This window comes from Culex pipiens, chromosome 2, assembly GCF_016801865.2.
Source record: "Culex pipiens pallens isolate TS chromosome 2, TS_CPP_V2, whole genome shotgun sequence".
In the NCBI taxonomy this organism is placed as follows: domain Eukaryota; kingdom Metazoa; phylum Arthropoda; class Insecta; order Diptera; family Culicidae; genus Culex; species Culex pipiens.
Genome location: NC_068938.1, coordinates 56,635,761 through 56,703,212, shown reverse-complemented (window position 1 = coordinate 56,703,212; position 67,452 = coordinate 56,635,761). Strand labels below are relative to the sequence as shown.

Here is a 67,452-nt window from a genome sequence, read left to right as displayed (position 1 = left end):
TAATGGATTTTGACCAACTTGTATTATACTGCCCCTGATCGCATAAATGTCCCATATGCATTTTCATCGCTTTTGAGTTATTGATGCAGTTTGGTTCAAAATCGTGTGCTCTTTCAGAAAAGCCTACAACATCCAGTACTTTGTTCTAGAAATCAGGAGGAAATCCAGTTTTTTCGCGAAAACTTAACACGTAGCCTTATGTGTGGGACAAACTTCAAATGCGTTTTCCTCAGCTTGCTGTTTTTGCATATGGGACATTTATGCGAACATGGGCAGTAGCTTATGTCGATTTTTAGCTAAGCTACACAAAAATGTAACTTTTTTCAATTTTCAATGTGAACAATGAGATAGACAAAGAGATAAATCAACAGGGTGGCCACTCAAGTTGGGAAACTGGGAAAGTCGAAAATTCCGCCAAATTCACAAAAAGTCGGGGAAAAATCGGGAATTTGTATTTTTTTTTTTGTCAAAAAGTCGAGAAAAGTCGGGAATCCCAGGCAAACTTGCTTCAAAATTATTTTCTAACTCTTGAATAATTTGCTACAATTTTAAAATTATGTCACCGAATTCTTCTATAGTAACTTACTTTAAAAACATACGGCAGTAATTTGAAGATGCTCCCTTTAAGTCTGAGCCACTGTAATTCTAGGCAACCGCTACATAGGTCATCCTTGTGGCCCTGTTGGTTATCACATCAAATCAAATCAGTAACTTACTTTAAAAACAAGGTTAAGAGGTGTAACTTAAAACAACAACAAGCAGCGTAGATTCCAACTTGAGTATGGCAATGTTTTTGTGGTAAATATTTTTAATTAATTGACTAAATTCATTAAGTCATTTAATATATTTTTTTCCAAATGATTCCCTTAAACTTTTTTGTGAGTATGGGTAAATTACTATAAATAAAGCCTTGATTTTCAGTTATCGGAAAACTAAATATCGAATAAAATCTAATCGTTTTTCGTTCTAATTGAAAAATCGAAAAAAAAATTTACGCTTTGAAAACATGAAAGAATATTTTTATGTTACTGCAAATATGTTTAAAAAAATTGTCTCTTGAAACATTTTGCTTAAAAAAAGTGCTAAAACAAATTTTATTCATAAATATTTTTATCAATGAAAAATTCAGATTCCATCAAACTAAATTTTTCATTGATAAAATATACATAAATAAAACAGTCAAATACTGACAACAAGATAAATCAACATTGATTTAAAAATTTAATATCAAAATTTACGGAATTAAGAAGGGAACTTGGCAAAAAAAAAATCCTAGATTTTTTTCTAAATTATTTAAAAATAAAAACAGCAATCATGTTTTGGGCGTTCTTCGAATTAAACTAAAATTAAGAATAAAATTTCAAATTTAGTTATCTTTAACTTTAAGCCATTTCCAGTAGGAACGAAGTATCAAAGACTATACGATTTCCAATTTAAAAAATAAGCATTCAAATTGTAATATTGTTAAGCTTTCGGTTATTTTTCAAAGACCGATTGTTTATGTTTCTACTCTGAACCAATATAATGACTACTTCTATTTTTGAGTTTTTTTCAGGAATTTGCTGTTATGGTTTTGTTTTTACGAAAATTATCAATAGTTTTTTTTTAAATTCATTTATAATTTTTTTCGATGGTTGATATTGACTTTTTTATAAAGTGTTTTTTTTTAGATAAAAAATGCCTATTATATGAGTTTCCGGAAAAGTCGGGAAAAAGTCTGGAATTTCAAAATGGAATTTGATTGGTCACCCTGGATAAAAAGTATGTGTCGTCGTATTGTCCGGATGTTTGAGTGTTGACGGTCGCATCCAAATGACAGGGTTGTTACGGACGGCGCGGATCGCGCGGATGGCGCGTTTCGCGCGGATCTGGCGCGGATTTGCTGGCTAATTTTGCTTAGGCGCGGATTTCGCGCGGATGGATATTTTGATAAATAAATTAATTGAGAGAGCTAGAATAACTTTCAAGTTATTAAGAAAAATATTATCAGGAATTACAATAATTTGTTTTTTCCTTCGAGTGCAAGAATTTCATAATTTTTATTAATTGAATTTTCCTCTGAAAATGTTTGTTTGTATTTCGACGTCGAAAAATGAAGATGAAGATTATGTAGAAATTATTTTTTATATGTTTCTTGTCATTTCTTAACATCTCCGGCTCTGAATATTTAATTTCTTTTGAGTTTTGAGTAATGATTTTTAACCTTATTTATTTTTAATTTTATACTGGATTTATTCAATTTTTAATTTTGTAAATCAAATATTACAAACTTTTCCCGAAGATATAGACATTAGAATGTGTAACAAAAACTATTATTGGGGCTTGTTCTGGTGGGCGCCAAATATGAGCTTGATTGGACGTAACAGAAGCTGGCCTCCACTTTCGAATTTTGGAATGGAATTTAATCGGTAGAAATATTTTTTTTCTAAATTTAAACATTCTTGGCGAAAATAAAAAGATCAGAACATTCCAAATTCAAAGCTTCAGAAATTCAAAAATTCGAAAAAAATTGTTTTAATAGTTTTTATTATAACAAAAAAAATCAAAATACATATTAATTTTTTTCGAAATTTCTAAAATCGTAATTTAAAAAATCTGAAATTTCGAAATTCAAAATTTTAGCAATCTGAAATTCAAAATACCAAAAATTTGGGTAATCGAAAATTTGAAGATTTAAAAAAAATCAAAATTAAAAAGTCAAAATTTAAAAACTAAAAAATATCAAATTCAAAACAATATAGAAAAAAATCTCAAATCTAAAATAATTTTAGTATTCTTAAGCTTATAAATTCTAAAATTCTAAAATCCTAGATTCTTAAATTCTTAAATTCTTAAATTCTTAAATTCTTAAATTCTTAAATTCTTAAATTCTTAAATTCTTAAATTCTTAAATTCTTAAATTCTTAAATTCTTAAATTCTTAAATTCTGAAATGCTTAAATTCTTAAATTCTTAAATTCTTAAATTCTTAAATTCTTAAATTCTTAAATTCTTAAATTCTTAAATTCTTAAATTCTTAAATTCTTAAATTCTTAAATTCTTAAATTCTTAAATTCTTAAATTCTTAAATTCTTAAATTCTTAAATTCTTAAATTCTTAAATTCTTAAATTCTTAAATTCTTAAATTCTTAAATTCTTAAATTGTTAAATTCTTAAATTCTTAAATTCTTAAATTCTTAAATTCTTAAATTCTTAAATTCTTAAATTCTTAAATTCTTAAATTCTTAAATTCTTAAATTCTTAAATTCTTAAATTCTTAAATTCTTAAATTCTTAAATTCTTAAATTCTTAAATTCTTAAATTCTTAAATTCTTAAATTCTTAAATTCTTAAATTCTTAAATTCTTAAATTCTTAAATTCTTAAATTCTTAAATTCTTAAATTCTTAAATTCTTAAATTCTTAAATTCTTAAATTCTTAAATTCTTAAATTCTTAAATTCTTAAATTCTTAAATTCTTAAATTCTTAAATTCTTAAATTCTTAAATTCTTAAATTCTTAAATTCTTAAATTCTTAAATTCTTAAATTCTTAAATTCTTAAATTCTTAAATTCTTAAATTCTTAAATTCTTAAATTCTTAAATTCTTAAATTCTTAAATTCTTAAATTCTTAAATTCTTAAATTCTTAAATTCTTAAATTCTTAAATTCTTAAATTCTTAAATTCTTAAATTCTTAAATTCTTAAATTCTTAAATTCTTAAATTCTTAAATTCTTAAATTCTTAAATTCTTAAATTCTTAAATTCTTAAATTCTTCAATTCTTAAATTCTTAAATTCTTAAATTCTTAAATTCTTAAATTCTTAAATTCTTAAATTCTTAAATTCTTAAATTCTTAAATTCTTAGATTCTTAAATTCTTAAATTCTTAAATTCTTAAATTCTTAAATTCTTAAATTCTTAAATTCTTAAATTCTTAAATTCTTAAATTCTTAAATTCTTAAATTCTTAAATTCTTAAATTCTTAAATTCTTAAATTCTTAAATTCTTAAATTTTTAAATTCTTAAATTCTTAAATACTTAAATTCTTAAATTCTTAAATTCTTAAATTCTTAAATTCTTAAATTCTTAAATTCTTAAATTCTTAAATTCTTAAATTCTTAAATTCTTAAATTCTTAAATTCTTAAATTCTTAAATTCTTAAATTCTTAAATTCTTAAATTCTTAAATTCTTAAATTCTTAAATTCTTAAATTCTTAAATTCTTAAATTCTTAAATTCTTAAATTCTTAAATTCTTAAATTCTTAAATTCTTAAATTCTTAAATTCTTAAATGCCTAAAATTCTTAAATTCTTAAATTCTTAAATTCTTAAATTCTTAAATTCTTAAATTCTTAAATTCTTAAATTCTTAAATTCTTAAATTCTTAAATTCTTAAATTCTTAAATTCTTAAATTCTTAAATTTTTAAATTCTTAAATTCTTAAATACTTAAATTCTTAAATTCTTAAATTCTTAAATTCTTAAATTCTTAAATTCTTAAATTCTTAAATTCTTAAATTCTTAAATTCTTAAATTCTTAAATTCTTAAATTCTTAAATTCTTAAATTCTTAAATTCTTAAATTCTTAAATTCTTAAATTCTTAAATTCTTAAATTCTTAAATTCTTAAATTCTTAAATTCTTAAATTCTTAAATTCTTAAATTCTTAAATTCTTAAATTCTTAAATTCTTAAATTCTTAAATTCTTAAATTCTTAAATTCTTAAATTCTTAAATTCTTAAATTCTTAAATTCTTAAATTCTTAAATTCTTAAATTCTTAAATTCTTAAATTCTTAAATTCTTAAATTCTTAAATTCTTAAATTCTTAAATTCTTAAATTCTTAAATTCTTAAATTCTTAAATTCTTAAATTCTTAAATTCTTAAATTCTTAAATTCTTAAATTCTTAAATTCTTAAATTCTTAAATTCTTAAATTCTTAAATTCTTAAATTCTTAAATTCTTAAATTCTTAAATTCTTAAATTCTTAAATTCTTAAATTCTTAAATTCTTAAATTCTTAAATTCTTAAATTCTTAAATTCTTAAATTCTTAAATTCTTAAATTCTTAAATTCTTAAATTCTTAAATTCTTAAATTCTTAAATTCTTAAATTCTTAAATTCTTAAATTCTTAAATTCTTAAATTCTTAAATTCTTAAATTCTTAAATTCTTAAATTCTTAAATTCTTAAATTCTTAAATTCTTAAATTCTTAAATTCTTAAATTCTTAAATTCTTAAATTCTTAAATTCTTAAATTCTTAAATTCTTAAATTCTTAAATTCTTAAATTCTTAAATTCTTAAATTCTTAAATTCTTAAATTCTTAAATTCTTAAATTCTTAAATTCTTAAATTCTTAAATTCTTAAATTCTTAAATTCTTAAATTCTTAAATTCTTAAATTCTTAAATTCTTAAATTCTTAAATTCTTAAATTCTTAAATTCTTAAATTCTTAAATTCTTAAATTCTTAAATTCTTAAATTCTTAAATTCTTAAATTCTTAAATTCTTAAATTCTTAAATTCTTAAATTCTTAAATTCTTAAATTCTTAAATTCTTAAATTCTTAAATTCTTAAATTCTTAAATTCTTAAATTCTTAAATTCTTAAATTCTTAAATTCTTAAATTCTTAAATTCTTAAATTCTTAAATTCTTAAATTCTTAAATTCTTAAATTCTTAAATTCTTAAATTCTTAAATTCTTAAATTCTTAAATTCTTAAATTCTTAAATTCTTAAATTCTTAAATTCTTAAATTCTTAAATTCTTAAATTCTTAAATTCTTAAATTCTTAAATTCTTAAATTCTTAAATTCTTAAATTCTTAAATTCTTAAATTCTTAAATTCTTAAATTCTTAAATTCTTAAATTCTTAAATTCTTAAATTCTTAAATTCTTAAATTCTTAAATTCTTAAATTCTTAAATTCTTAAATTCTTAAATTCTTAAATTCTTAAATTCTTAAATTCTTAAATTCTTAAATTCTTAAATTCTTAAATTCTTAAATTCTTAAATTCTTAAATTCTTAAATTCTTAAATTCTTAAATTCTTAAATTCTTAAATTCTTAAATTCTTAAATTCTTAAATTCTTAAATTCTTAAATTCTTAAATTATTAAATTCTTAAATTCTTAAATTCTTAAATTCTTAAATTCTTAAATTCTTAAATTCTTAAATTCTTAAATTCTTAAATTCTTAAATTCTTAAATTCTTAAATTCTTAAATTCTTAAATTCTTAAATTCTTAAATTCTTAAATTCTTAAATTCTTAAATTCTTAAATTCTTAAATTCTTAAATTCTTAAATTCTTAAATTCTTAAATTCTTAAATTCTTAAATTCTTAAATTCTTAAATTCTTAAATTCTTAAATTCTTAAATTCTTAAATTCTTAAATTCTTAAATTCTTAAATTCTTAAATTCTTAAATTCTTAAATTCTTAAATTCTTAAATTCTTAAATTCTTAAATTCTTAAATTCTTAAATTCTTAAATTCTTAAATGTTTTTATTTTTAAATTCTTAGTTCTTAAATTCTTAAATTCTTGAATTCCATAATTTTTGAAGTCCTATTTTATGTAAGAGATTTTGAAATTATGAGAAGACATTATTTTAAATATCGGAAATTAAATTTCTTTCAAAGTGAAATTTTAGCGAGGATTTTGGATTACAAACTGTATAAAAATTGTTAGGTTTTGAATATTTAGACTTTCGAAATTTAAAATTTTATCATATTATTATTTTAGATTTGGATTTCATTTTGAGGTTATGTTTTTGAAGTTAAATTTTTAGGTTTTTAAATATTGTATTTTCTATTTTGAAGATTTTTTTTCATGACCCTTGCCTTGACCGTCTCTTGAGGATTTTTTTTTAAATGGATTTATTGCTTTCATTCTTTTGGAGTTAAAAAACAAGTTTTTTAATCAAATACTTTCTGAATTAGTTTTTCTTCATTAAAAAATAAAATTTCTTAAATGTTGGTCGCGATATTTTTTTTATATGGTGTGGATTTCGCGCGGTTTCGGATTTTAGGTCGGCGCGGATTTGGCGCGGATTTTTTTTCGACTCTCCCGTAACAACCCTGAAATGACTATCATGACCAGCGCTGACAGTGAAAATTCAATGATTGGGTCGATGATGATAGACTGACTTCCGACCGGTCCCTTTTCAAGCATTGCCCACATTGATCAGAAAATCCGCTCTCAAGATACAGTTCTTGACTTTTTTTTGATAAGGTCCTATAAACAAATGTAAACATTGAGTGTATCCCTTTCACACCTTATGTCAAATTCCATCGGAGTAAGCGGGATACACTCAATGTTTACATTTGTTTATAGGACCTTATCAAAAAAAAGTCAAGAGTTTTAAAGCCTTGCTGAACTGTCAAAATTTCTAGCCTCAAAATTCTTTTGAAAATTGATTTCCTCCTCATGAAATTTTTGGCAGATCTTAAATCTTAAAAAGTGTAGCACCAACGTCTTTCAATTCTCCTATCGTCAGTGGACGGCTTTAATGGTGTTGAGAATCTGGTGCAGGTTGAATTAGTTCTACTCCCAATGGGGCAATTCCTGGGCAACTTGGGCTTGGATAATTATCGCATAAACATGACGGAATCCGGTTTGCGATCCGCTAAAATTACCATCTCCAAGCGAAGCGAAGCAAATATAAAATTGTGCAAGTGAATTCAACGGTGACAAAACAGTTCTCAACTTTAAATGCCCCTTCTCTTTATCCAATAAACGGTTGTTTCTGCGTAACATTTTCCACTTCTGTAAATATGTGAATAGCTTTAGATAGCGTGGGAATAACACAATTTCGAATTAGTTTATTATTTAAAATATATGTAATTTTGTTTTGTAATGCCCACGATATCCCGAGCTACGTTATGATTTGTTGTTGTTTATCTGTTTTTATTTAATTGCAGCGTAGTTATTAAATTTGTGATAAATGTATTTTTTATTATCATCGGTAGTGTGCAGCAGCATAGACCTAACCCTCCGGAGTTTAAACAAATAGGAATATAGAAAAATAGAAAAAAAACCCCAAACTAAAACCAAGCATTACTAATAAAATGATAAAAATAATCAAATAGTTTGCTAAATCAACATTTTCTACAATTCTCGTCGAAGGAAAAGGGCGAACCAAAAGACAGATTAACATCACACGAGAACGAACAAGTTGGCAGAAAACAAAGATACAAGTTGCGCAATGGTGATATTATAATCCAACGTTTAATAAACTGAGAGAAGTAAAAAAAAAATCAAACATTCTATCACTTTTATTAAACTAGTCGTAGTCGCGTACGCGGAAGAAATAATAGTAGGAAGCGTAATTGCAGGTATAGTTAGACTAAAACAAAAACCCCCGTAGCCACGATAAGGAGGGTACGTTAATCTGCTTAGTTTTGCGAAGGCCTCTATAGTTGGCAGGTGTGCAAATCTCGAAATGTTTGTGTCGCGTTTTTTTTCAAAACTGAGCGAGCGTGTAGATTCCTGATGGAATCATCGGTGGCAGTCGGCCGAGTAGACAAGTAAGTGGTAGTAAATTTATTTGCCTCATTTTGGCATTTCTATGTTACAGACAGCGGTATTGAAAGAGAGGATAATCAATCAGTTTTTAGAATGCTCGAGTAATAAAAAATCGTTCTATGAATTAATGCATAATTCAGTTTTATTTATTCAAGAGAAATTATCACAGCTTCAATGGAGTGTTCTTTCCTAAAAATCAAGTGAAACAAATTAATCGATTCAATTATCGCTTTATTTCTACATTTACTAAAACATTCCTGAAAACTACAAACCACAACGACTAATAAAATGTTTCTTTTTCGGTCAACACTTGTTTTTACCCTAAATTCCTTCGAGGAGCTTTTTTTTGCTTTGTTGTTCGTTGCAAACTTTTACGTCCCTTTTCCCCGAAAGCTTTTAATTAAACCGTGTGATGCAAGGTACAATGTGTGTGTGTTGTGTGAATGATTTTTCATTTCTCATTATTAAAAAGGTCGAACGAGTTTTCCTTCCCATCTATTACGTGGAATTTGGGTAGAACGGCCCGGCGAAAAGGTAAATGTTTGCCTGCTTTATTTTCTTCTCTCTTCTGATTCTATTACTCCCTATCAATTAAGGTATACACAGCTTGAGGTGGAGTTCTGCCGTTCGTAACAGAGCGCAAGGTTTGGCACGTGGTTTAAAGCTCTGTTGTTGTTTTGTTTATTTCTGTTCTGTGTATTTTTTTTGCTTCTCTCTGTTGGTCACCACAGCACTGTTTGTACAACAATTTCTAACACAGATGGAATGAATGTTTCACCAGTGGTGCTACCGAAAGGGTGGAGTGGGCGGGTGAAATGTGCTGTGTAACACACATACAGTTATTGCTCTTGAAATAGCAATTCTAGGAAAACCTGCTTGGGAGAAGCGCAATCTGCTGATAGTAAACGTTCAATAAGGGAAAAAGAAAGTTGTTGATGCAAACAAATTATAACAAAATTCTTCATACATGATTTCATTAAACAAATTTTGACTCGTATTTATATGAATCCTACACCACATACCCTCGGAAAAAAGGGGAAAACGGTTCAACTTGAAGCGAAATTTATTTGAGGATATCGTGGAGATTTTCCCTTATCCCTTTAAAAAAGGAACTTTCCGTCTTCCAAATCCCTTTCTTTGTCCTTGGATCACGGGGAAAATAGTAGCGGCCGGCTATGGACGGCTGTCATGGTGTTGAGGATCCGATCCAGGCGGAGTTGGTTTTATGCTCAATTATCTTTTCCTAGGCAACCTGTTTTGGTAAATCTTCAAATATACATGGCGAAATCTAGTCTGCAATCCGCTAAAATCACCGTCTCCAAGCGAAGTTTGATTCTAAATCATTTGTATCGTCATCTGGGGCGAATCGGGACACATGGGGAAAATTGGGACAGCTATTATAATTTGCAGTTATTTTGCAATGTTTAGATTCCAAATTTGCTACATAAACTTTGAAAATTATTTGCAACGGCTCTATGATTTTTTGAAAAATTAGTGATTTTTGGAAAAATCCAAATTTCATGGATAATTTTGTTTGACCTGGTTTTTAAAATGTAAAATTGAATTTGCAAACGAAAAGTACTTTAAAGAATTTTGATTTCAGCGAAATATTTGCCGTTTCTGATTTTTAAAAATAGTGACCATGAGTGACCATTTCTAAACAAAAATTGTTTTGAAGAGTTCAGATAATTTGATATAAAATTGTCTAAGAGACATTGAAGATTGGACCCCGGTTGCTAAGATGCAGCGGCTTTACGAAAAAGAAATTGGAAAATTGATTAATAGTCCTCAACAATACCTACAATTTCGCCGAAGACTTGGTGTCTTGATCACAAAATCGTTCAAAAGTTACAGATTTTCGAAGCTGTCAAAATTGTTTGGAGACTTGTATGGTTGAACCAATGACACAAAAAGCTTCTTTGTTCATAGGGAAGGCCCCCAACAAAATTTGAGCCAAATAAATAAAATACAAATAAAATCCATTTCCGTATTGGTAGAGAATTGCTCAGCTCACATTTTTTTTCTTTTTTTGGTAACATAAAATACACTAGGCCAAAGTAGTTATGTCGTGGACATAACCATAATAGCATTGAATAACGTTTTTCATGTTCGTTTAATTAATAGGAGAGGTACTAGAAATTTAATCATGTGCTTTGGTAAACGCATGTTTTTGTTCCAAATTTGAAGTTCACGGTTAGAGAAACGCACATTTTGCTTGCAAGTTCAAAGACACATATTTTCATATTTTTACAAATCATTTTTGAACGTATTGCTGCTTATATGAAAACTGGTAAATATGGACAAATTAATGATGCAAGATGCGTTCTTTTGTCATAGAAAAAGGCTCTGTCCATTTTCCCTACACACTAAAAAATTACGAATATTACACCAGTTATTTTATGTGCATCGATAAGACGTAAAATCACATGATTATAATTTTTTGGTGTATATAAAAATATTAAAGAAAAATCATTCGGCCCAGTCTAAATATTTTTGAAATATTCAAGATTTATTTGTTTCTGGGGATCCATGAGGTCATGATTTTCCTTGAATTCAGCATGCGAAAAAAAAAATGATGCGCGATGATATCCATTGTTCCTTTGATGATCTTCATTTAATCCAAGCCTGCCCAACGTCCGGCACGCGGGCCGTATCCGGCCCATGAAGCCATTTCAACCGGCCCGCGACGGCTTTTCAAAATAGTTCTATGACCGGCCCTTAAGGCTGTTCATGAAGTATTAAAAAAATAAATTTATTGTCTTAAAATTTACAAAAAGAGACTAAATGTTATTTCTTTCAGTTTTAACTGTGTTTACTTCAAATTGTAGTTTTTTTTCTATTTTTTTTAAATAAATAAGTAAGCAAAACTAATGTATTTTTTCAGAACAACTTTTTAGTGATAAAGTTTTATGGGTCATTCCGTCCCAAGTGACCACGCGTCCAACATCGACCTTCACCAATTCTGCTCATATTTGGCATGGGGGTTGTTTTTGCCCCAAAAACAAAGAATCCAAAGTTTGGTGACATTTGGTCCACCCCCGCGCCCGTGGCACCCCCCTCTTTTTCTGAGATTTTTGAAAAACCTCATTTTTAAAATGCATTTTGCTAAGAGAAAAGTTTACAAAACGTGAACTTTTGGGTATGCATATTTGAAGATTTTTTGACGTAGAATCAAATGGCGTACTCAAAATTTACGTACAGTGTTGCCAGATATGAAAATTTTGCGCTTTAAGTTTTAAAATGCATTTTTAACCCTTTGGACGAGTACTTATGGGAAAACTGACAATTGCATTCGATTGCTGAGAGTTTTTTACATTAAATTCAATCAAAACCTCAGGGTAAAATGAATATTTCGACGCCAACATTTCAAAAAGCATCATGTACAAACCATGCGTTTTGAGAAAAACGCATTTGAATGTTGAGCATCCATTTTCAATTCCCATTTTAATATAAAAGCAAAATAAGATGTTCTAATGATAACAAACGATGAAAAACGTTGCTTTTATCGATACTTGATCATCCAAATTCAATAAAACATTATTTCCGTAATTTTATTTGAGAAAAACAAACATAACTTCTTTTGAAATCACCAACGTCTATATCACCCTGCTGTCATTGAGGGGGACGCTTTGTTATGATTCGTTTTTCTTCGCCGAATGTACATGGCGCTTTGTTCATGTTGCTTTTTTTTCGTCACGAGGTTCATGTAGTCTTTTGTTTGACAGGTTGACAGGGCTATATAAACAGGGACTGCTGATGGCAGAGATTTTGTTTATGTTACTTTATTTAAAATCATGATTAAACAGACTTTACTGAAGTAACTTTTGCTCATTTTTGGTGGAGAGGTAGCTTATTAGGAGTACTTTCAGAATATGCAATAACCCAGAAAGTGTCAAAATGTACATGATGCCTTTTGAAATGTTACCGTCGATTTCTTGAGATATCACATTTTTAAGTTGGAAAGCTCTGTATTGCACAGCAAATGTTTTACTTAACCATCAATTTTCAACAGTACATTGCGTAAGAGCATAGTAGGCCTTGAAATTTGAATATTCTTTTTTTCAATTTCTTAACGGAAGCAAGTGAATGTCCCAAAATTGAATTTATGTATGTATGTATTGTATGCATGTATGTATTTATGTATGTAAGTATTGTATGTATGCATTTGAACCCCCGTCTTGGCAGGACTTGGCGTGGTTCACGGATATAAGAAAATGAAAAAATGTTTAATTTTGAGCGCTTCAACAGGAATTTTCTAGTTTTATGGCCCCAGAAGCTAGCCTGATAATATGAGCTTATTTGGTTAATGTTTAGTGGGTCCAGTTTTGACCTGAAGTTAGAATGGAACTTTAATTAATTTACTATGGGGAATTTTCACTTTTAACATCTTCTTCGACAAAGTTTCCCAAAATGCTATCAAATTTTCTTATTGTCAAAATTCTCAAATATTTTTATCCGGGGAACAACTTTGTAGAACATCGCAAAGCGCTAGGAATTGATCCCGAAAATATATAGGTTAATTTTTTGAGCATGTTTTTAAATTTTGCCAAAAAAAAAATCCAAAAATCCTTCAGGTAAAAATTGGACCCACCAACCCTAACCAAATAAGCTCATATTATCAGGCTAGCTTCTGGGGCCATAAAACTAGAAAATTCCTGTTGAAGCGCTCGAAATTAAACATTTTGTCATTTTCTTATATCCGTGAACCACGCCAAGTCCTGCCAAGACGGGGGTTCAAATGCATACATACAATACTTACATACATAAATACATACATGCATACAATACATACATATATAAATTCAATTTTGGGACATTCACTTGCTTCCGTTAAGAAATTGAAAAAAAAGAATATTCAAATTTCAAGGCCTACTATGCTCTTACGCAATGTACTGTTGAAAATTGATGGTTAAGTAAAACATTTGCTGTGCAATACAGAGCTTTCCAACTTAAAAATGTGATATCTCAAGAAATATTCATTTTACCCTGAGGTTTTGATTGAATTTAATGTAAAAAACTCTCAGCAATCGAATGCAATTGTCAGTTTTCCCATAAGTACTCGTCCAAAGGGTTAAAAAAGCATTTTAAAACTTAAAGCGCAAAATTTTCATATCTGGCAACACTGTACGTAAATTTTGAGTACGCCATTCGATTCTACGTCAAAAAATCTTCAAATATGCATACCCAAAAGTTCACGTTTTGTAAACTTTTCTCTTAGCAAAATGCATTTTAAAAATGAGGTTTTTCAAAAATCTCAGAAAAAGAGGGGGGTGCCACGGGCGCGGGGGTGGACCAAATGTCACCAAACTTTGGATTCTTTGTTTTTGGGGCAAAAAAAACCCCCATGCCAAATATGAGCAGAATTGGTGAAGGTCGATGTTGGACGCGTGGTCACTTGGGAAGGAATGACCCTTATTTAAAAAAAGCTTAAAAACTCAAATTATTCATACTGAAAATAGATCGCTGCAAATATTTTAAAAATATTAAAAAATGTATCAAAAACCTCAAAAAAAAAAAAAATGCAAGGATCATTGCAATTTGAATGTTTTTTTTTATAAAAAAAATATTTCAAGGTATTTAATTGCAATCGTCAAAAACAATATCTATACAATTTTAAACAAACAAATATTAACAGAAAGTCAAATAAACACATTTTTGAGTGTTATCTTTGTTTTCTATTCTTAAAATCAAGATATATGAATCATATTTGCAACACTAGTTCTTTTATGTATTTACTTTAACATTCCAACTCCCAAGGCTCAAAAAAAGTTGGAACGGTAATTTCAACTTACTGGTTCTCGGGAATAATTAAACCAATCAAGACCATTATTTTTTCTAGTGAAATAAAGATTTGTTCAAATTGAGTTCTGCAAAATTTAAGGATTATCTGGACACTTTTACAAGTCACTGGAAACAAGAATCGTCCCGATTGGTTGAGTTATACCCGAGAACCAGCGAGTTAAGTAACCATTCCAACTTTTTAGGGAGGCTTGGGCGTCCGTGTAAGTTGGACATGCGTTGGGCGTTCCAGTGTTAAAAGAACCCAATCATAAGAAAATTAAAAAAAAATTGTTTACTTTTTCAACTTTTATCAAATACAAGCCTTACCCGACAAACTTCGTTCTGCCTTTTTTCGTTTGTTGACGTTTTTTGCTTTTTTGCTTATTCAGCCTCCTGTGATCAAAATTTGATTTTACGTAACTTTCTCCATACAATTTGCCGATGCTCCGGAATCGGTTCCAGAGTGGCCAAAGTGTCAATTAATTAGCGTATAAACCTTCCTTGGGCTTATACGAACCCAACGCAACAAAGAGCACCTCGATCCGACGCTCCGTATTGAACTGATTCGCGTTCGAACAAAACCGTCGAAATTTTTTATATATATAGATTTGTTCCGGCCCGCCACTGCTTCAGAAAAATCAGATCTGGCCCGCAGGGCCAAAAGGTTGGGCACCCCTGATTTAATCAAACATTGGCTAATCTAGTTTGAGCTGGCGGCCTTAAATATTTAAAAAAAACTAAAATATCAGGCTTGACATATCGATGTCGCCACGAACTAAGGATTGTCTAGTGTAGATTGCGCTTCCCTACTGCACATATTTTCTCTCAAAACACAACATGGAAAATAAACGCAAAAGTCGCTGTCCTTTGTAATAATTACTTGAACCTTGTGGTTTTCCGTAAAAGTTACATATTTTTTAAAAATTTATTTCTCATTGAAAATCGGTGAGTGACATTCTAGGGGTTCTTCCATCTGTCACGCGGAATCGTTCATATTGTTAAATATTTAACAAAAACAACACAAGAATTTCTATATCACAAAGGACAACATTAATCAAACTCATTTTTGAGTGCTGTAACAACACTGCTAGTGTCTCAGCAGGCGTTCACTTCCGATGGAGACGGATGGTGTGACAAGAAGATGAACGTGTAAGGGATGTGTAAGTGTACGCTACTGCAAGCTAGTTCCGGCAGGCTGTTGTTCCCTCCCCCCTCCCACCACCGCCCCACGGCCCTTTCATTTCCGGTGAATTTCTGCAATTTCCACGTCACAGATGGAGGACTTTTTTCGATTGTTGCGCCCCACTGCCCGGGCCGAAATTTGCTGCGAGCTGCGGACCACCGTCAGGTACACCGGCCGGTACAGCGGGGCCAGGTCGCGGTGCTCGTTGTCGCTGACGTTGCAGCCGTCGTACACCTCGCCCAGCAGGAATTCCGGCCCGATGTAGATGCCACCCTCCACGTGGTCGACGGCGGGTTCTGGGGGGAAGAGAAGGAGGAAAAAAGTGAGATTAATCGAGATTAATCAGTTTTGGTTTATGAAATTTTGTATTATTTTGTCAACTGTATTTGTTTTGAATTTCTAAATTGGTTTTATTTTTGCTGATTTTGCAATATGATTTTGCAGGTCATATGAGTTCTAAAAATCATCATCATCACCCACGTCAACGAAATGAACATCGGACACCACCGCCGTTGCTGGACAGTTCCACGAAATATGTGAAATTTCGTTCAAATGCAACAATGTAAACCACATTTACGGAGAAACAGGTCGTTGAAAATCTCGGGTGCCGGTTAGTCGACATCACCCAGTCAAATCAATCCGAATTCTGAAACGGAATCTAATTAGAATCGTATACAAATTCCGTTTCAAACGCAACAACCGGTTCGAACACGGAACCGGTTGTTGCGTTTGAAACGGAATTTGTATACGATTCTAATTAGATTCCGTTTCAGAATTCGGATTGAGTTAACTGGGCAAGAGTGGCATAGGGTGACAGGGAAAAAAGTATTTAAAAGCATTCGACGAAACAATGATAAATTGAGGAACATTGGACAATAACACCAAGAACTTAATAATTTCCAGCATTCAAATGAAAAATTTAAAAGACAAACTTTTCAAACAGTTTTTCAACATATTTCATGATTGCAGATTCTGAAAAAAGTACACTTTTCCCAATTTTTTTTGTCACCCATGTATGTGCATGTAGCTTTCCTAAGGATTGCTACGGGTCCGTGATTACTACCGAGAAGTGCCATCCACTGCCCGGGGACGGAAGGCACGTGAGTTGGATTGCTGACTTCTCGTGGGTTTGGCATTCTCTAACATGTCGGAGCGCTCTAGTCTCGTCGTGTGATTTTGGAGTTTTGTTTGTTTGCCAATTTGGAGGCTAAACATTTGCAATTCGTGGTACGTGATGAATTTTTGCTTCAGGTGGGTGGGGAACAATTTCCGCGGAACGCTTTCTATAATTTCATGTTTTATTCACACTTGTCACCTTATCGCCAGCAGGTGTGTTTAGTCAGTCACAATACTTACCATATCCTATGCGCGGTTGAAGATTACTGTTCGGTATTCGGAACGGGACGGTGCCGATTGTGATGGGGAAGTTGATGTGCAAATCGTCTCCGGATTTCTCAAATTCCAAGTATGCCTGTGGAGAGCAGACAACAATGAATATGAGAACAAACACCATGCGCCTCCACCAAATGTCACATTTATCCTACACCGAACCACCCACCGTAAGCGTGTAGTAAATCTGCACCAGCCGACTGACGCCCATCAACGTCGTGGGCACCGTCGGGATGCGTAGGCTGGCGCAGGTGTCCTGGTGGTCCCGGGGCGGAACCGGATCGCCCTTGGACTCCAGCACAAGGTGTTGGACCTCTTTCGTCACGCCGAGCACGCCCCGCTCGACGAAGAATTCACAAAATTGCACCAGCCGGACACGCAGCTTGACGGTCTCCTCGCCCTGGTTATCCACGACGTACTTGAGCTTGAGCGTTTCGCCGCAGCAGAAGGCCGTCCGGTCCAGGGAGCAACTGCGAAATTGAATTCGAATTGGAACGCATTGGTCGAGTTGATTGGGAAATTGTTCATTTTGGGAAGTTATGTGGTGTAACTACGGCCTCTATTGCATTCGGTTCAAATGTGTAAAGGAAACGTTCATTTTTGCCTTTCTCACCTTACTGAGGAAAGGCAATAAAATCACTCGAAAAATGAAGTTCTTAATTCGACCTCCTAGAACCGACTTAATTCGACCTCCTATTTGAAAAATATTAAAAAAAATACTTGGTAAACAAAAACAAACCGATTTTGGACAAAATAACACTAGAATTTTTCTTAACCAAGTATTTGGTTCTCGTAGTTTTCGCAAATCGACTTTTCATTGCATGGTATAAAACTTTGTCTATCGATCCGTTTTCGAGCTTTAGGATTTTTTTAAAATTATTTCTTGTTTCAAATTTGTAAATAGTGTCTACTAACACCTCTTAAAAATGTCAAAAGATTGGTAAAAGTGTCCTATTTTAAACATTTTTTATCCAACCTTTCGTTGCTAAAATATAAGTTTTGCAAAATGTTAAATTTACGAAACATGTTTTTTCTGATTTTTACACATTTATCCCCAATTTTTAACATCTGATATATCGGAAACTGTGGATCTTATTTTAAATGGTACGTAAACAACAATTTTGCAAAATTTTGAAAAAAAAAAATATAGGTAACTTTCATGTAACTTTAAAACGGTGCAATTTACCAAAAAAAAAAATCAAATCACAGGTACATATAGATGACAACTTTTAATCTGTAATCAGAAAAGGTTTTTTTAATTTAATTTTTTTAAATGTATTTTTGACAGCTTGAAAAAAATAAAAACTCTATTTTAAAAAAAAACATAGCAATGCAAAAAAATCGCATTTCAAACAGTATTGATCATAAGTTTGCACTTTATGTCCAGTAGTAACAACAAATTTAGAAAAAAAAGTAGATAATGTTTGAAAAATCACAATGCCTATACAATGAAAATTCAAATGAAAAATGGATAGAATTCCTTCAAATTTATTTGCATTTTTAGTTAAAATTTCTTATTAAATAAGGTTTTCATTTAACCTTCCTTAAAAGTTTTTTAGTTTTTTTAGACATTTAAAACTGATTTTTCATTAAAAATATGTTTTATGAATTTTCAACAAAGTTTATCTTGTAAAATAAAAACAATGCTAAATGTGTGAATTTTTAAATAAAATATCAAACACTTTTTTACAGAAATTTTGTTAGAAACGCGGTGGCCACAATGCAAGCCCGATTTTTTTTTTGCGAAAAATCGATATTACAAAACATTAAAAATCAAACGTTAATTGTCTTATATTTGTTCCTAGTGGAATTATCACTGCTTAATCCGAATACAGAATTTCTTCAAATGGTTCCAATTTTGAGAAACGCCCCGCAGGGTGGTCCATTCTGCCCCGCACTCTGGAAAAGCAGTCAAAAAAAAAAACAAAATTTTTAGAAGTGCATCAAAAATAGTTTTAAGTAAAAAAAATCGTCAACCAAACATACAAAATTGAAGGGAACATTCCAAAGCATAAGCCTATACACCACTGAATTCATAAATTGGTATGTTTTTCTATGGTTTTCGGTGCATTTCCCTTAGGCGGACCATTCCCCCCTCCCCCCTTGCCCCTAATGACTGCTCTACAACTTTGTAGAACACTGTTAAACTGTAAAAAAAACCCTGCGGAGTTACAAAAAACACAAAATTTTATAATGAAAAATGTTGTTCTAAATGAAAAAATGACCCTTCAGGGTTATTGCAGATTCGAAAAGTACATCAAATTTCCCTTAAAGGAGCATGTGCCAATTTTTTTTTACAGTTGAGTAACGAAAAATGGCAGAATTTTGTATTATTTTGTATTGTATTTGTTATTTGTATTTTTCTATCGTTAACGGTTTTTAAATTCTGAGTACGCCATCAATTCGGGCTTACAATTTTAAATATAAGTCCTTTTGATACCGAAAAAAACGAAGTTGACTTTATAGCTATCGGCCACTATTGCTAGTACCAACCACTAGTGTCTTCTATTTATCTACAAGGACTTCGCCGCCCTGGGCTCCCCTAAGTGTTTGAGTACGGCACGGAGCGACGGCGCCGGATACCCATATTTACACAAAGAATTTTAGAGCGCCCGCCGCGGGATTCGAACCAGCAACCTCTGGATTGTGAGTCCAGTGCGCGGTCCGATTGATCCACACGGGAGGGACCTTTTGATACCAAATTATTCAAAAAACTTCTTTTTTTCAAAAGTTCCAAAAATTGAGCTCGGATAGTTCATGTAACCTTATGATTTTTGAATTAAATATTATTCACTTGCTGAATACCAGCAGGCAGTTTTGTTGTCCTTTTCTCCAACATAACCCATAAAAGATTCCCACGTACTCCAAAAGAATCTCCGCCATACGACAAGTTTTTCAATATTTTCCCACCGTAAACCCTTTTTATTGCACCTTCACATAAAATGCCGTCAAAAACGACAGTAAACATTTTCGCCACAAAAATTCCATCACTCCCAATATTCCGGGTGTACGCCCATAAGGCGAGACATAGGGTACGTTATCCATTAGTGGACCCCTTTCCTATAGTGGACCCTCTGAAGGGTTTTTGATGAAAAATTCAATAAAATCACAATTTCAAGCGTGTTGTTGTCTACAAATCATTTATTTGGCATGTTCAGCATCACTAAAAACAATGTTGACTGACATTGAATTGTCCTTTTCACCAAAATAAGTGTTTTGAGTTCGACATCTGAAATCAGCCATGGCCACTAGCATTTTCACAACAAAACTGCATTTATATTTTATGATTGAATTAACCATCCAATCATTTTTTTGACTGATTATTTAACTTCAGCAAGTCGAAATAATGTAAGTTTAAGGATCTTTACTAAAATAAAGCGAAGAACTACCATTTTCGAGCAAAAATAAGGGGGGTCCAATATAGGACAACGAAATCCAAACTTTTCCAAAAGTGGACCCCTGTTAATTTAACCTTCAAAAATGAAGAAAACGGTGTATTCAAGCAAAAGTTTCTCTAAAACATACAATAAATGCTTGTTGTTATCAACCTAAACGCATATTTTTTCAATGTGTATAAATATAGCTGTTTTCATGTTAAAAGTACCAAAAATGCTGAAGCCGTAAGAATTTATAATTAATCAAAACTATAGTTAATTGTACTTAACTGAAGCATCATAATTGCAGTTTGAAATGATATTTTATAATAATAAATTAATAACAAAACATTTTTTTTAAATACACATGCGTGGTTTTATCAGCAACTGTAAACAAATCTATTATTTAGTAATGTAATTAATATGGAAAAAAATGCATCAAGATTACTTTTTTAATTATTTTTATGTTTATAGTGATTTTTGAAACTTTTTCTCTGATTTTTTTCGGAAATAAATGTGTTTAAATGTCTGTTAGGTTTTTTGTTGTTTAAAGCCAAATTTGTTAACAAAACATATTTGTTTATAATGAAAAGTGAGCAAAATCCATCTTTTATTCATTATATCTATTATTAGATCTACACCATGCATCAAAACATCAAATATCGATTAAATTCGGTTAAATTCGGTATCAAAATAACAGTTTGCCTATAATGGACCCGGGTCCACAATCGGATTATGGACCCGGGTCCACTATAGGAAAAGGGGGTCCATAACAAGGCAAAAAAACTTTTTTTTCAAATGGCTATATTTCTGCTCAAAAACAAATAACTGATGAAACAAATTGTCAAAATTGTTCAAAAGACTTCAGATTTCATTGTTTTGTACAATGAGTTATGAAAAAGTGCTTAAAATATTGAAAATTTGTGAAAAATGTGCTTCGGCTCTACTAGGGGGTCCACTAATGGTTAAAATACCCTATCCTCTCTTTTGAAGAATCGTGAATTGAATATTCATGGGTTTCGATATTTGCTGCTGGGGCACCATATCGTAACATCAACGATTTGATCAGGGTAGAAAAAAGAAGAGAAAGTAGGTAAAATTGAATGGTGGCAACGATAAGCATCTCACTTTTCTGCTTTAGGGCCTTTTTTCTGGTGGGCTAAAATTTTCCCATCGAAGTGGCTTTTTATTGCGAAATCGTTAGACGCTTATGCACAAGTGTAATGCTAATTCTGGACAGTATCGATACCGTTGAGGTTGTTTCTGATTCGGTGAATGCGTGTAAATATGCTGGGATTTGCGTAAGTATTGCATAATTAACGAATGAATAAATAAACAGAGTGTTTGCTTATCGTGGAGTCTTGTTATTCTATGAAAATTTGTGGAGAACTTGTACCCTTGTTCATGTACGTCTAACAATTTGCTTGTGGAAAAAATGGCATCAGCATAGGAGTATGAGAAAATTGGAGAAGTTTTTTTCAATTTTCTCGAATCTATTCAACGCCTCTTAAAGCTTACCCAAATCTATAACAGTACCGTTACAAGTTAAGCTTCCCATGCCACCCAAGATTTTGTGCAACAAGTGACCATCCCGTGTTATTCATGAACAACCCCCCTCGTCTTGCACAGAATATGGCAAATCTTACTCACCTCAGTGTGACAGGTCCTTTGGCACAGCACAGACAACATCTCACTTTTTTATCCTGGCTCGAGATCGGCTTCTGTAGAAAGAAAAACAAATATAAGATGGAAAGAACATTGTCAGACAAGGCAATTAAATGATGTGGGAGAATTATTAAATTGTTGAGGACAATCTTAGGTTAGTGAATTTATTATTTTAAATGAATAATATCAAATAATTGTACACATTAACTGCACAAATACAGAAAAATGCATTTTTGAATAATTATATATTAATTCATTACTATATTGCGTTTGGGACCCCAGTTTGTCGTTAAATCTCGTTCATCTTCTGTATAAAATTTTGCCTCCCCAATGTATGGGCTCCCTAGGACAAGGAGGTGTGTCAGTTGGTCTATGATTAAAGCAGAGCTGATGGAGAAGAGGAAGCAAGAGTTCGAATTTAAGCCATCATAATCTTATTTGTTGAGCAACGGAAAATTGAGTCGATTGGGGTGTTTCTGATAATTGAAATATTTAAACTCTATTGAAATTGGTAACCCAATTATAAATGTTTTTTCCCCATGAATTTTATGCCGTAAACCTGAACCAGTTATGCTTAAAAAAGTCGTTGAAAAGCATTGTATAGGTGACCCTTTTGAAATTTTAGTCTTGATTCCAAAATTGAAAAAAAATCGAAAAGATCACAAAATTTTTCATATTTTTTTTAATTTTCAAAATTTTACCGTTAGTTGCACTAGAAAATGGGGGCTGCTTGGATGATACTTCGAAAACTTCTATTTTCCTGTTTGTTTTTTTTTTGTCCGCTGTATTTTAGCATCCAGAAGTCCAATCTTCAATGTTTATTCGAAGAAATTTTTAGTGGCCTTATCTTGACAACGGTGCACTTTATTAAAATTGCTGTTAAGAACTTTTCGATTCGGTTATACATAAAATACGGCAGAAAACTGTAGAAAAATGGATAAGATTTCTTCTTTTTATTTAAAAGATTATAACATAGTGGCATTTTCGGACTTTTCCATATTTTGGTCAGTTTTAAAAAATCTGAAAATATTTTTACCTGAAAGATCAGCCAATTTTAAATAAGAATGACTATATGCACTTGATAGTTTTACATATTTATGTTGATATCAAAAATAAATAAAAATTATTTAACGGCAGCTCTTGAGTTTTTTTTATAGGTCCAACCAAATTTCCAGTTTTTGCTTTTTGGGTGTTTTTGAAACCGCCTTGAGTCAGGGGTATTAAAAAACACCCAAAATATTGAAATTGAAGGGATTACTGTTTGTCATAACAGTTGCACTTTATTTAAAAATAAAATGACATATTGAAATAACGAGTGGCACAAAATGTTCAACCATCCCTCAACCTTGCCCAGACTGTGGTATATAAACTTCTTACTAAAATATTTTATAACCGGATTTTAATGTTTGATTAAGCATGAAATTTGCAATCAAAAGCTTATGAATAATATTTTTTGTTTCTTTTTTTGGTTTTGTCAATTTTAATAATAATAATTAATTAAAAAAAATATTAGAAATATAACATTCATGTTATCTAATAATTAAATGACGAAAAATGACTTTTAGGTTTTATCGAAGTAACGTTATTTATTTTTTTTTCAAATTGCATTTTTTCACATTTGGCCCGCAAGCTAATGGGAGCTACAAATTTGGTCCGCCATTTAAAAACTTTGAGCACCCCTGGTCTATACCCTCTCTTTAATGGGCTAAAACCAAACGATTGTTAAGATTAATTTTGAATAATTTGTCAAATATTTAAGGTAAATCGTCCAAAAATCTATGTAATGATGTTGATATGACCAATGCAAATTTTATTTAAAGCTTTGTTCACGCACTCTTTCTAAATTTATAAAAAAAAGTACAAAAATGCTATGTTTTGCCAAAACTAGAAATAAACATTGAAAAAACATTCACTGTGAATTGTGCACAGCAAAAAATCCTATGGTAAAATCGCATGCAAAAGCATGCACATCACCTTCGTCAAAATAAACACTTAATGTTACACACTGCATGTACATTTTTTGCAAACACAAAAAAAAGTTGCAGCCGACGGGATTCAAACCCAGCACCAACAGTAAGGACTGGCGCCTTAGCCCACTTGGCCATCAGACCGATGCAATGCTGTAAGGATAAACGCATATATGAGCTTGACATTTCAGTCAAGTAGGTTTCCCATACTGATGGGCTACAAATTTCAGGGTGTAAAATCACATAAAATTGCATAAAATAATGCAATATTTATTTAACACCCAGGCCTTTTACACGCAGTTGGATTACTACTTTTTTAGCTGTGTGAACTATTTAGAATAAGTCGTTAAAAACTTATTTTTGCATAGTAAAACAAATGTAGTACATGATCATTCGCCGAATGTCGTTTTGCATAAGTTGTGAGAGGGATACACTCTTGTTTACAAAAGTTATATGCTCTTATAAAATGGTTTTGATCTTTTTAAAAAAAAGTTCTTCACAAAATAATCAGTTTCTCAGAAAGTACACAGCTAAAAAAGTAGTAATCCAGCTGCGTGTAAAAGGCCTGGGTGTAAAATAAATATTGCATTATTTTATGCAATTTTATGTGATTTTACACCCTGATATATGTAGCCCATCAGTATGGGAAACCTACTTGACCGAAATGTCAAGCTCATATATGCGTTTATCCTTTCCAATTTCCACCGGTCTGATGGCCGAGTGGGCTAAGGCGCCAGTCCATACTGTTGGTGCTGGGTTTAAATCCCGTCGGTTTCAACTTTTTTTTTGTGTTTCCAAAAATTGTACATGCAGTGTGTAATATTAAGTGTTTATTTTAACGAAGGTGATGTGCATGCTTTTGCATGCGATTTTACCATCGGATTTTTTGCTGTGTAAGCTTGTTTATCTATGAGTTTTGGAAGCTATATAAAAGCTTTCAGCAAAATATAAGGCAAAATCTAACAAATTTCAGAACAACAACGGGAACAGGAACCCTAAACCTACCAGATACTGCTCGTCCATGCAGTCGATGTGTGGTCCCACGATGGTGAAGTACTTGATTCCTTGTGGTGGCGAAGCGTAGGGAATGTCAATCGTAACCTGTAACGGACAAAACAGACCGGAAATAGTATAGCATTAGCACACGGAAAAAAAAGGTTTCCGAAAATCATGCAAATCGTACCATGAAATCGTGAATATCGCGATTTTTGCTTTACGAATTTTTGAACTATGCATAATGGGCACGAATTATCCAGGAATCGTGAATAAATATGCATGACTTTCCATGACCGATTTCACTCGTAAACGTGAATAATATTCATGATTTCATGAAATGGATGCATGAAGTCGTGAAAAATATTCACGATTTTATGAATAAAAATTCATGATTACGATAAAAAAAATATACCTCGTGAATTAAAATTCATGATTTCATGCATAAAATTCATGAAATCATGAATTTTTATGCATGACTTCGTGCACAAAATTCATGAAATCTCGAATTATTTTTACGATTTGTAAATGAAGGCGTAAAAATATTCGCGATTTCATGCTCACAATTCATGAAAAAATGTAAATAAATCATGAAATCGTGAATTTTATTCATGAATTCGTGCACAAAATTCATGAGTTCTGGAATATTTTTTATGATTTATTTTTGAAGGCGTAAAAAAATTCGTGAAATCATGTATAAACTTCATGAAATCATGCATAAATTTCATGAATTCGTGATTTTTTTTATGAAATCATGAATTTAATTCACGTTTACGAGTGTATTCGGGCATGTCTAATCATGCATATTTATTCACGGCTCCTGGCTTATTCGTGCCCAATATGCATAGTTCAAAAATTCGTAAAGTAAAACTCGTAATATTCACGATTTCATGGTACGATTTTCACAATTTCCGGATTACTTTTTCTGTACATTTACCATATCGTGCCACTGGGGGCACATACCGGAATTGACAAGGAATCCTGTTTTGTGAAAAAAAAAAACGGAGCACATTTTATGTGATTCCAATGTACTATGGGTCCCACCTGGCCACTTTGGAACCGGTCACCGGTTACCGGTGGTCACTGGGGACATTTCGGAATGTGCAAGGAACCCTGCCTTGTGACATATCAAAATTCATGAAATTCAAATCTTTGGCCATTTTATGTGATGCCAATGTAATTTGGCCCCACCTGGCCACTTTGGAACCGGTCACTGGTTACCGGTGGTCACTGGGGACATTTCGGAATGTGCAAGGAACCCTGCCTTGTGACATATAAAAATTCATGAAATTCAAATCTTTGGCCATTTTATGTGATGCCAATGTAATTTGGCCCCACCTGGCCACTTTGGAACCGGTCACCGGTTACCGGTGGTCACTGGGGACATTTCGGAATGTGCAAGGAACCCTGTCATGTGACATATCAAAATTCATGAAATTCAAATCTTTGGCCATTTTATGTGATGCCAATGTAATCTGGCCCCACCTGGCCACTTTGGAACCGGTCACCGATTACCGGTGGTCACTGGGGACATATCGGAATGTGCAAGGAACCCTGTCTTGTGACATATCAAAATTCATGAAATTTAAAACTGTCTAATTTAATGTGATGCCAATGTAATCTGGCCCCACCTGGCCACTTTGGAACCGGTCACCGATTACCGGTGGTCACTGGGGACATTTCGGAATGTGCAAGGAACCCTGCCTTGTGATATATCAAAATTCATGAAATTTAAAACTGTAGCCATTGTATGTGATGCCAATGTACTCTGGCTCCATCTGGCCACCTTGGAACCGATTACCGGTCACTGCGGAAGAATTCTGAATTTACAAAGGTCCCAGTTATGTGATGTTCAAAAATGCTTTAAATAAATTAAAAATACAATCATAAATTTAGTAAAACCAACATTCAAAAACTTGACATGAGCATTTCGGAAACGTTAATTGGGTACCGATCGTTACTATACAAAAATACAACGAAAACTTAAATTAAATACAAAAAGACCTAAGGGATTTCTTGTACAGTCCAGACTCGATTGTCTGATGAACTAATAATAGAATAATCGATAATTCGTATAATAAAGCCATAATTTTTTTGTCTCATTAATAACTCCAATTACAATAAAGTGATTAATTACAATAAAAGGATTTATTTTTGTAAATGCAGATGATCAAACACTTTAATTTGACGCAAATAGAGTCATAGAGAGTTGAATTGAAAATTTAAAAAAAACACCGAAATTCTTAAAATACTCAACAAAATAAAAATCTTTAAAAACTTCAAAAACTCAAACTATTAAAAATACGCAAAATAAATTAAATACTTCACAAACTCAAAATAATTGAAATACGCAAAATACATAAAATAAATAAAATGCTCATAAAACATAAAAAAACTTGAAATACCTAAAATACTTTTTTTGTATACTTTATTATAGAGTGTTAAACTCTTTACTTAAAGTAATTAAAATTCTTAGAATACTTAAAATACTTCAAATACTTCAAATACTTCAAATACTTCAAATACTTTAAATACTTTAAATACTTTAAAAACTTTAAATACTTTAAATACTTTAAATACTTTAAATACTTTAAATACTTTAAATACTTTAAATACTTTAAATACTTTAAATACTTTAAATACTTTAAATACTTTAAATACTTTAAATACTTTAAATACTTTAAATACTTTAAATACTTTAAATACTTTAAATACTTTAAATACTTTAAATACTTTAAATACTTTAAATACTTTAAATACTTTAAATACTTTAAATACTTTAAATACTTTAAATACTTTAAATACTTTAAATACTTTAAATTCTTTAAATACTTTAAATACTTTAAATACTTTGAATACTTTAAATACTTTAAATACTTTAAATACTTTAAATACTTTAAATACTTTAAATACTTTAAATACTTTAAATACTTTAAATACTTTAAATACTTTAAATACTTTAAATACTTTAAATACTTTAAATACTTAAAATACTTAAAATACTTAAAATACTTAAAATACTTAAAATACTTAAAATACTTAAAATACTTAAAATACTTAAAATACTTAAAATACTTAAAATACTTAAAATACTTAAAATACTTAAAAAACTTAAAAAACTTAAAAAACTTAAAATACTTAAAATACTTAAAAAACTTTAAATACTTTAAATACTTAAAATACTTAAAATACTTAAAATACTTAAAATACTTAAAATACTTGAAATACTTAAAATACTTAAAATACTTAAAATACTTAAAATACTTTAAATACTTAAAATACTTAAAATACTTAAAATACTTAAAATACTTTAAATACTTTAAATACTTAAAATACTTAAAATACTTAAAATACTTAAAATACTTAAAATACTTAAAATACTTAAAATACTTAAAATACTTAAAATACTTAAAATACTTAAAATACTTAAAATACTTGAAATACTTAAAATACCTAAAATACTTAAAATACTTAAAATACTTAAAATACTTAAAATACTTAAAATACTTGAAATACTTGAAATACTTCAAAAACTTAAAATAATTAAAATACTTAAAATACTTAAAATACTTAAAATACTTAAAATACTTAAAATACCTAAAATACTTAAAATACTTAAAATACTGAAAATACTTAAAATTATTAAAATTCTTTAAATACTTTAAATATGTTAAAAACTTAAAAATACTTAAAATATTTCATGTTCTTGAAATATTAAAATACCTATAAAAAATTAATTGCTTAAAATTATTTAAAAGCTTAACAAACTTTAAACACTTCAATTATTTCAAATACTTGAAATACTTGAAAACTTTAAAAGCATTTAATATTAAAATACCTGAACAAATGAATATACTTAAAAAATAAATATTTCAAATACTTAAAATATTTTTAATACTTACAATATTAAAATACCTGGAAAAAATTAAATGCTTAAAATTATTTCAACACTCAACAAACTCTAAACACTTGAAATATTTAAAATACTTGAAATACTTAGATACTTTTAAAAGTCACAATATTAACATACCTGTTAAAATAAAAATTCCTAAATTCATTAGCATACTTAACATACCTAAAAATAATAATATTTCAAAAAACTTAAAAGTCTTTACAAAATTGAAGTACCTAAGAAAATTGAAATGCTGAAAATTATTAAAATACGTCATTAACTTCAAATACTTTAAATATGTTAAATACTTTAAAATAATATGCTTACAATATTAAAATCATTAAAATTATTAACATACTTTACCTATGTCCCCATTTCTAGCTCAAAACAAAGCACCGAAATGTCACTCAGCGCATCCACGAGAACCGATAAAAAAAAACGGGATTTTTTCGTTTCCAAAACCAAAACAAACCTCACTGTCTGTCACACGCGTAGAATGCTCCGGCAATTGACAGAAAACCGAGATCCCTACGAGTCCACGCCCAAGAAACTGTCACACGCGGAGATAAAACACGGGAACTGTCTTATGGACCATGTTCCCCTTGATTCGACAATCGAAACAAACCGGGAACTGTTCTGTCTCTTATCTTGTTACTCCTCCTGCCGCTCGGCCCTCCTTCTGCCGCCTGGTCCTCCTCCCGCGCTCGTTCCTCCTCCTGCCACTCGGTCCTACTCTTGCTGCTCGGTCCTCCTCCTGCCGCCCGGTCCTCCTCCCGCGCTCGGTTCTCCTACTGCCACTCGGTCCTCCTCCTGCAGCTCGGTCCTCTTCCTGCTAGCCCTTGGCTCCGTTGCCATTTCCAACGGAACGGCCGCAGATCTTTTCCCGGTTCCGGTGGACAGCACCTCCAAATCCCGGGTCCGCAAATCACGGTCACTTTTACCGGCAAACACAACAGGACGCGACAAGTCACAACACGATTGACTTCGTGGCAAATAAACACGCGGATGAACTGGCAAGCGAAAAACAAACTTGACAGTTCGAACGAAACTGTTCTTGATTGATCAAGATCACTCATCATAAACATGGATACAAATTCATAAACCCATGAATGTTATGCACGAATTCATGCATTTTATTCATGAAAACATGTAAACTTTCATGAAATCATGAAAAACATGATTCATAAATTCGCGAATAAAATTTTACGACGTAAAATTTACGCATGCATAAATAATCGTAAAATCATGAATATTTTTCATGAATTCATGAAGTTTAGTCATGACTTCCTGAAAATCAGTCATGAAATCATGAATAGTGATATGCATGATTTTATGAAGGAAAATTCATGAATATTCGTAAAAATATTTTTGCCATGAATTAAATTCATAAATTCGTGCATTTTTATGCACGATTTCATGAATAAAATTCATGAAATCATGAAAGGTATCACGAAATCATGCACAAAATTATTCACGAATTCATGAATCGAAATTCACGATTTCTCGCACACTTTTTTTTCCGTGCAGATGTGATGAACCCAAGGTATGTCCGGCCTGACACGCATCGGGACCACACTCTGGCCGGTCCCACTGATGTGGTCTAACCAGCAGCCACACCCCCAAAAATTCCCCTTCCTTTATTGAGTTTGCCAATCAAATGAAGGCAAACGAAGGGAGCTCTCGTTCAGTGCTGCCAGAGTCAGTTCATGTAATGGAATAGCCATCGTTTTTCCATCATGAAGCTACTCAGTCGCTGTGGTGGTTCTCCGGATTTCGCGTCGAGCGGAAATAGGTGAGCGCAGTGACGTGACCGACCGACGACGAAAAACATGTTAGTTTGCCAAATCGAATCCGAAATTGATCCGGTAAATATTTCATGCGATTCCCAGGAGTGCGTTAGCTTTTTGTTGAGCTTTTTCGCTGCTTCCGAGAAACATATGAAATTGCATTTTGTATTTGATAATTTGGTTATTTCGGGGTATTTCGTTCATGAAAATTGAGTTCTGCAAATTTATTTTTATAGCAGTTTGAGAAGAATTGGACAAGGTTTTTCCAACTTTTACTGTACTTGTGTAGCAAATTTCAGAAACAGCCTCCCCGTAAAACTTTTCCAAACAGTTTTGCTCGTCATGCAATCCATATCAATCCGGTTTGTTGGCACGTTTTATTTTCATCAAGTGCGCATTTTTCGTGGAAAACTTTCGCATCATTTGGTAGCAGTTGCATTGAGCAAAAACTTTGTCCTTTGAAAAATGTAAAATGGACTCGCAGGCAGAAATTTTGTCGGCTACACTTTCAAATGAAGTTGGAAGTAGGCCGTTTTCGGTTGTTGCGTTTTTGCAACTGTTTTTTGTTTTTGTTTTTTTGCAGACTTTTTTTGTTTTGTTCACAAACAAAGAACTCAATTTAATTGTTGAAAAAAAATGCGAATCGATTCGATTCAAATATGTTTTGTGAAAAATTGAAAAATCTGTTTCACAAATTGTCGCTGTCGTGTTATCTTGTCGCACGTGCATTTTGGGCCAGACTTCGTATATCGTTGTCACTCTTCAATGATAGAGGGTTCGATCTTGTCGTGCTATCTTGACACACCCTTAAACATGCTGTAAGTGCGACAAATGTTTAAAGGAATTTCTGGTCAAAGCGCGTTTGACACACGTACATGCCCGTAAACATTTGTAATTATAACTCGGGACTTCGGCAACCAAATTCAACCAAACTTCGAGACAATGCTCAGAACGGTCAGCCAAACAAAACGTGTTTGTTATTGTTTACATTGCGTGCTCTTTTTTGCTCTATTTGGGTATTCAAGTTCAAACATCAACACGCGTTTTTCTCGGAACGTCAAAAAGCGACGGGTGACAAAACAGAATATTTTTAGAATTTATTTTACTTTTTCAAAACAACAGATCAATGAGACTTCTAAGATAAGAAAAAAAAAGCCACACGATGATTTTTTTGTTTATAGGGTATTTGTCCCTATTTTGGGCCTACTAAGCAGAGCGCACTTTTAATTTGATGTATGCTCAAAGGCTGCTGTTGGCAGCCTAGTTTGTTTTACATGAATAAGTTGGTTTTTTAATGCTTAAACTCGTACATTATCAACATTTTGATAAAAATACCTTATATCGCTGTAAAAGCACGAAAAACTAAAACACTTTTTGCCCCTATTTTGGGGATATTGCTCCTAGCATACGACCTTCTTTGTGCATACTTTCGGCCTACCTTCTGATTGGTTGAAATCTCGTAGCACGAACTTTATTGTTGTACGGTTCAGCCCCAGCTCGTACAGTACAGCCGCACAAATTCGGTCGACAAATATGCTAAATCATTGTGATGTTTTAAGCCACAAATAAACATTAGAATGATTGATTTCACTTGCATTACGTGCATAATTAGCTTGGACATGATTTATATCATTCAATACGAGTTTTAACATAATTAAACAATTGTTGCGTAGCCAAACAACAAGCCCGCAAAATGCAAAAAAGACTGTAATTTGTGAAAAGCGCACACACACTGTCACAATTTGTAGAAGTGTCAAATGGACTGAAAATAGAGCCATTCTCTTCGGGAGACTTTAATCAGTTATTATATTGATTTGGTGGCAGTTTAGTGATTGTTTTTACAACGGGATTGTGCAACCCACCAATAAAAACACGGGGGACGGCTCTCATTCGCTGCTGAGCGATGAACGCCTTGCCGCTGAGTACCAAGAAGCGGTAAGCAAAAGTGGTGAAAATTTTGGACCTAATGGGCAAGTTGCAATTTTCTAAGAAAAATGTGAAGAGTGATATATTTCTTGAATTATTTCTAATTTATGAAGAAAAAGTGAATTATTCTTGCACATCAAAATGAAGATAATGACAGCACTAATCATTCTCAAGTGGCAGATCCCTGCCAGATTTGGTGAAATGCTCAATTTCGTTGAATTAAGTTTGGTAGACCCAAAAGAGGTACTAGGCCCAAAATAGGGACAAATACCCTATATTTTAGGTAAAATTTAATTAAATATAGAGGTTTTAAAGTAATGATCAATTCCCTTGAAACATAAGTATGTCAGTATGACCATGGAAAAATGTCTACTAGGTACTGTAAAACATCTAGAGTTTTATTTGAAAAGGTCCTTTAAATTCAATTTCAATACATTGTGTGCTCAAAAATGGTTTCATCTCTTTCCGCTTGACGATTGATTTCATCTCTGTCAAAATCATTGCCCACATTAGCTCAATCTCGTTCTCTACGCCATTCTCCGTCTTCTACATAATAAAATATGCAAAAGTCTGAGCCTGTGACGAGCAAATCCGATAAAGGTCACAGGTCACATGCATATTCACAGTGGCTCCGTATAGTAAGCTGAATAAACTGTACTAATACAATTAAGTGGACCTGGCAACATAATGCTTTCGCCGTCTTCATTCCGTGGAAAAGCTCGTGAAAATTGCCCGCAGATGATTTTCACTGGAATTCCTCATTTAGTGACAGTTGAGTGCTCTCTTGGTGAAAGGCAAATACATAATCTTGCTTGTATTTCCTAAATTTAAATATATATTTCAAATTGGAATCACTTTGTATTGTTACAAGAAGTTTACGATTTTCTGAAAAATATCCTAAGAGATTACACCACCGACGACGTGTCTCGTTATTGCAAATAGTTATCAGTGGCTTCCGGTGGCGGTTCGTGGTGAATGTCGTGTCAGATTCAGCTCACTCAGTCGTAACAGGGTATTAGCTCATGGAAGTGATATTTGTCTGGCTTTATCTGGTGTCTCTTTCTCTTTCACGCGCTCTCACATCTGGACTAGCATACCATACACCCACACCACATACATACCTTGACAAAGTAACGAATGTAGCAGGCACGTGACTCGAAGCTGCAGGGCAGGTTCGTTTCCGGAATGTTGAACCGGAAGGGGAACTGGTGCTGACCGCGGATTAGCACCGGCACCGTAACGTCCAGCCCCTCGCCGGCCCGTTCGCCCCAGATGACAGCCCGCTCGTCGATGTACAGCTGGTCGTCCTTTACCTGGACGCGTTTTCGCATGTTGGGGCGGGGAAGGAAAAAAAAGTTAAACAGACAAACCACACATGAAAGGATAACTCGTCTTTTATACAGATGAAACTAATCAGTCACTCTCAGTTTTTTCTTCCCTCGTTACGAACGCATCATCCACATTTTCAGGGAAGAAAACTCTTGTCAACAAAGTCACGTTTCTTCCTTTGGATATGGTTGACCCTGACCTGGTAACATAGAGCTTTCCTCATTATGAGTTGGTTTGTACTTGCAATACAGCTTGTAGCTTGTTTTTCCAAATAAAATATCTGTCTACTAGTCTATCCAAATGAAGGCATGGACTGGGAAAAGGGTAAAATACATAAGAGCCTAAAGTAATCCCACAAATGGGGTGTTGATTGAAGTTTCCGATTGATAGTGTAGTGTAGTTGTGTAGTTCAGTGGATTTTTCGTGAGTCTTTTTGTAACAGCTTAGGCTATTTCGATAAAAAAAATTAAACGAAAAAAAATCGTGGACCTTCAAATTTGACTTTAAAACATAAAAATCAAAAAATCTTATAAAAGCGGCGTGTTTTTTTTGTTGTGTTTTTTTTTCAGAAAGCCCGTCAAATTTTCTACAAGTTTGTCTTTGACCACTTTTGATACGATGAACGGCTTCGAGATACAGCAATATTTAAATTACGAAATACACAAATATTTAAATAACTTACGCCCTTCTCAAATGTCATTTTCACAAAAATGGCTTTTATGTCTACAAAATTGCATTGAAATCGGAGAGGGTTGGATACTAAAGTACTAGAAAAATTCCTGATTTGAGCAGGAATTTCTCTATATAGCAATGTTTCTTCATACAAGTCCCCATACAAATTTGGGGGATGTCCATTAAAAAAGTGCTATGTATCTCGAGAAGGAATTTTCTGATCGATTTGGTGTTTTGGGCAATGTTGTAGGTTATGATTAGGACTATTCAGCAAAATAATTGTTACGGTCCTAAATAAATTTACCATTTTTAAAGCAAAACTCGATATTGATAAGTGCCACCTTTTTGAGCTATAGGGTATGACAGACGTTTTCTTTTGCTAAGTTAAGATATTTTTGAAAAATAGTGTTTTTTGGAATGTATCGATAATGCACGCAATAAAATTTAAAAAAATGATTTCTAGAAGTAAAATGTGTCCTAAATCGAAAAAGACTCTTTTTAAATTTTGATTAAGAATATAATTGCCTTTTTTGCAATTTAAAAAAAGTGTTCATTCATGTCCATCTTTGCCAAAAGATATATTCAAAAAGCTATCTACCGTTTGCTTTTGTATACATTGTTGATCTGACCTTGCAAAGAATAAAAGTTAGCAAAAATTATTTTTTTTAATTTTTTTTTTAAAGGTTGAATTTTTTTTACACAAATTTTATTGAAAATGGGATCGATGATTTCAAAGATTTCATCGTTTGAAAATTGAGGGTCAATTGGGTAGAACTTAGAAAAACTCATTATGAGCAATTCTCTACAAAATCGGTCTTTTTTCTTAAATTTTAATATTTGTATTTTTTTAGCCAAAGAAGCCATTTTGCATCATTAGTTTGTCCATATAATTTTCCATACAAATTTGGCAGCTGGCCATACAAAAATGATGTATAAAAATTCAAAAATCTGTATCTTTTGAAGGAATTTTTTGATCGATTTGGTGTCTTCGGCAAAGTTGTAGGTATGGATATGGACTACACTGAAAAAATATGATATACGGTAAAAAAATTTTTGGTGGTTTTTTATTTAACTTTTTGTCACTAAAACTTGATTTGCAAAAAAATACTATTTTTAATTTTTTTTATTTTTTGATATGTTTTAGAGGACATCAAATGCCAACTTTTCAGAAATTTCCAGGTTGTGCAAAAAATCTTTGAGCGAGTTATGAATTTTTGAATCAATACTGATTTTTTCAAAAAATCGAAAAATTGGTCGCAAAAATTTTTCAACTTCATTTTTCGATGTAAAATCAAATTTGCAATCAAAAAGTACTTAAGTGAAATTTTGATTAAGTGCACCGTTTTCAAGTTAAATCCATTTTTAGGTGACTTTTTTGAAAATAGTCGAAGTTTTTATTTTTTTTAAATTAGTGCACATGTTTGCCCACTTTTGAAAAAAATATTTTTGAAAAGCTGAGAAAATTCTCTATATTTTGCACTTTTGAACTTTGTTGATACGACCCTTAGTTGCTGAGATATTTTTGATTCAAAAATTCATAACTCGCTCAAAGATTTTTTGCACAACCTGGAAATTTCTGAAAAGTTGGCATTTGATGTCCTCTAAAACATATCAAAAAATAAAAAAAATTAAAAATAGTGTTTTTTTGCAAATCAAGTTTTAGTGACAAAAAGTTAAATAAAAAATCACCAAATTTTTTTTTACCGTGTATCATTTTTTTTCCAGTGTAGTCCATATCCATACCTACAACTTTGCCGAAGACACCAAATCGATCAAAAAATTCCTTCAAAAGATACAGATTTTTGAATTTTCATACATCATTTTTGTATGGCCAGCTGCCAAATTTGTATGGAAAATTATATGGACAAACTAATGATGCAAAATGGCTTCTTTGGGCATACCGAAGGCACCAAAAAAGTTTCAGTCGGATTAAAAAATACAAAAAAAATCGAATGACCGAAATCTGAGAGAACTGCTCTTATTGGTAATTTTTTAAAAGTGTATCTTTTTTTTGAATACCTCTACTCATAACCTGGGAGTGTGAAATGTTTTTCATACAAAAATGACTTTTTTAAATCGCTAATAACTTTTCAGGATGGAGTTTTACAGGTTTGGTATGTTCTACAAAGTAATAGAGCATTAAATTTTCAATGAAAATCACACTTTTGGAAGTACAGTCCAGACTCGATTATCCGAAGCCTCGATTATCCTAAGTTCGATTATCCGAAGGTTTATATGGGACTTCGGATAATCCAATCACGAACAAAAAAAAAGTTTTTTCGTTGTTTTTTTTCTTTTTAACATCAATTTAGAGTTCTGCGACCCCGTTTTAGTCAAATTAAAAATTAAAATAGATTTTTTCAATATTTCGTCACTGCCATTTTGGCCGCCGTCTTGGATTTCAAAATTTTTAATCACTTTAGCATAGTTTACGGGTCATACTTAAGCTCGATAATCAAAAATTAGACAACGAAAAAAAAATCAAACTTTCTAACAAATAAAATAAAACATCAAATAAAATAAATCTTTTCGCGATTTGTTTCAAGTCTTTTGATTTTAGTTTTTAGTTTTTAGTTTTTAATTTCTTTTTTCAAAAACTTTGATATACACAGATTGTTTGAGCCCTCATTTCATCAAACAAAACCGACATTTTGTTTTGTTTCATTCATCATCACGAAATTACTAAATGGTCGGCAACACATCGCGGGATGACTTATTTGTTATACTCGATAAATAGTGACTTTATTTCGAAAAGCGGTTGAATTATGTCGGCATGATTGCACCCATTGTTATTTTATCATCATTTCCCATTAATTTATTTGCATGTCGTTCATCCATGTGTACACTCATACCTGACACATTGTAAAGCATTCACGTTTGATTGGTATGACAAAATTTATCACGAATAAGTATTTGTTTTGATTGATTTTTTTCAGTTGGTGAAAATTTGTGTTGTTTAGTTTGATTGTTTCAAAGACATTTTTATAGGTTAAGCACGTTAAATCAAATTTAAATTTCAGAATAACCGTTCCTAAGCATTGATTTAACTCTCATTAGATTACATAAACGTGTTTCAGCAATTAATTTATAATAAGTTAAAAATTAAAAAAAAAACTTAGACCTCGATCTACCGTTCGGATCGAAAGGACACACCTCCAGCACTCAAACCGGTACACTCACACACAAAAACACAGACCCAGAACTCGGAACATTAAAGGACGCCCATCGGACGCCTACTCTCGGTTCGTAATTACCGTTCGCTTATCCCCGGACACAAACACCTTCCACTCAATGTGAGCTTTTCCTCGCAGCAGCAGACGAATGGCTGTTGGAGAGAAATGGCAAATGAGAAAGAATAGAAAATTAGCTTTCACACTATGCTTTGGGTGGGTGGTTTGGGTGCAACTGGTGAGGGTGGGGTCGGTGTTATGGAACTTAACAGACTAATATAAAACTTTACGAGAATTGGCTCGGCTGGCAGGGCAAGAAGGCGCGCGAAAGTGTTGTTTGGTTTGAATTTTATAGTTTTCAAGGAGTAGACTTTGTAGGATTCTTCGGAGTTTATTTTTAACTGGACAGGCTTTTAGCCTTGCTTCGTGGAAAATCTACTTGGCTGTTCTGTTTTTATCATCTTCAGAGAAATTTTAAAGGGTTACTTAAAAAATCCTTTTAAAACCGGGGGGTTAATTTTCGTTTAACGGTACACATCAACAAGAGTTTTTGCACCCAGATTTTTGTTTCGGACATTTTACTATCTTCAAAACTACGGGTACTATCGACATATTTTTTTATTCATCCCCTACGGTCCTTATGAAAAATAAGAGAATTCAAAACATAAATACACCAGCCTGATGGCAAGATTGTCAAATTGTATGTATGGGCCGCGATACTCACATTGGTTGGACCGTGGACCCCGCTATTTGGTCGCTTTACCCCTCTGACGCTAAATATAGGGTAAAAGAGCCAGCAAATGTGCAATAGAAAAAAGTTTTTTTTTGTAAAAAATTATTTTAAATTTTGTTTTTGATGAATAATTTTTAATATGTTTTGTTTTTTCAGCCTATTGAGGACGAAGTCAATCGTTCACATTTTTTAATGTTAACTTATTAACATATTTTAGTGTTAAATGTCAATATTCCAAGAAGATAATGTCCAGCTTGTGACGATAAACTACTTTTCCTTTACTTAGAAATCGAATCCAGAAGGGAAACGATAACCAGCTATGTTGGTCCGCAACGGGTTCTGAACTCCCATTTACGAGGCGGAAGCGTTACCGCATGGCTCGGTCTTAACAAAAAAATTAACTAGACAATAAATAACAATTTCAACTTACAAACCTAAATATTACGAAGTTGACTTTTATAGCTGTCGGCCACCATTGCTAGTAACAACCACTAGTGTCTTCCTTTTTATGTACAAGGACTTCGCCGCCCTGGGCTCCTAAGTGTATGAAAGTATGGCACGGAGCGACGGCGCCGAATACCCATATTTACACAAAGAATTTTAGAGCGCCCGCCGCGGGATTCGAACCAGCGACCTCTGGATTGTGAGTCCAGTGCGCGGTCCGATTGATCCACACGGGCGGGACAACCTAAATATTAAATATTAATATTAACCTAAATATTAAATAAACTTATTTTCGAATTTACTCACATATGGCCTGAATACCCTATTTAGTGCAACCAGTTTATGGAGCGTTCACCCTATATGGACTGTCAAAAGCGAGGTTCACTTTTTGACAAGCTTGCCACCAGTCTGAAATACACTCAACCCCCGGTGGTTGGTCACTTTTTCGTTTGACACTTTTTTAGTTTGTACCCCGTTAGTTGGTCACGCACACCACCAAAACAAACGTTTAGTAGTGTGTGTGAACTCCGTTTAAAAGGGGTGTCAAACTAAAAAGTGGTGTTGGTGTCAAACCATCGGGGTTTGAGTGTAGATTAAATCAAAATAATTGAAAACAAAACAATTGAGTTGAAATATGAACCTAATTTACTCAATTCTAGGTGGGATAAAATAGTTTAAGTTAAGTAGTATCATAGTTGATTTTAGCTTCTAAAATGGGTTTTTTGTTGAGCTTGTATGTTTCAGTCAGTCATTCGACGAGAGCGAAAAGATGAAGATGTGTAAGAGTGATCGGGAGAAAATTGTTTTAAATATTAAACTGTTGTTTGTGTTCCGTCGCCACAGGTCCGTAAGTTTGACAATTTTGGAATAAGAAGATAACAACTTCCTTCGTTGCTGTGCACCCTTAAATTCTATTAAATACACAAAATTAGTGAGAGAAATAGCTCTTAAACGATCCCGATGAAATTTTGACACTATTTTTCTTTTGACGAAATAAAGCATAGTTTGTTCGGACCTAAACCTAAGAGTCTTTCAATGAAAATATTGTTTTAATTTTTTTTGATGATAAAAATCAATAAATGTCCTTATCCATTACCAAATTAACTATATTGAGCAGGGTTGTTAAAATATCAAAATATCAGCTCTCAGCAACTACAGTTATCCCGCCTGAATAATCATGCCTCAAATACAACTGCCCTTCTCTCATCATTGAAACTCTCAGCGCCGAACATAGCCGAACACGTTTTCGGCTCCTAATCGCCATCTCGCGTTCTCTCATTGCAGTTTTCGGAGAGATTGAGAGACTCAGCGGTGAGAGCGCATAGTCGAGGAAAAGGGGAGGAGTGATAAAGAGAGAATGACATCGCTGGGAATCACGAGACACAAGAAGAGATCTCACAAGCTATAGTGACGGCCGCTATACTCTCGGATGTTTTTGGTGCAGAGATAATCAATTGATAGCTTTTCTATCACTCATTTGCAACACTGATATTGAGCAATATTTCCAGCAGCAACATTCCCCTCACAAAACCAACTCCTGACTAACTCAACTCAGAACCCTGTCTGCACAAATTAAACTCCAGGGAAAGTGTGAACCTCATCCTTATTTTGATCCAATAAACCCGTCAGGGAAAAGTTTGATCGGTCTATCCCCCCCATCCCCATCCTCGTGCTTTTTCCATGTAAATTGGGTTTCCTCGCTTCCGACACAATCCGGAAATCAACTTTGGCGTGTCGGTCGGAGAAGATGCTAAGAAATCTGGGCCATCAAGCGAAACATGTTTGTGCAACTAAGTGCCCCCCCTCTGAGGAGGAAAGGAGGAAGGAATAAGTATTTGCAGAGATTCACCAACATTTGCAGTAAATAATGAGTTGGAAAAAGTTAGTGAAGTCTTCCTGCATGCGACTAATTGCAAAGGGGGCGCTGGGTTATTTTTCTTTTTATATATGAAATATATTTTATTTTCTCCACCTTTTTTGGTAGAAAAATCATAACTTCCTTGCTCTGCCAGTTGGAAAGTTTGAGTGGGAGAAGTGTTAAACAGGATAACTGCAATTTTGCAACTTTTACGAGAAGAACAAACGTCCCCCCCCCCGCGAATACTTACATTTGAGCTTGAAGTTCTCGGTTGTGTGCATCATCACCTTTCCCGAGAGTACCTCACCCGCGTAGTAGTACTCCTTATCAAGTCGAATATCCAACTCCTTTATGTAATCCATCTCAAGCAGGTCGGGGGCGTTGCTGCTGCTTCTTCTTCTGGTACTTTTGCTTCACGAGAGCAGTGGTTTCGCGGTTTTTGCTGGTATTTTAGTGGTTTGTTGCACGATGGGATTTTTAAGTCACAATTTCTTTGCCACAGTTTGAACTTTGTTAGCCCTCTTCCGCCGAGGTGGCTTGGTATATTTTACTTTCCGTCAAAGTTGTTCCGTCGCGAGGACATGATCATAAGTCAAGTTTTCACTTAAAATCAATGTAGATATCACTCGAACCTATCATGGAATATTCTCATGTCACAACATTATTGAAACCATTTCTCTGCAATTTTTATTGTTCAATATTATTTTATTTTTATGAATTTTATTAACACTATTTACGAAATAGATGTTCACTGTCAAATGACCACAATTAAAAAAAAATCAAAAATCTTTCATTGATATGCTAAACTCAAAAGTTTTTAATCCAAATACTGGTCGATTTGACCTACTGGTAATGAGATACCGTGGGAGCGCTTAGTTTTAAACAAATTGCTACAAATATAAAGTTTTGAGCACTTTAATTTTTTTTATTGTAATGCCCTGAAGTCAAATTTACCTCAAAATTATAAAATCATTTGTACTAAGAAATAAATCCGAAAAAATAGATGTTTTGCCTTCCTTACTGAGGTAAGACTATAATCCCGCTCTGAAAATGAACTCTTCACAGAAAGCTCGTAGACCTACTTTCACACGTATATCATCGACTCAGATTGAAAACTGAACAAATGTCTGTGTGTATGTGTGTGTGTGTATGTGACCAATAATGTCATTCTATTTACTCAGTGATATTTATGTACTTTTTTGAAGCCGGATCTCACTTGTCTGTATGAAAAGCATCATCCATCGATAGGAGATAGGTAAGGCTACAAACTCTTGCTTAGCAAAAATCCGTACACTTTGCCGATATGACAACATGGTACAACAAAACCTGTCAAGGAAATTTTTAGATTAATTTTGAATTTGTAAATTATTAATATAAAACTGTGTCGTTTACAGCTTACAAATTTCACTTTGCTACACAGTAAAAAATTGTGTAAATTTGGAAGGTGTAATTTTGGAAGGTTGAATATTACCTCTTTTATGATGTAATTTTACCTCAATTAAGACTAAAAAAGCGACATTACACAAGAATTGTGGTAAAATTATACATTTTCAGAGGTAAAATTACACATTTTTTCTGACATAAAAGATGTACCCCTTCCCAGATGTAATATTACCATGATTTTTTTTCTGTGTATCAGAGTGCTTACGACTTGCACGATTAAAAATATTCACAAAATAAACCGTGATTTGCTGGATCAAATCTTCATGTGCTTCCATTTTTTCTTTTATTGAATGATTTTTTTTGCAAGGGTTTTAAAAAGAACAATTATTATTGATAATAAATTTGAACTGAGGAAAACTTTCTAAGTTATCCCCTTACTATCAAACTGACAGTCATATAAAAATGTCTAATTAGCAAAAGTTTTGGCCAAATCAACAAAGCAAATCAATTTAAAAAAAAGTTATTAAAATTCCGTACAAATCCGTATAACGCGAAAAATTCCGTTCCAAATTTCCGGTCTGTTAAAAATCTCCGAATAGGGTTGAAAATTCGTACATTTGGCAGCCTAGGGATATGTTTTGAAAAACCCTCCCAAACGAGTCCTATATATACAGCAATTCCCCACGAAAACAGCATGGACAAAAACGAAAGTCCTCGGATCGGGCTCAAAATTTTTCTGGGGGTTCCCTGGCCGAAATAATTAGACCCGTATTTTTTTGTTTGGCCATTAGGGTGACCTACGGCGTGTTAGGGTGGTCTGAAAAATGGCCATTTTCGTCGATTTTTGCAAAAACCACTTTTTTCGAAAAATTATAACTCCTCGCCATTTTAACCGATTTCAATTGTCTTATACGCAAATGAAAGGTGATAAGTTGGCCTTCCAAAGAAAAATAGTAAGAAGTTTCAAAAATATAGCCTAACATATAAAAAGGGCGTATGAAACTTTAAAATGCCGTTTTGACGGTGTCTGGACCAAAGAGCCTATGTCTGGAAATATTTTTATCGGATTTCCCGGACATTTTTACATAACATACTAAAAAATGGGAGGAGTTCATTAACAGGATTCCGAGATATGATTTTTTGAAAATAAAATCCGTGTTTTTTGACGCGCCGCGCGCAAAAACCGGAGAATGACGAAATTGGCAAAAAATCAACTTTTTTCACTAAAACTGCAATAACTTTAAAATTTCAGCGATGACCTATACATGTCTGGGTACCAAAATTTTCGTAATTAAAAGACGCAACTTTTGGTACCCAGACATGTATAGGTCATCGCTGAAATTTTAAAGTTATTGCAGTTTTAGTGAAAAAAGTTGATTTTTTGCCAATTTCGTCATTCTCCGGTTTTTGCGCGCGGCGCGTCGAAAAACACGGATTTTATTTTCAAAAAATCATATCTCGGAATCCTGTTAATGAACTCCTCCCATTTTTTAGTATGTTATGTAAAAATGTCCGGGGAATCCGATAAAAATATTTCCAGACATAGGCTCTTTGGTCCAGACACCGTCAAAACGGCATTTTAAAGTTTCATACGCCCTTTTTATATGTTAGGCTATATTTTTGAAACTTCTTACTATTTTTCTTTGGAAGGCCAACTTATCACCTTTCATTTGCGTATAAGACAATTGAAATCGGTTAAAATGGCGAGGAGTTATAATTTTTCGAAAAAAGTGGTTTTTGCAAAAATCGACGAAAATGGCAATTTTTCAGACCACCCTAACACGCCGTAGGTCACCCTAATGGCCAAACAAAAAAATACGGGTCTAATTATTTCGGCCAGGGAACCCCCAGAAAAATTTTGAGCCCGATCCGAGGACTTTTGTTTTTTTTCCATGCTGTTTTCGTGGGGAATTGCTGTATAGAACAATTGGCAACCCTGTCTCAAGTTATGACCATTTGTGTCTGTATGAAAACTATGTCCTGATCAATTATTCGACCTATCGTTGAAAAGGTTATCGAGAGACTTTCCAAACGAGTCCAAGAATATTGAAGATCTGGCAACCCTGTCTCAAGTTGTGACCACTTAAAAGATATTTATGCACTTTTTTGACGTCGAATATTTTGGTTTCAACCCTGTTTTTCAGCTTTGTCAGTCTTTTTTCGGAGTTATTGGAGGTTACTGTCGGAAGGAGATTCTATTCCCCTGAGGACACCGTGAGTGATTTTGCTTGTTCGCGTCCAACCACCCCCTTTTGGCCCTTCATACGGCAGTAATTTGAGAATGCTCCCTTTAAGTATGAGCCACTGTAATTCTAGGCAACCGCTACATAGGTCATCCTTGTGGCCCTGTTGGTTATCAAATCAAATCAAATCGAATCTTTTGGTTTTAGTTTTTCCGTAGCAATATGACAATTAATTCCTAATCTTTTGTGTAACACATTTTTGGTAAAGAGTGAGGAAGGCCCCAACCACAGGTGAATTAAGTTAGTTTTTACTTTTAAATTTGACGGAAATTGTGGAATCGGAATTGAAAACTGTTTGGATGTTTACAAAAGTAAAGCTTAATTTTATGTTTTTGACAAAAATGTAGCATAAAACACGCAAGAAAACGAAAAGGATAGGCAAAGATAATGATTGGAGGTTTTAAAATAGTCCTAAATGGAATAACCAACATAAAACAAATACCGTCAGCAGGGGTGACATTGGGTCATACAAATGTCAACATTTTTGTATGACTCAATCTCACCCCCCCAGACCTAATGTCACTCCTGATGACGGTACTTAATAAGATAAATGCACAAAAATACAAAAAAAAAATTGTCTTGACAGAACTTGGCCATGACCGAAATATATCTTAACCCTCTACAACCCAACCCCGCCTTTAGACGAGCTTCGATTTAAAAAATCGCCAAAAATCCATTTTTCAAACAATTTTTGATCTTTAAAAAGCATTGGAAAGAAGATCTCTTAAAATTTTAGAAAATTTATGGGTTGGAAGTTTCACTTGTTTTATGTGACTTTGCCAATCTTGCCAACTTTGGCAGTGTTTTTTAAATTTTTTTTTATATTCTAAGTAAAAAGAAGTATGCAGTAATTTTTCTAGTGCCCAAGACTATGCCTCTACGCATTTATTTACAATTCAAATGATAATGCTGCCATTTTATACCAGAAAATGTGAAAAACATGCAAAAAATTGAAAAAGTTACTGTAAAAACATGAAAAAATTAGATAGGCAAAATTTAATGATAGGAGGTGGTAAAATAGACCAAATACTACCAAAAACAAACATAAAATAAGCAGGATAAATGCAGATTAAAACATAAAACAAGAGAAGTAAAGATTTTCGTAAAACAAAAGTTGCTCAAAACCTCCTGAACACGGGAAAAATAAAAATTTTCGAAAAAAATTTGGGCAGAAGAGGGTTAAGTATAAAGTAAAAAAATCATGGTAATATTACATCTGGCAAGGGGTACATCTTTTATGTCAGAAAATGTGTAATTTTAGCTAGCTGTGCGGAATTGTGGGATTTTACAATTTTTCTGGTGTAATGTCACCTAAATTGAGGTAAAATTTCATCATAAAAGAAGTAATATTCAACCTTCCAAATTTACACAATTTTTTACTGTATACATATTAAAACACTGAAAAGCTGAAACGCGAGAAGCAACTTATTATGTTTTTCAATTTTACTGGTGCTTAATCTGTATACCCGGGCAGACGGTAATAACAAAATTCATGCCATTTCAATAACAAAAATTGTTAAAATAACTGAAAATGTTATGGATTCTTCTTGAAAAATCAATTTTTGCATAAGAGTTTAATAACAGTTTATGTTATCTTAACAAAATTTGTTATTAGTCTGATATTGGTTGAAAGCCAAAACAACTTGGGAATAACATATTTTGTTATGGAAGAATAACTCCAATTTGTTATTGGGATGATCGGATTAGTTGTTAAAATAACAAAAAATAATAACAAAGATTTGTTCGAAGAATAACTTAAAATGTTATTAGTCTGTTATTACAATAACATTCCAATAACAAAAAAATCATAACGACGAATAACAAATCCTGTTATAAATAACATTAAATGTTATTGGCCTAGTATTTTCAATTATCAAAAATGTTATTCCCAAGTTATTTCCGTCTGCTCGGGTAGTCTTAATTATTTAAAGGATTATGAAATTGTTCTAACATTATTTTTTGCAGCACAAATTTTGGTTATTAAATTTGAAACATTTTGCTACGCATTTTCCGATAAGATGATGAAATCTCGGTTTGTATTAAAATTACAGTCAAATTTTTCAGATGAAAGGATTACCGAAATTTCATCAACGTCTAAAACAGTCGTTAGCAAGAACAATCAATAAGCAATAAAAAAACTTTTAGGTTGCTTCGAAATCATTCAGCTGAAACTAATTAAAAATGAAAAACTGACCTAATTTGTCGGGCACCGGCTCCAGCTATGCCAGGACAAATCCGACCCCAAACATTTTAACTGTTCGACGTCCGATCTGGTTCCACTTTAATGGCTTCTATAATGGAATTACGACCTTGATGACTCGCTAGGCCCCTCCCCCCTTCGAACATCACTTTTTGTTGACCCCACTCCAAGCATAAATCACACGAACTGCCTCCTAGTTGTCGACTCCGAAATACACCGAATTGTTCCAGGCTGGTTCCATCCTGGATGTCATTCCAGTGACAATCCAACCGACCATTTAATCCTTTAATAGTCTTTTCCCCCCAGAAAGTTTTTCCAACGTAATTATTCGCTTCCACCGAGTGTATAATTTCGGTGAAACGGGTTTAGGCCCACGGACAGAACGAAAAAAGTTCACTAAGCTCAGCTGTTATCCGCATGGACAAGTTTTTAATGGAGCTTGGGAAAGCTTCCCGGAACCCGGAACGGTTCGTAAGTGAAGGCGAGTGACATTTCATTTCCATCCATTGAACCATCACTAGCATCGTCATCATCATCATGGGAGTGAGTGCATATGCAAATTGAATCATGAAAATAGCAGAGTGTCCACCCACATCGTTTAATACTTCGCCAGCGAGGATATGTAGGTTAAGTGCTTGTTGGTATTGGAATTGTTTGCCCTAATTGTACACATTCTTTAGTCAGCAGTTTGTGCAGAAAGGCAAACCTTAATAAGTATTATGCTAAAATTTGTTTTTTGTTGTGAAAACCGATCATGGACATGATTTATAATTACACATACCTACTCACGAAAAAAAAAGCATTGACCATTTTGATACCCATCACTACACTTGACCACTACCATTGAATTCAAATAGCCAACCTCCATCGTTGCCGTCCTTAAACTCGAACAAAACAGAACACCAACCATAAAGGGGGGGCGTCGTGCCTCTCGACTCGCTTCAATTTTGATTGAAGAAAATTGTTTCGAAAAACAGTATCATCTTCAGTGTGTCTCGTTTTCCAAGCCCAAACCACTCACTACCTTTTCATCAACCCCCAATCAAAGGCATCATTCACGAGATTCTTTTCCCCACCCTCGCTCGTTTCGTTTCTTGAAGAGTAAGCATCTTTTATCGTCCGGTGGGGCTTTGGCTGCAATTTTTCCGCTTTTCGAGTAAAATTTGTAAGCATGAACCCTTCTTCGCTGCTGGAGTTGGAAAAAAGTGGGGTGGTCGCATGGGAGGAAAAGAATAAAACTCGTTGAAGCCATCATTTTCCGAGTCACGTAATCATCGTCTTTGTGCGCTCCCTGGCTGACTGACTGGCTGGCTGTGCTTTTCTCATGCATCTCACTTTGGGCTGCCAGTTAAGCACTTTTTTCCACGACGACGACATAAAGGGGAAAGCTCATCTTGGTACGTGTTCAGTGCAACATTTTTATTTAAGATGGAAAAATACACACATAAACAACTCATCAGGACAAGGATGAAGAAGGCAAACTGAGCGATTTTTGGGGCAAACCTACTTTGAAGAGTCAAAAGATGAGTATTGATTAATTGATTGATCATACATTGCCCAGAGACTCAGTGACCCACAGATTGAAGCAATCTATCATCCTTTGGTTTGAGATTTCTCGGTGGAGATGACCCTTGACACTGAAACCATCGAGCAACTTGACACAGTTCTTAATGGGTTTTTGACACCAGTGTCGTTCAATTTTGTCTTTTTGTTTATTTCTTAACAGTTGAAGCAAAAAGCAAAAAAACAGCGAACTTTTATCTTATTTAGCAAAAAGCTAACGTTTTTCGCAAAAATGTTGGCTAAAATAGTTAAAGAGTTGTGCGCTGGAAGTGGGGACGCGATGTCGTGATTATTCAGGTTAATTTTTGTGTGTGCTTTTGTGTCGCTGTTCGTATGGGGTGAGTGATTGTGGTAATCGAATGAGAGTGCATAATTGGCAAAGGGAGCGCGTTGTCGTAAAAAATATTCGGAGTGAAAAGTGTTTTTTTGTGTGCCTTTTGTTTCGCATTTTTGTCGTGAATTGTGTGCTGCGACGTGGCCACGCGCTTGCCTTACTGAATTATTTGCGTCTTGAGCATCATTTTCGTTGAGTAATTTGTGTTTTATGTGCTTGTGTAATCTTAATTAACTGTTTTGTGATTTTCAAAGCCCTTTCTATATCAACGTTGATCGGAAGGCACGGCGTCGGGTAAATTGTGTATACATTTTTTGAATAAGGTTTTATTTTTTTACGATGAAAAAGCCATTTCTATATAATGAATGAAAGACGCGCTGACATTGTGGAACGTCGAGATAATAGTGGAGCAAAATAACTGTGTGTACGTGATTTTGTGTGTTAACCAGCAAGATTTCCCATAGCATCGTTGCTCGGAAGGCTCGCCCACGGGTATTTTATGAAAGCCCTCCCCATAGCGTCGTAGCTCGGGAGGCATCGAAAAGCCAATACCTTATCCTACTAACCCAAAAAAATATTAATCACGTGATGCTTGAAGGAGATGCTGTGGATTCAACGGTCTCATGCGGTATCAACAGGTATATAGCGAAAAGCTGTATGCTTGATGAGTCTGCAACTTCAATTATCGGACTAACATTCCTCCCTTTCGTTGAACTGCAGGCTTCTTGGGAGGGCGCCGGTATTGACTAATAAAGTAGGGATCTTCAGAGGTTAAACAGTGAACGGATGGTTGGCTCCCACTGATCATTTTTGATTCATTGTTTAACTTCAGCTGATCTGTCAATAACGGAGTAGCAGCTCATTGGCAGTCAACCATGCTCATGCTCAAAATGTTGGCTAAAATAGTTAAATAACTGCTAAATCAGCAGATATCATTCAGCGAAATTTCCATTAGTTTCTATAAAAAAACGGTGTTTTTAGTTTATGTTCTTACGTATAGTCATTGCCGAGCTATCACGGAAGATTGAAAGTACAAATAAACGAAAATTATTGCTCAATTATTCACACCACGTGAATGCAATCATTAAATGACCCCGAGGGTGAAAAATCATTACGCATCCTTTCATGAGGGAAAGCCCATTTTCTTTACACCTCAGCGGAAGAAAAAAAAAGTCACGAACGTTCGGCTTCGGATACATAAACTAAAGCCCCCGAAACCAGAATCGCCCTGTTTAATGGTCCCATAATTATGGTGCTCGTAACATACAAACCGAGGGAAAAACACAGCACGCTCCATAAAACATGATATACATTCGCTCGGGACTGTTGAGCATTATACGTTCAAAACAGACGACGATCAAATTTATGTCCCTCTGCCACCTCGTTGTCCCAGCTCAAAGAATCCTCAAAACTGAAGCAAAAAGTCTCTCGAATCGAACGCCATTTTTTCAACGGGACATTTTTTGCAGCAGAACATCCAGTTGTTTTCAAGTAGTTTTGTCCCGCCATTACCGTGTGCCATCATCCTTGTCGGCCAGACTGCACCCGCCACTTCCGGTGCTTCGGTTCTCTGACTCAATTGTACAAGTTGTTTTCCACATGCTTCCGGTGACCGGTATAACAAGGGGGACTGGATTCCGGGTGGGTTTTTATTGCATCGAACGGGGCTAACGACCGTCACGGAAGAACAAATCTAGCACATCAGCACAAACCGAGGAGTGTGTCCGAGAGAGTATATACGAAAAGAGTTGTCCCGGAGAATCCAATCCAAGGAGGATGATGCTGTTGACGATGTAAATGTGAAGAAACTTTTTTATGGCATGTGAAACCCTTCACTGGCTGACGAATCGTCGGGATCGTGCTATCTTGTCGCACGTCGATTTTCACAGATCTCCAACAAGCGATTCCAATCCTGAGACATTGTTTCGATCATATCGTGCTATATTGACATATGCGCTACAATTGTGACAATTCGCCAAAGGGAATTTAAGTCAGGTGCTTTGGTCAATTTTGCATGCACGTCTCTTATTTACATTTTTGATTAAAACTCGGGACTCTGACAACCAAAAAAAGCAAAGCAATCCACTTTAACGACCCCCGGGTCTTTTGTGGTCTCTGTTGCAAGTTTCTGCTCATTTCTAGGCTTCCGAAGGTTGTGTGTGGTGAGTCACCCGAAACCTCTTTTACGCAAATGGACCGACGTTTTACTTCACCATCCGATAGAAGGCCAGGAGGATAAGGCGGGAATCGAACCCGCGCCCCATAGCAACTTAGGGATCGGAAGCCGAAGCCGCTAACCACCGCGCCACGAGGCCCTTCAACCAACCTCAACCAAATTTTTGGATAACGTATTTATTATTTATTGCATTTTTTTTTTGTTAATTTATGGTTAAACATTGGAACGCATTTTTTATAACTTGATTTTCGGCCAGAAATTGACCCAAATTACTAGGAATCGAGAGTTTACCCAGGAATTTTACTTTTTCTGCAAAATTATTCATATTTATATTTGTCAACTAATTCAAAGAAATATAACAAAATTATAACATTTGCATAATTTTAACCCTTAACAACCCAACCCCGCTTCACATTTTCAACCATTTTAATCTTTGCCATTTTTAATCATTAAAAAGAAGAACACACAACATTTCAGAATATTTAAGGGTTTGAAGCTTGTTTTATGTGACTTTGCCAATATTTTTAAAAATGTCATGTTTTCTGGGGTCAACTTTCACTATCATTTTCTATATTTTATGTAAAACAAGTATGTAGTAATTTTGTAATTTTTTATTGTCTCAGAGAGGCATAGATGCATTGTTCTACAATTTAAATGATAATGGTAACAGTATACAGTCCAGACTCAATTATCCGAAGGCTTTAGAACAAATTCACTTCGTATAATCGAATAACGATTTTTTTGTCTAAGTTTTGATTGTCAAGCTTGACCTCAACACTTTGTCAAAGTGATTTAGAATTTTTAAATACAAAATGGCGGTGATCAAATATCCATAAACTCCATTTTGTAGTTCAATAGGAAATCAACTGTTCAAATCTGCCTGAAATGGGGTCGCAGAATTCGAATTTGATGTTAAAAAGTAAGTCAAATAAAATAAAACAAAAAAATAAATATTTTGTGTTTTTGTTCGTGATTCGATTATCCGAAGTCTCATACAAACGTTCGGGTATTCGAAATCTCAGATAATCGAGTCTGGACTGTATAGTATAAAATGTGAAATACAAGCAAAACAAATAATTAAAAAGTGGCTGTAAAAATATGGAAAAAATAAATAGGTCAAAGATAAGCCAAATACTATCAGGAACAAATATAAACTAAACAAGATAAATGCTAAAAATACTAAACTTGAAACAAACAAATGTAAAACAAGAGACGTAAAGTTTTTCTTAGAACAAAAGTTGCCCAAAATATTAAGAGGTCACATGGAAAAAATAAAAAAATAAAACGAAAAAAAATTACATTAGAGGGTTAAGAATATAAAGCAATTCCCCACGAAAACAGCATGATTCGAAAAAAAAGTTCTGCGAGCGGGCTCAACATTTTTCTGAGGGTTCCTTGGCCGAAATAATTAGACCTGTATTTTTTTTTTGGGCCATTAGGGTTACCTACACCGTGTTAGGGTGGTCCGAAAAATGGCAATTTTCGTCGATTTTTGCAAAATCCACCTTTTTCAAAAAATAACTCCGCCCCATTTTAAACGATTTTAGCTGTCTTGAGCGCAAACAAAAGGATATCAGATATTAGGCTTTTAAGGAAAAATAGTTAGATGTTACAAATATCTAGCCTAACATTTGAAAAGGTCGAATGAAAACTTAAAATGCTGTTTTGAAGGTCTCGGAGTTATGGATTTTTTGAAAAAAGGTGGTTTTGCGAAAATCGACGAAAATTGCCATTTTTTGGACCACCCTAACAAGGTGTAGGTCACCCTAATGGCCAAACAATAAAATACGGGTTTAATTATTTCGATTGGAGATTTTTTTCTGTTTTCTGCTGTTTTCGTAGGGAATTTATAAAGATATTGTTATGCAACATAATATTAGTTCAATATCGTGATTTCAATTACTAGTTACTGCAATGCTTTCTACTCAGAAAAAAAGAAGAAATATTGGTAGGGGCAGGGGGGGCAGAATGGACCAGGGAGCAGAATGGGCCACCCTTGGTTTTAGGCTTTAGAATGGATTTAGACCAATTGTAAGGCAAGGGTCTTATAAAGGACGTCAAATAACTTCACCATACCAAAAACGACGTTTGAATTCATTGTATTTTTCGAATTATGAGCAAAAATGTAAATTTATTAGAAAAACCACGGAAATGTTGTTTATTTCGAGGTTTTTAAATAAGCTTTCTGAAAAGTTGGATTGTTTGAAAAAGTTTGCTCAATGCTTATAACGTTACTAGATGTTACTACCGAGGTTACTACCAAGGTATACAAACAACTACGGAACCTTAAAATCATTTAGAGGCTTGGTGGTGGAAGTGTTAAATTAAAATCCACTTGGGGGCAGAATGGACCACCCTTATCCTGCCTTTTAAAAAACAATCAAAAGTGATGAAATTTGGATTAAATGGATTATTTCACTCCTGGTAGCTTCACAAATAACGTTAAATGCAACATTAGTTGATTTTTTAGTTGTTTTGATGATTATTTGTAAAAATAGTGTCCTTTTTCAACATGGCCCATTCTGCCACGCACCCTGGAAAAAACTTTTTTTTAAAGTGGCTCAAAAATAGTTTTAAGTTAAAAAATTTAATCAACCAAGTATACAACATTGAAGGGAACATCCCAAAGCATAAGCCTACTACACTAAATTCGTAAGTTTTCATGTTTTTCTATGGTTTTTGGCGCATTTTACTTAGGCGGGCCATTCTGCCCCCCCCCCCCCTGCCCCTACCAATATTATTTTTTTGATTCGAGTATTTAATGAGGTTGTGTCGTAGTTGGTTGTAGTAGACACCAACTTGATATTAGATGTTTGACTAAAACCTAAACAGTAACTTAACCTGGCCATGGTCTTCGTTTTCTACATACACGAATGGTATTCCGGGTCTATAGGACCCAGAAATGTTTTCAGCTGCCAAAATTCGAGATTGTAACCGATTTTGGATGTCATGACCGCAAATGAAAGGCTAGGATGTCTACTTTCTGAATCCGACCGGCAGAACCGGTTTTGGACACCGTGGCCACCGGGAACCTGCTATAACCGAAAAAAGTCCTTTTTGAGGCCCCTACTTTGAGGACCTGTATCTCCGAAACGATTGCACATAGCAGGTTGCTTCCAGTTGCATTCGACAGGTAATAACCTGAATTTTAAGCCCCAGACAAAATAATTGGTCCATAGTGGCCACCGGTTCCGGTAACCCGGAACTTCCGGAAAACTTGATTTTTGCAGTTTTTGACAAAAAACCGTCTACAGACCAGTATTTTGAAACGAATTATTTTGCAAATCATTGCAGAAGGATACTACATACTACCCCTGACTGTTTGGTATCGGTTCTGGCCAACTCTGGCCAATCCAGAACCGGTTCCAGGGTACCACTAAAACGGTTCCAATAATTGTCACGCTAGAAACCCGTCATGTTGCATATCAAACTTCATGAAATTGAAAGTTATGACCATCTGAGGTCATGCCGATGTCCCCTGACCCAACCTGGTCACTCCGGAACCGGCTACCGGTGGCCACTGAGGGACACTATCGGAATATGCAATGAACCCTATCATCCGACATATCAAACTTCATAAAATTGAAAGTTATGACCATCTGAGGTCATGCCGATGTCCTCTGACCCAACCTGGTCACTCCGGAACCAGTTACCGGTGGCCACTGGGGGACACTATCGGAATATGCAATGAACCCTATCATCCGACGTGTCAAACTTCATGAAATTGAAAGTTATGACCATCTGAGGTCATGCCGATATCCCCTGACCCAACCTGGTCACTCCGGAACCGGTCACCGGTGGCCACTGAGGGACACTATCGGAATATGCAATGAACCCTATCATCCGACGAGTCAAACTTCATGAAATTGAAAGTTATGATCATCTGGGATCAAGACGATGTCCTCTGACCCAACCTGGTCACTCCGGAACCGGTTACCCGTGGCCACTTGGTGACACTCTCTGATTATGTACTAAACCCTATCATCCGACGTATCAAACTTCATGAAATTGAACATTCTTACCATCTGAGGTCATGCTAACGTCCTTTGAACTTATCTGGTCACTTCGGAATCGGTTTACGATGGCCACTTGCGGACACTTATGGAATATGCTAGAACCCTATCATCCGACATATCAAACTTCATAGAATTGATAATTATTACTATCCCAGGTTATGCCAACATCTGTATCCTTCTATATCGCACAGCAAAAAATATGTGAATTTTGGAATGTTGAAAATTTGTATAACCACTTTTTTGAGTAATTTTACCTAACAAATGTGTAAAAATGTGAACCTAATGTAAATTCACCAGAAACTGATAAAAATTATCCAAATCCTGATGTAATATTACACATATTTTTGACACAAAATCTTTCACCATTTTCTCATTACTATAGTTTTTAATCTGGCTATCAATATAAAAAAAAAAATCACATTGGGCATTTGTGCGACCACCTAAGAAGGCTATCTTTTGTAATGTACCCTGATTACAGTCCATACTACAAATTACTCCTATCCATGGGATCGGTAGACGAGGGGTTATTTTGCAGACATTGTTTATCCATCTATCCGGCAGAGTAAATGTGCCGAGCTTTCTAGCTCAGTTATGAAAAACGACAGAGGTTGTTAGGCCCCATGCCGATTTTGTGCAGGTGATATATATCAGGACAATGTCCTGATAGAAGCCCTGCGAGTATTTGTAGTTCCCTATGGTTTAAGCCAAGATGTTTCTTGGTAATTGAAGGACTTGGAGTGATAAAAGTTTACGCTTGTCTCAATCCACGCATCTCGCCCCAGATTGAAGCAATTTGCGATTGTTCTCAATTCGTCACTTGTGCTATCTTGTAACACGTCTGCTGTTAAAAGATAGGAGATAGATAGCACACAAGTGACGAATTAGTTATTTCTTGCTTCACGGCACTTTTTGAGATTCCAAGGAACGGCTCGGGATCCACGAATATGTTTGATAAGCCTAGTCTGGCAAGTTCATCAGCCATTTCAATGCCTTCAATGCCGCAGTATCCTGGTACCCAAAACAACATGCCGAGTAGCAAGTTCTAAACATGTTTGGATTCGCATTTAGAGGATTTTAACGCCAATAGTGCAGCTTAGCTATCCGAGAAAATACCGATTTTTGCGTGTCTATAATTTCTAAAATATCAAAATCAAAGGTTAGATGAAAGAGTTTCTGCACCCAAATCTCGGCAACACTCGGTTTGAGAGAAAGACGGCCTCATGAAGTTTGATATGTCGGGCGATAGGGTTTCTATTCCGCATATTCCACAAGTGTACACCAGTTGCCACCGGTAACCGATTCCAAAAGCCAGATAGAGTTAGGGGATGTTAGCGTAATTACCTTAGATGTAATATTGTTCAATTTCATGTTGTTCGATATGCCGTCATTGCATATTACGATAATGTTCCCGAAAAGCCACTGGTAACCGGTCCCGGAGTGGCCCTCAGTGGCCATAGGTAACCGGTTCCAGATTGATCAGGTAAGGTTAGTTGAAGTCGGCATAACCTTGGATAGTAATAATTTTCAATTCTATGAAGTTTGATATTTCGGATGATAGGGTTTCTAGCATATTCCACAAGTGTCCCCAAGTGGCCATCGGAAACCGATTCCGAAGTGGCCAGATAAGTTCAAAGAGCGTTAGCATGACCTCAGATGGTCATAACTTTCAATTTCATGAAGTTTGATACGTCGGATGATAGGGTTTACTACATATTCAGAGAGTGTCACCAAGTGGCCAACGGTAACCGATTCTGGAGTGACCAGATAAGTTCAAAGGACGTTAGCATGACCTCAGATGGTAAGAATGTTCAATTTCATGAAGTTTGATACGTCGGATGACAGGGTTCATTGCATATTCCGATAGTGTCCCCCAGTGGCCACCGATTCCGGAGTGATCAGGTTAGGTAATAAGACATCGGCATGACCTCAGATGGTCATAACTTGCAATTTCATGAAGTTTGATACGTCGGATGATAGGGTTCATTGCATATTTCGATAGTGTCCCTCAGTGGCCACCGGTAACTGGTTCCGGAGTGACCAGGTTGTGTCAGGGGACATCGGCATGACCTCAGATGGTCATAACTTTCAATTTCATGAAGTTTGATACGTCGGATGATAGGGTTCATTGCATATTCCGATAGTGTCCCTCAGTGGCCACCGGTAACTGGTTCCGAAGTGACCAGGTTGTGTCAGAGGACATTGGCATGACCTCAGATGGTCATAACTTTCAATTTCATGAAGTTTGATACGTCGGATGATAGGGTTCATTGCATATTCCGATAGTGTCCCCCAGTGGCCACCGGTAACTGGTTCCGAAGTGACCAGGTTGTGTCAGAGGACATCGGCATGACCTCAGATGGTCATAACTTTCAATTTCATGAAGTTTGATATGTCGGATGATAGGGTTCATTGCATATTCCGATAGTGTCCCCCAGTGGCCACCGGTGACCGGTTCCGGAGTGACCAGGTTGTGTCAGAGGACATCAGCATGACCTCAGATGGTCATAACTTTCAATTTCATGAAGTGTGATACGTCGGATGATAGGGTTTATGCATATTCCGATAGTGTCCCCCAGTGGCCACCGGTAACTGGTTCCGAAGTGACCAGGTTGTGTCAGAGGACATTGGCATGACCTCAGATGGTCATAACTTTCAATTTCATGAAGTTTGATATGTCGGATGATAGAGTTCATTGCATATTCCGATAGTGTCCCCCAGTGGCCACCGGTGACCGGTTCCGGAGTGACCAGGTTGTGTCAGAGGACATCGGCATGATCTCAGATGGTCATAACTTTCAATTTCATGAAGTTTGATACGTCGGATGATAGGGTTCATTGCATATTCCGATAGTGTCCCTCAGTGGCCACCGGTGATCGGTTCCGGAGTGACCAGGTTGGGTCAGGAGACATCAGCATTACCTCAGATGGTCATAACTTTCAATTTCATGAAGTTTGATACGTCGGATGATAGGGTTCATTGCATATTCCGATAGTGTCCCCAAGTGGCCACCGGTAACCGGTTCCGGAGTGACCAGGTTGTGTCAGAGGACATCGGCATGACCTCAGATGGTCATAACATGCAATTTCATGAAGTTTGATATGCAACATTACGGGTTTCTAGCGTGACAATTATTGGAACCGTTTTAGTGGTACCCTGGAACCGGTTCCGGATTGGCCAGAGTTGGCTAGAACCGATACCAAACAGTCAGGGGTAGTATGTAGTATCCTTCTGCAATGATTTGCAAAATAATCCGTTTCAAAATACTGGTCTGTGTGACGGTTTTATGTCAAAAACTGCAAAAATCAAGTTTTCCGGAAGTTCCGGGTTACCGGAACCGTTGGCCACTGTGGACCAATTATTTTTTCTGGGGCTTAAAATTCAGGTTATTACCTGTCGAATGCAACCGGAAGCAACCTGCTATGTGCAATCGTTTCGGAGATACAGGTCCTCAAAGTAGGGGCCTCAAAAAGGACTTTTTTCGGTTATAGCAGGTTCCCGGTGGCCACGGTGTCCAAAACCGGTTCTGCCGGTCGGATTCAGAAAGTAGACATCCTAGCCTTTCATTTGCGGTCAAGACATCCAAAATCGGTTACAATCTCGAATTTTGGCAGCTGAAAACATTTCTGGGTCCTATAGACCCGGAATACCATCGGTGTCAGTTTTTTTTTGGTGGGCACTTCCGGTGGCCACCGGAAGTTCATTTTTGGCCAGAATGTGTGTCTTAGTAAGATACACAAAGTCACAAAATTTCAGATCTCTAGGTGTTTTTGGTCAAAAGTTACAATTACTTTTATAGTGCTACTGGGTCCTATAGACCCGAAGACCATGCCCGGGTTAAATAAGTAGTTTCTCCTTCTCAATGTCAACTGCTATTAAGAAGTGAAGAAATAATTACAGTTGCAAGGTAAACTGAACTGCATATTTACATCGGATGCACCTAAACATAAATAAATAAACAAAACATTTAATATAAAGCCATGGTTTGAAAATTTGGGTGGAAAAGGTTTTCTCAAATGCATTTTACACCAGTTTAATTGTTTGCAATCATAAGTTTTCAAAATATATTGACGGAAGTTTATTTTCGCGAAAAAAATATTTTTGCGGTAATGTACGTCCGAATATCAAAAATATTTTCAAACGGTTTTAAACATGCTCAATATGATAATAAACGCAGGAAGATGCATTTAAAATTAGATTTTTTTTACATTCAACTTAGTTTTATTTTTAAAATCTAGTTGAAAGTTTTATTCCTGTGTTTTTTTTGACCAGTGGGATTTTTTTTTTGATTTTTGAACAGTTGAAAAGTTCTACTGGATTGCAAAATTGAAAAAAAGATGATAAAACTAAAAAATCTACTTTTTCAAAAAAAAGTGAAGTTAGGAAGATGCAGGATGGGATGGAAAAAGACAACAAAATAAACATATTGTTGTGTACATCCATGCTTAAATATTTTCTCTATCAATATTTTAAAATGAACATACAATAAAAATTAATAACTTTTAAGTTCTTTTTCAGTCAACCAACTTAAAATGTTGAAAACGATTATTTAAAGAGCTTTAAGTAAAAATGAACCTGAAATTTAAAGAGCCTTTCTCCTCTGTCCACCATGGATTTCGATCCCATCAAAACCACGTGAAAACTTTTGATTGCAAAAAAGCAACGACCAACAAGCAATTTGAATTAATTCACGCGCCTCTTGCGAAGGACCTCCGAGAAAAAACAAAAGAAATCAAAATTTACTTCACTTTGCTGGAATCAGCTTTTTTTTTCTCTTTCCTGGGTACTTTTTGAAGCCTGTCTTTTTTTCATCATAAGACAATTTCGCCCACGTAGCACAACTCAAATTGACACTCCAACACAGCGGCACTCTTGGCCGGTCGCCTATTCTGGCGTGGTCTGGTTTGGCCGGAGACTTTAGCCTTAACGACATGAAGTGGTCCACCCCTGGCAATCAAAAAAGATGTGTAATTGAATTCCTAATATCGTGATTTATTGTGTTGTTTACGAACCCTGAGGGCAAACAAATTTCGGTACGGTGGAAAGTTCTGTCGGAAACGTGTGGAAAACCGCTCGACCAAAGCGACAAAAAGTTAGCGGGAAAAGCTTTGCTCTGGGAAAAGGGAAAGCTGTTTTTCTCGGATGGGGTTGAACGTGATATTGACTAAACACACAAAAATAACAAGAAATACAGACAAAAACACGCTGTCGTGAAAAAGAAGGGTGTTATTTTTCGCCAAACCAATAATTTCCACATCACTGCTCGCAATATCAGTTCAATAAAGATTATTTTCCCTTTATTTGTTGCTCCTTTTCCGACGGTGGAGGGTCCAAGGCCGCGCGATTTTCTACCCACGAGCCTTTTGCACATCTCGCATTTTAATTAGTATCACTTTGAGAGGCTCAGCCAGGTTTGCAATTGAAAAGAAAGTGCGCCCCGTTGCCTTGCACGTGCCGATGCCGGTGTGTGCTCAGATGGAAATATAATGATGATTGATTCTGATGCGGATTGCTTCCACCTGAACGATTTCCCTCTAAAAGGGCAAACAGTTGCTTTCCGGTTGGAAATGGAAGAATTGGTTTTCCACGAATGTTTGATTTTCTTGCGATTTAGGAATTGCTTATATTTTAAGGTTGAAGACATAAAGTATCCAGTTGAGTTCAATTCAATACAACACTATCGTTCCATGTACCGGCGATTTAAAATATGTTTTGGGACCAAAAAAATACTACACGCCCAAAACTATTTGCAAAGCCATTCTCGTTCCACATGGAATTGTCTTCCAGTTGTGCTGTGAAGTGGAAACATCCGGAAAAGTTTTGTTCTGACCTTTCACCCACTTTCTATAGAGTCTGTGAAGATAAACTTTGGCCTCCGAAGGGACGGATATTAACACCATATGCAACCCACTGGAGAAGGTTCTACATACATGTTGGAATTTTATTTTTTTCCTTATTGATAAAGTTTTTGTAGTTTGTAGAGTTTTTGGCATAAATTGTATAACATTTATAACATTTTTCCAGTTTTGATCACACTTCTAGATAACTTTATTTATAGAGAAAATAAAAAGGGCAACATGGAGTCAAACTTTCTGTCAAGCTACTGTGAAGTTTACTATGATAGCTGAAAAAGTTTCACTCCTTGTTACTGGCCACATCTCTCTTTTTAATTTCTCGATAACTATAATGATAACTATTATTCTCTGAGATTTCGGTCATTCGATTTTTATTGTATTTTTTAATCCGGCTGAAACTTTTTTGGTGCCTTCGGTATGCCCAAATAAGCCATTTTGCATCATTAGTTTGTCCATATAATTTTCCATACAAATTTGGCAGCTGTCCATATAAAAATGATATGTGAAAATTCAAAAATCTATATCTTTTGAAGGAATTTTTTGATAGATTTGGTGTCTTCGGCAAAGTTGTAGGTATGGATATGGACTACACTGAAAAAAAATGATACACGGTAAAAAAAATTGGTGATTTTTAATTTAACTTTTTGTCACTAAAACTTGATTTGCAAAAAAACACTATTTTTAATTTTTTTTATTTTTTGATGTGTTTTAGAGGACATAAAATGCCAAATTTTCAGAAATTTCCAGAATAGGCAAAAAATCTTTGACCGAGTTATGATTTTTTAAATCAATACAGATTTTTTCAAAAAATCGAAATATTGGTCGCAAAAATTTTTCAACTTCATTTTTCGATGTAAAATCTAATTTGCAATAAAAAAGTACGATAGTGAATTTTTGATAAAGTGCACCGTTTTCAAGTTATAACCCTTTTTAGGTAACTTTTTTGAAAATAGTCGCAGTTTTTCATTTTTTAAAAATAATGCCCATGTTTGCCTATTATTGAAAAAAATATTTTTGAACAGCTGAGAAAATTCAATATATTTTGCTTTTCTGGACTTTGTTGATACGACCCTTAGTTGCTGAGATATTGCCATGCAAAGGTTAAAAAACAGGAAAATTGATGTTTTCTAAGTCTCACCCAAACAACTCACCATTTTCTAATGTCGATATCTCAGCAACTATAGGTCCGATTTACATTGTTAAAACATGAAACATTCGTGAAATTTTCCGTACTTTTCGAAAAAAAATCAATAATTTAAAATCAAGACTAACATTTCAAAAAAACCAAACATTCAATATTACGTCTTTTGATATGTTAGTCTTGATTTAAAATTTTTGAAAATATTTTTTTCGAAAAGATCGGAAAATTTACGACCAAAATTTCGTTTTTTTGAAAAAAATTGTATTGATTCAAAAAATCATAACTCGGTCAAAGATTTTTTGCCCATTCTGGAAATTTCTGAAAAGTTGGCATTTTATGTCCTCTAAAACATATCAAAAAATAAAAAAAAATTCAAAATAGTGTTTTTTTGCAAATCAAGTTTTAGTGACAAAAAGTTAAATTAAAAATCACAATTTTTTTACCGTGTATCATTTTTTTTCAGTGTAGTCCATATCCATACCTACAACTTTGCCGAAGACACCAAATCGATCAAAAAATTCCTTAAAAAGATACAGATTTTTGAATTTTCACATATCATTTTTGTATGGACAGCTGCCAAATTTGTATGGAAAATTATATGGACAAACTAATGATGCAAAATGGCTTATTTGGGCATACCGAATGCACCAAAAAAGTTTCAGCCGGATTAAAAAATACAAAAATTAAAATTAAAGAAAAAAGACCGATTCCGTAGAGAACTGCTCTAATAACTTCCCCCATTCTAAAAATAAGTGATGAACTGGACAAATTGCCCAGGAAAAATTTCAATTTCATAAAGAAATTTGTCAAACATGGCTTCAGGCAAAAAAAAAATCATCTACTCTGTAAAATAACTGTGAAAGCCCAAACCCAAACGAATGGTGATGGCACTTCTCGTCCAAATTACAGCTCATCTTGATTTTGGCCAGATTTTCACTTGCCATTGCCGCCCACACAAAACACCATCTCTGGGACAGTAACGTGCTTTTTGCAGCTTCAACATCGTGATAAGAATGGCAGAGGGCATGGCTGTGGTAATTGAAAAGCGCTCCAAATTGGATGGACAAACCAAACAAAAAGTGGCTGAAAATTGTTCGTTCCTTGTGGTCAACCTCTGAAATAATGACCGTCGGCCAAGTGCTGGGCTCGGTCTATTATTTGGGAACACGGCGACAGCCAGCACGAAATGGGCAGTTCTGGAATCATACAATTTTCCTGGAGGGGGTCAGAACGTTGGTCTTTTGCTCTTGTAACTGCCACAAGTGTTTGGTTTGCGTTGTGAATTTTGCTTGAACGGCTTAATCATTTGAATCAAATTGTTTTTCTTTGATATTGTTTTTAATCATGAATTGTTTTTGAATTGCATTATCAATTTTGAAATTGATTTTGTATCCACTTAACTGAATCACCAAAATTCAAATTTAGAGAGGCTCGTGTGAACGGAAAATCACTCATTTGTGGGGCCAAAATGTCAAAATAGAAACTATACTAGGGGTTTTCTTAATTTTGTGTTTACAAATTTTATATCTTATGACTATATCTTGAACATCACAGCTAAACGCTTTTTTGTTGCTGAGCATGCTGCAATTGAAAAAAAATCAATGTTAATGCATTTCTGCACGGAAATGGGCTCTCAAAATCGTAAACAAGCGTCCATGAAAATGGGAACTAATTTTTTTCCGTGTGGCTTTAAAAATAAAAATAAAAACATCCTCAACGAGGAAAATAAATCAATTTTGGAAAGCCATGTACCTTCTGTTGCCATCCAGTCCCATTTTTCAATCTTTTCGAAGGCATCATGGCGATTATGTCTTAACCAGACTGGTGGCAAGCTTGTCAAAAAGTGTACCTCGCTTTTGACAGTCCATATAGGGTGAATGTTCCGTAAACTGGTTGCGCAAAATAGGGTATACATGCCATTTCTAAGTAAATTTGAAAATAATTTTATTTAATATAAATGTTTTAATTTTTTTTAAATGACTGTCGAGTTTATTTTTTGCAATATATTTATATTGAGTTTATGGAATTGAATGTGACATTGAATACTTATGTAGCGCGTAGTTTGGCAACCACGAGAACTCATTTTGTTTTGCGCAATTTCCACGTAATTAAGCGATTTATGTGACTGCATTGTTGACAGTGTTGTGTATCGTATAAAACATGTAAACATAATATCGACAAACTGATTTTTTTACAAATATTTTTTCCTTTATAAGTTATTTTCGCAAAGCAATATAATTTTTCACCCACAAAACGGTTGGATGACGTTTTATTCTATTTTTTTACAAATCATTTTCAAAATAATTCATAACATATTTATTTTTAAATTATTTTACACAAAAAAAAATATTTTCATATGCACATTTGCTGGCACTTTTACCCTATATTTAGCGTCGGAAGCGTAAAGCGACCAAAAAATGGGGGCCACGGTCCAGCCAATCTGAGTATCACGGTCCACACATACGATTTGACAATCTTGCCATCAGGCTGGTCTTAACCTTCTACTGTCCAATTTTTTTACGATTTTTTTTTATTTTTCCCGTGTTTGGGAGGTCATTTTGAGCAACTTTTGTTCTACGAAAAACTGTACTTCTCTTGTTTTATGTACAAAGGCATAGTCTGGGATACTACACAAATTACTTCATACTTCTTTTTACTTAAAATATAGGAAATGTTAGTAAAAAACACAGCCAAAGTTGACCCCTGAAAATGACTATTTTTAATTGGCAATGTCACATGAAACAAGTCAAACTTCCAAACGTTAAATTTTATTAAATTTTAAGAGTTCTTCTTTCCAATGCTTTTTAAAGATCAAAAATTGATTAAAAAAATTGATTTTTGACAAATTTTTAGATCGAAGCCCGCATTCGACGTAAACGGTTGATCACACGTTAAATCATGTTTTTACGTTTAATTTGTTGCAAATTCACATCAATTTACATTGTAATTTTAAGGTAAACACAGCGCAGTAGGGCTGGCCGCTTTAATTTTTGTATTATTATTTTTTAGTTGTTCTCGGATGTTTTTCAATTATTTATCATGACAAGAAAAGTGCTTCGAACGTAATCCAATCACAAGACTTTCCAGCATGCTTTCATCGGACTGGCTGCGTCTCATATTTTCTCATTAAATAGATTATGGTCTGAACACTTTGTTCGTGGTTTCGAATTTCGCTTTTTCACGATTTTGAGAACTGATTTTTCTCCGTGTGAATTACTCAGATAATGACAATTCACCAAAATTTTAGGAAAGTTTGATTGATCCTTACAAATTTTAACTGAAATCTAGTCAATAAATTTCAGTAGTTTAGTTTTCAGTGAACATTTACTAGAGCATAAAATCTTAAAATCTGGTGCAACATTGCATTTTTTGTCTTACTCCCAAGAGTTTCAAGTAAAAAAGCGCGAGAAGTTAGATTGTTAAGGTAAATTAAAAAGATACCTTTCGATTCATGAGCTGAAACCAGTAATACTTGCTCTGGAAAAGGTATTTGCATTGTAAAACATAATTTATGCATTCTTAAACATATTCTGTCGAACTGGTCACAAAAAGCAATTTTATGGTTGTGGAGCATGGATTAATTTTACTCACTGTACAATACTTTACTTAAAAAATAAAACTTCTCAACGAAAAAAAAAAAAGGCTCACTTTTTGATTTGAAAGCGTAAATAATAAGAAAATTTATATATTTCCTTTTACAGTCCAGACTCGATTATCCGAAGGCCGAATCACCAAAAAAATAGTTTTTTCGTTGTCCTGTTTTTGATTGTTGTATTATGTATGACCCCTAAACTGCTCTTAAGTGATTTAGAATTTTTAAATCCAAGATGGCGGCCAAAAGGCGGTGATGAAATATTGAAAAAAAAATGCATTTTTTAATTTATTCGGCAATCAACCAGTCAAATTAGACGAAAATAGGGTCACAGAACTTTCTGGGTTCGATTCCCATCTGCTCCAGCCTTCCATCGGATGAGGAAGTAAAATGTCGGTCCCGGCCTTGGTTGTTAGGCCGTTAAGTCTTTCCAGGTGTAGGAGTCGTCTCCATGCCATAAGTACAAACAACACACCAAACCAAGCCTACTCCGGTGGAATCGCTGGCGGCGGTTGGACTCGTAATCCAAAGGTCGTCAGTTCAAACACTGGGGTGGAAGGTTCCTTGGAGTAGAAAGAGGTTTGGGTGCTCTCCCCATTCAAGCCTTCGGACTCCTAGGTTCGAGCAGAAACTTGCAATAGAGACCACAAAAGACCCGGGGGTCGTTAATGTGGATGGTTTGATTTTTGATTTTTTTTTTTTGAGGGTCACAGAACTCAATTTTGATGTTTAAAGCAAGAAAAAACAATCATGATTCGATTATACGAATCCATACAAACCTTCGGATAATCGAACGTCGGATAATCGAGGCTTCGGATAATCGAGTCTGGACTGTAGTTGATTTTTTACAAGCAGTCATGTCATTAACTGATCTTCACACTAATTTTGTCAATTGAAGTTGCGGTTCTGTACAATTTTGTTGCAAAATATTTATCAGAAGCAAATTCAGAAGAATTTATCGATTTCCCCGGAAATTTGTTAAAATTTTCCCATTTCTCGGGAATTTTGTAACCCCGGGAAATTGGACGCTCTAGTCAAATTCTTTGCATCATAGGATAGATACATTGCAAACACATTGCAGATGTACAGTAGAGAGAAGAAGACACAGAATCCAACTGCCTCCTTTCTAATTCAGCATTAATAAAACCCTAATGTACCTCCTTAATTGGACACCAAACACAACCAAACATCGAAACGGATTTCCCAAGACCGCACCAGCCGGTTTCTCTAGCAAGCAGACTAATTTAGGCCTTCCCTGGTGACACCCATCGTGTTCTGTTTATACATGTTACATAACGTAACACTGTGCTCCTATAAGCAGCTCCCGGTCGTTGGGGCCTGCCCGAAGGATGATATCATGGGCCTCCACTGAGCTATGTGGTGGCAAGTGGCAGCACACATAAAACCTCAAACTAAACGAGTTGTGGCTTTCTGTTTGTGTTGGCCAGCCTCCTCCACGTGGGGTTCACAATTTTAAAAACAGACAGGTAAGCCGGCTCTTGCCCCTTACACGTGTGTTAAATGTTCTTAACCTTGGGGGTGGTCTCTTACATTATGCCCGGGGTGGGAATAAGGCAGGACACGCCGGTTGGTTGATTTTGAAAAAAAAGTAGAACAAAAAAATACATGCTAAAACAAGCAAAGATAATGAGAATCCTTGAAGCAAGCTCACACACACACACACTCCGTTACAAGAAGAAGCTACGGAGAAGTCTGTCACACTTTTCCTGCGCGCCAAGTTCAGGTGATAAATTTGCACGACTTGTGTACAGCATTACGGGAGTTGATGGGGTTGGCGAGAGGGTTGGTGACCCTTTTTGCCGGTACGTTGTTGCGTCCACTTTGGAAATTTCAACGGTAGAAGCCGCGGGCAAAGCTGTGGAACCGCAGACCGGATTGAGGGATGAGGCTTGGAACAAGTATTTTTGTTGGTGTTATCCTTCAAGCAACGTTGTCACTCCTGATTACCGTAACGTTTTTTTGCGATTTTTGTTGTGGTCGTTTACGTTTTTTTGTGGTCAGAATGCCGGTTGATAAATTTAATTGAAAGTAGAAAAAAAAACAAAATTTCAAATATTCGTCACTTTATGCATTTGATCTAAACAAAAATAAGCAATCTTTAAGAAAACACAAAGTATAACGCGTCTCCATCATATTAAAGGATTTCTTGAAATAAATACCACGCGTCTCCATTGAATAAATTTTTAAAATTTTGAGTTGTCATGTCTCCCATTTTTTTTTATAAATTCTATAAATAAATACATTGTATAAGTTCGAATACCAAAAATAAATCCCAGCCTCAA

At 34.2% G+C, this 67,452-nt stretch overlaps 1 protein-coding gene across 1 annotated transcript; it reads right to left on the bottom strand.

Moving 5' to 3' along the window:
* Positions 1 to 15,475: 15,475 nt before the first annotated feature.
* Positions 15,476 to 41,276, bottom strand: LOC120418628 (arrestin domain-containing protein 3-like). The gene is made up of 8 exons (XM_039581071.2): positions 40,900 to 41,276; positions 37,699 to 37,769; positions 33,565 to 33,756; positions 24,851 to 24,946; positions 21,864 to 21,934; positions 17,009 to 17,309; positions 16,807 to 16,921; positions 15,476 to 15,746 (listed from the first exon to the last, which is right to left on the bottom strand). Exons 1-8 carry the CDS (start codon positions 41,009 to 41,011, stop codon positions 15,505 to 15,507), a joined length of 1,200 nt encoding a protein of 399 aa, XP_039437005.1. The 5' UTR covers positions 41,012 to 41,276; the 3' UTR covers positions 15,476 to 15,504.
* Between the last annotated feature and the right edge of the window lie 26,176 nt (positions 41,277 to 67,452).

Excerpts from the sequence above, each read along its gene's own strand:
- LOC120418628 (XM_039581071.2), bottom strand. The coding sequence starts at position 41,011 with ATGGATTACATAAAGGAGTTGGATATTCGACTTGATAAGGAGTACTAC. Across the intron at positions 37,770-40,899 it reads CGAGAACTTCAAGCTCAAAT|CCATTCGTCTGCTGCTGCGA; the intron begins GTAAGTATTCGC and ends TCTCTCCAACAG. Across the intron at positions 16,922-17,008 it reads AGATTTACTACACGCTTACG|GCATACTTGGAATTTGAGAA; the intron begins GTGGGTGGTTCG and ends TGCTCTCCACAG.